The 71,396-nt window shown below is 35.3% G+C and overlaps 1 protein-coding gene across 1 annotated transcript; it reads left to right on the top strand.

Moving 5' to 3' along the window:
* The first annotated feature begins 43,706 nt into the window (after positions 1-43,706).
* Positions 43,707-66,831, top strand: LOC100928233 (all-trans-retinol dehydrogenase [NAD(+)] ADH7). The gene is made up of 9 exons (XM_031941767.1): positions 43,707-43,816; positions 48,013-48,114; positions 52,624-52,762; positions 55,171-55,258; positions 55,357-55,573; positions 59,746-60,006; positions 61,232-61,367; positions 64,625-64,763; positions 66,492-66,831. The coding sequence occupies exons 1-9, from the start codon at positions 43,799-43,801 to the stop codon at positions 66,514-66,516; spliced, it is 1,125 nt and encodes a 374-aa protein (XP_031797627.1). The 5' UTR covers positions 43,707-43,798; the 3' UTR covers positions 66,517-66,831.
* Positions 66,832-71,396: the final 4,565 nt, after the last annotated feature.

Below are 71,396 nucleotides of genomic sequence, written 5' to 3'. Positions count from 1 at the left end.
ACTGTATAAATCATTATTGGTTTTTGGAAAGTAAGCTAAGCTTCTTCATGGTGGCTAAGGAAATATTCCATTCTTTAGTACTCTCCTATAGCCAGGATCTAATGGTTAGAATTATCATAAATTTCAAAGGTCGACCTCTTCTGTTCTCTTTTTTTAGTCTCACAGAAAGCTTCAGTCTATGTGCTCTACATGGGTGTGTAGCAGAAAGATGACTAGATTCTTAATCTGTTAGCTGGGAAAAATGGATAATCTTAGATGTGGTGAGATATTTACAAGTGTAGGCAAGGACATATGAAAGGTTTTGTTGCTTATGAGATTTTTAAAAATTTGCCAAGTCATACTAGGATAATGAATTCAAGTACCAGGTACTTCTCTAATCACTGGAGACATTTTGAGATACTTTATTTAAATTTTTTTTTTTAAAGTATGGTATTTTTCCCAATTAGCAAGAATCAGTAGATTTTCTTTCCATCTCCGCTTCCTCCTACTATCCTCCAAAATTGTTAAGAATGAAGGATAAACAAAATTCTTCTTTCAAATATATATGATCACATTCTGCTGCTTCTTTGCCACTACTCTCAAGGAAGTCAGACTAACTCTCCAGTAAGCAACAGTGGTTAGTATATATTTGTTCTGTTAGAAAGGCCCTCAAACAAATTTCTGTATTGACTATGTAATTTTTTTAAAGCTATATTTACAACATACCAAAGTTTGGAACCTAAGTTATGTGTCTACTACATAGACTGCTTTTTGGTTTAATAATTTGCTTTTAATTGAACTTAAGAAACAAAATCTTTTGCAAAATCCACTCTACAGTCAATCATGGCTGATATTTATTTAGGGCTTTTAGGTTTGCAAATTGCTTTATGTGCATTGTCTTGGTATATGCTCAAAACAGCCCTGGAAGGTAGATTCTACAGGTATTATTATCCTCATTTTATGGATGAGGAGACTGATATTCAGAGAGGTTAGTGACCCATGGTCATACAAATAAATAAGGAACAGACATGGCCTTCTGACTCCAAGCTCAGCTTTCTGTCATTTAAATGACATCATATAATTTTATTTTATAACAATAAACATTATTTTCAGATAATGACGTGAAAAAAAGCGGGAAAGGAGACAAGATGTAAAGGAACCATATATCTCATTTTAAAGAGAGAATATGGTATTATTTTACTAAATTGAAATTAAAAGTTTGTTCTGTAAGTAGTTTAAAATTGATCTGTTTTATAAATAATGTCCTAGGAAATCGTTTAAAAAAATTTCCCATAAATTCTATAAAAATGAATTCTTCCATATCACTGATCTGAAGGAAAATACTTGCAGGTAAAACGTTATTTCAAGAAATATCATCCTTAGGGGGCAACTGGGTGGTTAAATGGATGGAGCACTGACCCTGGAGTCAAGAGAACATGAGTTCAAATTCAGACTCAGACACTTATTAATTGTGTGGCTTTGGGCAAATAACTTAACCCCAATTGCCTCAAAAGAAAAAAGAAAGTAGGTTTATGTAGATCTGTACCTAATCTCTCTTCGGTTTGGAATCTCACCAAGACAGAAGAGCAGTCTTCAAGTCTTGCTTGAGGGCATTGAAAGCTGAAGTGATTTGTTTATTGTCATTCAGTTAGTATAGGTTCTATCAGTGGCAGGACTGAAACCCCCAAATTCCTATCTACTATGTGTTTACTATGCTATATTGCTTCTCATGATTCCAGGGGTCCTCAAACTTTTTAAATCGGGGGCCAGTTCACTGTCCCTCAGACTGTTGGAGGACCGGACTATAGTAAAAACAAAAACTTTATTTTGTGGGCCTTTAAATAAAGAATCTTCATAGCCCTGGGTGAGGGGGATAATTGTCCTCAGCTGCCCTATCTGGCCCGCGGGCCATAGTTTGAGGACCCCTGATATTAACCTATCCAATTTCAAGTCCTTGTAGGTAATAATCCCATCTTACCTTTCTCTAGGCTTTTCATGTTCTACAAAAGATTTTGCCATTATGTTATTTGAAATTCATAATATTCAGTTCAGTAGAGTAGATATTCTTTTACCTATTTTAAAGGTAAAGAATATGAAGTTCAGATTAGTAAATCACTTGTCCAAGGTCACAGTGGTAGAGGAATATGAACTAGAGAGCCCAGATTTGTGAAGCATTTAGTACAATTTCTGGTTCATAGTAGGCATTCAATAAATATTTATTCCTCCCCCCCCCAAAAAAAACTCCTAGCATATTCCGCATCCCTATATGTGTATATATGTGTGTGTGTGTGTGTGTGTGTGTGTGTGTACATATATGTGTGAGGGATGTGGAAGGCCCTTACCCAAAATGACTACTCGGAGATCATTCAATAGAAGGCAGAAAAGTTCTTTGTTGAAAACCTCTGGAGGATGAGCCTTTCCATCGCAAGATAAGAAAGAGAAAGCTCGTGGTAGGAGGGCTAAAGAAGTAGTAAAGATATATAACTTTTATACAAGAAATTACATCACAAGTAGAGCATTAAGAAGAGGAAGGGGAGGCATCTAATTGGTTGTTGCTATTTGGAGAGATTGGAATGGAAGGTTTCTGTTTCCCCAAAATCTCCTGATTTCTAGGAAATAGAAAGTCAGGCCTTCAGACTTAATCAAGCAGACAGTGGTCCAGCTAATAGATTAAATATCAATAAATGTCAAATACCAATAAATGTCATCAGCTCAGGTTAAGTAAATATGTTTCTAACTGGCCAAGACTCAAGTAAATATGAGCTTGCACATATTATACGGGTCATAGGGGGAAAACAGAAATAATGAAAATAAAATACTGAAAAAAGAATTCATACATTCCTGTAAGTTCTTCACCTTATCTCTCTCTATTCCATACAATTGTACATATAATGTTTTTAAATTTTGCATTTTATTTTGAACTTAAACATCATAACAGGACATTTATACACACACTATATATATCTATATGTATCTATATATATATATTAGAATGAAACACAATGATACATGAAAGCATGAATTTCTATTTAATACCACTTGTTTTAGTTTTTAAAAATATATAATAAATTCCACACATGATTTTCAAAGCTGGTCTGTTGGTGCTTTCTTCTGAACTTCCTTCCCTTCATATATACACACACATATGTATATATATATATTTATGCCTATGTATAATTATCTACAAAGAAAAATATGACACAAGATGTTTGCTTTTTTATCTATAAATATGATACTTACATTTTTAAAATGGTGAATCTTGTTGTATTTAGTGAATTCCTGTGCAGAGATTGCCCATGAACGGATTTCTGCAGATTGTTCCACTGAGGTAATGACTACCTTCAAAGTGATAAAGATCATAGAGGATTATAGATAGATCTGGATCTTAAAGAAACCTCAGAGGCCATCTAACCTGGTCTTCTCCTTTTACAGATGAGGAAACTGAAGCCCAGGAAGATAAAGAATTTGGGCAAATTGGAATTTAGGGGAGAAGAGCCAGTCTTTGGGAATAAAGGAAAACCCTAGTAGTACAAACAAAACTAACCAGAGGGAACAAAGTATTGAATCAAAAGAGGAAGGAGATAAACAAGCAAAGAAAAAAATAATAAATTGCATTCTTACAAGGGAGTTTGTGTTAACATATGGTTTGTCAGATAGTAATTTTCCTAGGTTTTCTGAGTGGGGCTGGAGAAGTGAGAAATCCATCAGAGCGAACTGTAGCTCTTCCTGTGAGTGTCTGCAACACAAGGATTAGCAAATGACAATGAATTATTTGGAAAACACAATGTTGATCTTGACTCTACTTCCTATACCTTATTCCTGAGGGAGAAGCACAATAACATTTTTCTTAGCTCGGTGGACTGTTTAAGAGTTTACCTTTTTCTCCACTAGATGGCAACAAAATGCTATCTATATAGATGGGTACTATGTAACTGCTTGTCATAGCTGGGCAGAGTATAATTGATGCTTTGGGGGACCCAAAAAATGTGTGTATATATATATGTCCTAAGAAAGATAAAACCATAGAAGGCTGCAACTGGAGCATAATTCAGTTCAGAAGATCATTCGCTACTGAGCTTCTATTATGGAATTATTTAAATCAGCTACGGGCCCCAGTAACTCTGGGGATCCTTATTCTAACTCCTATTCTTGCTAATGAATAAGGTCACTGAGCAAAGCTACATCTTCTCAGAATTCTAGAGGTGTTATTGAGGGATTGGGGTAATTCTTTAATGAAAACTCAAGGCCCAATTCTAGTGTATCTTCCTCAATATTAATTACAAAGGATTAGTTCTCCATTTTTATTTAACCAAATAGCATCAGTTAGCAGTTATAAAGAGATATTTGATAAAAATATATAAGAAGGATAAAAGTAGAAATAATTCCCCCCAACACCTGGGCTATATTATTCCTATACTACTTTTGTTTCTGAGAATAGTTGACTCAATGTGAAGGTATTCGCCCCACCAAGTTCACTTCCAAATAAGAGATAGCCAATGTTTGATTCACTATTCCTTCTTCTTGGCTGATTTTAATTCATTTCTATAGAAGTCAAGGACTTTGCTGAGGACCTTGTCTTTCACTGGGTTTGGCTTCCTCAAAATCAGGCATGTACTCTGGTTCCCAGGTATCTGGTAGCTCATTCTGATGATTTATCAAAGACTATATGGTCATAGCCTTTTCTGATATTCTTTTACTAAAAAGTAGGAATGAACAAAAGCAAAAACAGATACCAGTATTCATGGGTTTTGGTAACTAGTCTGGGGAGATAAAGGCAGGAGCTCTTGGTCATACTCCAGAGTTTTACAACATTCTTCATGTCCATAGCCAAAGGCATCCAGGAAGACAAGAAGGAGCATTTTCAACTTAATCAGTTAAAAGACTATTTTTTATATGATAACAGAAAATAAATAAAACTAGTACATAATGAATTGGGGAATAGGACCATTGCATTACCTGCATTGTACCTTTGCAAAAGCCCAACCTTTTCCACAAGAGCTTAGATCAATAAACCTTATTGTGCATGTTTAAAATGACTAGATTCATTGGTCAGCTCTTTTAGTAGGAAAAAAAAAATAACAGATGTTGAAATAGACTTTTCAGACTCTTTTCCTAAGAAAGTTTTAACCAGCATAAGTCAAAAACCACAACAGATTCTAAAAGAGGATATATTTAGCCTACATACTTTTGCCATAAAGAGAACAGTAGCAGCCATGGGCAATATCAACTGAGAGGATAGACTTGTTGCTAGAAAAATGGTGAAAGACTATGAATCACATCCTCTCATAAGATAATAAGAAGGAATTAGGGGAAAATATAGTCTACAGAAAGTTTGACCTGAAATACAACTAAGTGAAATCATCTTGAGGGCATTTAAATATAAACCTGGAAGAATTAAAAAGCAACATCAAAGATGAAATTATTGATCCAGTTGGCTCATTATCCCTGTACAACCCTGAAGGGCAAACAAACAAGTTACTGAAACAATCTGTTTACAGAAAGAAATTCCTAAATAATTTGATGATGTTATTTTGTGCTGGTCATTAAGGCAACTGAAAGGACATAGGGAATTTCCAACAACATACTGGCTTTTTTAGACTCTTTATGACCCCATTCTGAGTCTGTTCTTTTCTTTTTTTTTTTTTTTTTTTTAATTAATTTATTTATTTATTTTAATTTAATAGCCTTTTATTTACAGGATATATACATGGGTAACTTTACAGCATTAACAATTGCCAAACCTCTTGTTCCAATTTTTCACCTCTTACCCCCCACCCCCTCCCCTAGATGGCAGGATGACCAGTAGATGTTAAATATATTAAAATATAACTTAGATACACAATAAGTATACATGACCAAAACGTTATTTTGCTGTACAAAAAGAATCAGACTCTGAAATATTGTACAATTAGCTTGTGAAGGAAATCAAAAATGCAGGTGTGCATAAATATAGGGATTGGGAATTCAATGTAATGGTTTTTAGTCATCTCCCAGAGTTCTTTCTCTGGGCATAGCTAAATTCTGAGTCTGTTCTTAAGAAAGCTTTCAGAGGAATCTCTGAAGATTGATTCTTTACCTTTTCTCTTGTGCCTCTTGTAGACTGTAGCAAATGAGGGAAGGGATTTCTCTTTCTGCTCCCCTCAGTAATTTCATTATACAGCAGAAACACCTGAACATAGGAAACATATTTGCATACAGCCTGCTAAGAAATTCAAGGATAATATTATTTCCTGAACTCTGAAATCCTGCAAAGAAGATGGGAGATTTTGAATTCCCCAGACAGTGTGATTCTGGATTCTGGCTTTCTAGCAGAAAAAGGAGATGTTTAGAATAACATGAATAATTTGCAAGGTTAATAGTTCAAGAGTACTAGGAACTGGGGGCAGCTAGGTGGTGCAGTGAATAGAGTATCAGGCCCTCAGTCAGACACTTACTAGTTGTGTGACCCTGTTCAAGTCATTTACTCCTGTTTACCTCAGTTTCCTTATCTATCAAATGAACTGGAGAATGAAATGTTCAATCCTCCAATATCTTTGTCAACAAAACCCAAAATGGGGACACAAAGAGTCAGACATATTTGAAAATGACTAAATGGGCACTGGATCTTTTTTTTTTTTTTAAGTTTTTATTTTCAAAATATTTGCATAGAAAATTTTCAACATTCACCTTTGCAAAACCTTGTGTTCCAAAATTTTTTCCTTCCCTTTCTCCATCCCCTCCCCTAGACAGCAAGTAAACATGCAATTTTCTATACACATTTCCACATTTATCATGCTGCACAAGAAAAATCAGATCAAAAAGGAAAAAAATGAGAAAGAAAACAAAAAGCAAGCAAACAACAACAAAAAGTAAAAATACTATGTTGAGATCTACACTCAATCCCCATAGTCCTCTCTCTGGGTGCAGATGGCTTTCTTCATCACAAGATCATTGGAACTGGATTGAATCAGCTCATTCTTGAAGAAAGCCACATGCATCAGAATTGATCATCATATAATCTTGTTGTTGTATACAATGGTCTCGTGGTTCTACTCACTTTACTCAATATCAATTAATGGAAGTCTCTCCAGGCCTCTCTGAAATCATCCTGCTGATTATTTCTTATAGAACAATAATATTCCTTAACATTCATATTCCATAGCTTATTCAGCCACTCTTCAACTGATGGGCATCCACTCAGTTTCTAGTTCCTTAATACTATAAAAAGGGCTGCTACAAACATTTCCCTTTTTAAATGATCTCTTTGGGATACAAGCTCAGTAGAGAGTAGTTTCCACTACTGGCTCAAAGGTTAGGCACAGTTTGATAGTCCTTTGGACATAGTTCTATATTGCTCCCCAAAATGGTTGGATTAGCTCAGAATTCCACCAACAATGTATTAGTGTCCCAGTTTTCCCATATCCTCTCCAACATTTATCATTATCTTTTCCTGTCATCTTAACCAATCTGAGAGCTGTGTAGTGGTACCTTAGAGTTGTCTTAATTTGCATTTCTCTGGTCAATAGTGATTTAGAGCATTTTTTTCATATGAATAGAAATGGTTTTAATTTCTTCATCTGAAAATTATCTGTTCATATCCTTTGATCATTTATGAATTGGAGAATGGCTTTCATTCTTATAAATTTGAGTCGGTTGTCTATATATTTTAGAAATGAGGCCTTTATCAAATTTCTTGGATGTAATTTTTTTCTCTCAGTTTACTGCTTCTCTTTTAATCTTGTCTACATTGGTTTTGCTCATAGAAAACTTTTTAAACTTCATATAATAAAAATTATCCATTTTGTATTCCATAATGTACTCTAGTTCTTCTTTGGTCACAAATTCCTTCTTTCTCCATAGCTCTGAGAGGTAATAATGTCCTTTAGTCTAAATTATGAACCCATTTCAACCTTATTTTGGCATAGGGTTTTAGGTATGGGTCAATGCTTAGTTTCTGCCAAACTAATTTCCAATTTTCCCAGCAATTTTTGTCAAATAGTGAGTTCTTATCCCAAAAGCTTAGATCTTTGGGTTTAAATACTAGATTATACTCATTGACTATTGTGATTTTTGAACCTAACCTATTCCCCCTGATTGAATATTCTGTTTCTTAGCTAGTACCAAATGCTTTTGATGACCACTGCTTTATGATATAGTTTTAGGTCAGACACAAGAAGGCTACCTTCATTTATATTTTTTTCATTAAATCCCTTGAAATTCCTGATCTTTTGTTCTTCCAGATGAACTTTGTTACTATTTTTTTCTAGCTGTGTAACTAATTTCTTAACAGTTTAGTTGGTATGGCACTGAATAAGTAGATTAATTTACGTAGAATTGTAATTTTTATTAAATTAGCTCAGCCTATCCATGAGCACTTGATATTCTTCCAGTTGATTAGATATGATTTTGTTATCTGCAAACAACATTATTATCTGCAGTAATTTTAAATGCAATTTCTCTTTATAGCTCTTGCTGCTGGACTTCATTGGTAACATATAGAAATGCTGAGGATTTATGCAACTAGGATTCTTTAAGTATACCACTTATGCAACTACAAAGAGAGTCCCTTTAATTTCTTTTTCTTCTTTTATTGCTAAAGCTAATATTTCTAATTCAATATTGAATAGTAATGGTGATAGTGGGCAGCCTTGTTTTGCCCCTGATCTTATTGGAAATGGTTCTAATTCATCCCCATTACATATGATAATTGATGATGGTTTCAAATACACGCTATTGATCATTTTAAGGAAAATTTCATTTATTCTTATATTCTCTAGTGCTTTTAATAGGAATGAGTATTGGATTTTGTCAAATGCTTTTTTCTGCATCTATTGAAATAATCATATGATTTCTAATAATTTGGTTATTGTTATAGTCAGTTATGCTAATAGTTTTCCTAATATTGTGCCAGCTATGCATTCCTGTTATAAATCCTACTTGGTCATGGTGATAACATGGTGATCCTGGTGATAATTTACTACAATCTCTTTGCTAATATTTTATTTAAGATTTTTTGCATCAATATTCATTAGGGAAATTGCTCTATAATTTTCTTTCTCTGTTTTGACCCTACCTAGTTCAAGTATCAACACCACATCTGTGTCATAAAAGGAATTTGGTAGGACTCCTTCTTTTCCTATTTTTCCAAATAGTTTGCATAGTATTGGAATTAATTGTTTTTTAAATGTTTGGTAGAATTCACTTGTAAATCTATTTGACTCTGGAGATTTTTTCTTAGGTTATTGATTAATAACTTGTTTATTTTTTTTTCCAAATGGTACTATTTAAGTAATTTGTGTTCTCCTCTGTTAATCTGGACAATCTATTTTTTGTAAGTATTCATCCATGTCACTTAGTTTATCAGATTTATTGGCATAGAGTTGTGCAAAATAGCTTCTAATTTTGCTCTAATTTCCTCTTCATTGGTGGAAAATTCATCCTTTTTATTTTTGATACTAGCAATTTGATTTTCTTCTTTCCTTTTTTCTAATAAAAGTACTAAAGATTTATCTATTTTGTTGTTTTTTTCATAAAACCAACTCTTTGTTTTGTTTTGTTATTTTCAGTCTTATTAATCTCTTTTATTTTCAGAATTTCAGATTTGATATTTAATTGAAGTTTTAAAATTTGTTCTTTTTCTAGTTTTTTTAATTGCATGCCCAATTCTTTTATCTTCTGTTTCTCTATTTTATTCAAGTAATCATGTAGAAATAAAAAAATTTCCCCTAAGAACCGTTTTGGCTGCATTCTATAAATATTGGTATGTTGTCTCATTATTGTCATTCTCTTGGATGAAATTATTGATTGTTTCTATGATTTATTATTTCACCCACACATTCTTTAGGATTAGATTATTTAGTTTCCATTTAATTTTTGTCCTGTTTTTCCCTGACCCTTTATTACATATAATTTTTATTGCATCATAATCTGAAAAGGATGCATTTATTATTTCTGCCTTTCTACATTTGATTTTGAGATTTTTATACCCTTAATACATGGTCAATTTTTGTCTAGGTTCCATGTATTGTTGAGCAAAAAGTATGTTCCTTTCTGTCCCCATTTGGTTTTCTCCAACAGTTTATCATACCTAACTTCTAAAATTCCATTTACTTCTTTAACTTCTTTCTTAATTACTTTGTGGTTTGATTTATGTAGTTCTGATAGAGTGAGATTGAGATCCCCTCTCCCCCCAGTATAGTTTTGCTGTCTATTTTTTCTTGGAATCTGGATACTATACCACCTTGTTGCATACATATTTACTATTGTTATTACTTCATAATCTATGGTACTCCTTGGCAAAATGTAGCTTCCTTCCTTATCTCTTTTAATTAGATCTATTTTTGCTTTTGCTTGATCTGAGATCAGGACTGTTATCCCTGCTTTTTTTTTTTTTTTTTTAAACTTCGGCTGAAGCATAATAGATTCTGCTCCGGCCTTTTACCTTTACTCTGTAAATATCACTCTGCTTTAAATGTGTTTCTTGTAAACAACATATTGTAGGATTCTGGCTTTTAATCCAATCTGCTATCCGCTTATGCTTTATGGGAGAGTTTATCCCATTCGCATTCATAGTTAAAATTACTAACTTTGTATTTCCCATCATCTTATTTTCCCCAAGTTATATATTTCTCTTTCACTTGCTCCCTTTCCCTCCTCACCCGTGTTTTGCTTCTGACCACTATCTCTATCAATCAGCCCTCCCCTTTTACAGCTCTTCCCCCCTTCCTTATGGCTTTCCCTTTCTACTTCTGTTCTCTCTTCTATTATCCTCCTCCTTTTCTTTTCCCTTTTCCCTCCTACTTTCTTATAGGATGAGACAAGTTTCTGTATCAAACAAAATATGTCTGATATTCTCTCTTGAGCCAAATTTAGTGACATTAAAGTTCCAAAAATATTCATCCCCTTTCCTTCTTTCCCTCAACTGTAATATGTCTTTTTTGCTTCTCCTTGAAATGTAATTTACCCCATTTTATCTCCCTTTTCCTCTTCTTCCAGTACAATCCCTTTTCCATCTCTAGTTTCTTTTTTATATTATCACAATAAAGTCAAATTATACCTACACCTCTCAATATACCCTTAGCAGATACAGTTCTTGAGAGTTAAACATATCATCTTCCCATATAGAGATGTAAACATTTTAATCTTAATTTTTTTAAACCTTTTTATGCTTCTCTTGAATCATGTATTTAAAGATCAAATTTTCTGTTCAGCTCCGATCTTTTCATCAAAAATAAGTGAAAATTCCCTATTTCATTGAATGTCCATTTTCCCCTAAAAGATAATGTATTTTCCTAGGGAATTGATTCTTGGCTGAAATCCAAGCTCCTTTGCCCTCTGGATATTTGGCCCTTTAAAGTGGAAGCTGCTAGATTCTGGGTAATTCTGATTGTGGCTCTTCAATATTTGAATTGTTTCTTTCTGGCTGCTTGCAGTATTTTCTCCTTGAGCTGGTAATTCTGGAGTTTTCATTTGGAGATCTGTTTCAGGAGGTGATCAGAAGATTCTTTCAATGACTATTTTACCCTTTTCTGGGATCGCAGAGCAGTTTTCCCTAATGATTTCGTGAAAGATGTTGTCTAACTTTCTTTTTTCATCATGATTTTCAGGTAGTCCAATAATTCCTAGATTGTCTCTCTTGGATCTGTTTTCCAGGTCAGTGTTGGATATTTTTCTTCTTTAAAATAATAAGTTCTCTCTGAGTGAGAGGGTTTCTCGGGGAGGTTTTCTGGAGGCAGCCTTACTTTGAGTTACAAGTAAATAATTACTCCAAAATCACAGCCAGCTGGTAAAAGTTCACATCTTTTATTGTGTCCTTCAATATAGCCCGCTTAGCTCAGGCCTATTTCTCTGCTTGGTTCCAAGAGCTCTTGCAGCTTTGTCCTTGACTTTTGCCTCTACTTTCTTCAGCCTCCAGCCAGCACCAAGTTGGAAGATGCAATGAATCTCTCTTGCCTCAAAGATGGGGCTTGTGGGCTTCCTCCCAGAGTGCTCTTCTCCGACCCTAGTCAATGTTCCGGAGAAATTCTCTTAAGCTCTAAGAGCTTCCTCCATATATATGATCTCCCAAAGGTTAACTCCTCCTTCTGAAGGCAAGGCTTAAGGGAGGTGTAAATTCGGATATCTCATACTAAACCTGAACTCTCCCAAACATGTGAACTCCATTGAGGACTTAAATACTTATGAGCTCTCTAAAGGTGTGAACTCAAGCATTGTTTCTATCAGTTGTACTTAGTACCTTGTTTCAAGTTCTGGCCCAAAATATCTTCTTCTAAGATCAAATCAATCATATTGAACCATGCTAAATTAGATAATTATTGTCTCTATCAACTCTAATGGCTTAACAATTTATAAAGATTCCAACAGGTCAGTTGTTTCTTTGATGAGTATTTTACATTGTCTTCTATTTTTCCCCATTTTGGGGAGGTTTGTTTCTTGATGTTTCACTTCCATTTGTTCAATTCTAATTTTTAGTAAATTATTTTCTTCAGTTAGCTTTTTTACCTCCTTTTGCATTTGGCCAATTGAACTTTTAAACGAGTTGTTTTGTTCAATGGATTTTTTTTTCCATTTTGCCAATTCCATTTCACCAACTCTGTTTTTCAAGGAATTGTTTTCTTTTTCCATTTCACCAAATCTATTTTTTAAGGAGTGATTTTCTTCTTTTTTTTTTTTCATTTTTTAAATTAAAGCTATTTATTTACAAAGCATATGCATGGGTAATTTTTCCGACATTTCCGACCTTGCAAACTCTTTTGTTGCAAATTTTCCCCTCCTTCCTCCCACCCCTCCCCTAGCTGGCAGGTAGTCCAATACATAGTAAAAATGTTGAAATACATGTTATATCCAATATATGTATACATATTTATACAGTTATCTTATTGCACAAGAAAAATCAGATCAAAAAAGAAGAAAAAAACTGAGAAAGAAAACAAAGTGCAAGCAAATAATAACAGAGAGAGTGAGAATGCTGTATTGTGTTCCATACTCTGTTCCCACAGTTGTCCCTCTGGGTGTAGATAGCTCTCTTCATCACTGAACAATTGGAACTGGTTTGAATCATCTCATTGTTGAAGAGAGCCACATCCATCAGAATTGATCATTGTATAGTCTTGTTGCCTTGTATAATGATCTCCTGGTTCTGCTCATTTCACTTAACATCAGTTCATGCAGGTCTCTCTAGCATCCTTGGAGCACAGATTAGTGTTTCTGGTACATAATAAATCTAGCCTTGTCATTTAATAGAGGAAAAAACTGAGACTCAGAAGGAATTAAGTTACTTGCCCAAGGCCACAAATATAATAAAGGTGATAGGTGAATTGATATTCACTTAAATCCAGCACCCTTTCCTCTCAAACTTTCAAATTCTGCTGGGGGATTTTAAGAGCCACATAGTATGAGAAAAGAGTCTGATCCTTCTCTTTAGAGGCTAACTTCTCCCAAACTAATCCCAGCTCCATGCTAGTTACCAGTGTTGGGGTTTAATGTGAGACTGTATTGTCAGCTTCTTGGTTTAGCTACTCTGGTTTCTTAATTTACTTCATTAATCTTGCTTTTGTTATCTCTGTTAAGAGAATAAAAAGATAAGCTTATCACGGACCTTTGGCATTTATAGGTAATAGCCCATATTTATATTATTTGTAGAACAGTATTTCATGATGAAAAATATTATGATGGCAAGGAAAGCTTTTGGTTTGATTGTTTTTTTTTCTTTGCTTCAGGATTTACTTTTCAAAAACCCACCCATGGATCCCAAAGTCTGATGTATCTATGCATGTGGGATAATTACTTTGAAGTTATTTTAAAGGGCTGAGTCTAATTGATCATTGGCCATTATAGGTTGTATCTCCTCGTTTCATAATTGATTCTTAGATTCATTGAATCTTAGATTGGTAAGGAATATCAGATGTAATTTAGTCCAACCACTCTCCAGATCATAACTTCTATCCAGGCTTTTTTGACAACCTCCAGTGATAGGCAGTTTACAATGCCATTTTCCCTACTTTTCTCCTTCCTCTGCAACCATCCTTTTATCATCATTTTTTTCTTCTTCTTATTTTTTGGGAGGGAGGCAATTAGGGTTAAATAATTTGTCAAAAGTCACATAACTAGTATGTATTTGAGATCACAGGTCCTTTTGACTCCATAGCTAATGCTCTATCTTCTGAGAAATCTAGATGTCCCTACTGTCATTTTTCAATATTTTGAAATTGATTGTTAAGAGAAAGACATTAGGGTGGTAGAAAGAACCAACCTCCTCTGCAGAAAGATTATAAATTGCTACAACAGAAGCAAATCCACATTCATAGAAATCTCCTTACCAGAAATTCTACACAACAAAGAAATTACAATTTAGGTCCAAAGAATTATTTTTCTAAATTCCAAGGTTCCAAAGATTCCTCCCTTCCTCCCTTTTCCTCCCTCCCTCCTCTCTCTCTCTCTAATTTTTACCTTCTAATTCCACATTTGCCTTTGGAGAACCCAGCAGAATTTGAAAGTTTGAGAGGAAAGGGTGCTGGATTTGAGTGAAAGTCAATTCACCTATCACCTTTATTATATTTGTGGCCTTGGGCAGGTAACTTAATTCCTTCTGGGTCTCAGTTTTTTCCTCTATTAAATGACAAGTTTAGATTTATTATGTATCAGAAACACTAATCTGTACTCCAAGGATCCTAGTTCCATAATATAATCTAATGACTCCAACTCTAATCTCTCCTCCAATATATTAACCCTTCATATAAAGATTCCAACATTACTTCCTTCCTATTCCCCCACCCCAATCCCCCACAACTTTCTTTTCCAAGACCCTCAGTCTTATTTTCTTTAATATGTGACAATCTATTGTGAATTGAAATGAGTAGAAAGAAAACTGGTCTTGGATTCAGAAGGTCTGAGTTTGAGTCCCAACTAGCATACTTATTAGCTATATAACTTTGGGCAAATCAAGGTCTATGTTTGTGTGGGACAGGTGCCAGACCCCCTTTCCCAAATTAACTAATCAGAGACATCTTCAGGTACAAAGAGAAAGCATTTATTTAAGGCTGGGGGGGGGGGGGGGGGGGGGGGGGGGGGGGGGCGGGGAGATAAGGCTATCATAAATGCCTCTCATCCAGTTTTCCTAGGACAGATACCAAAAAATGTTTTTTCAAATTCTTGCTTTTGTGTCCTCAAAGGAGTAGGTGCAATGGGTAAAACATGTGACCTTCGGAGAGTATGATCTCTCCCAGCAAAATACTCTAGATTCTTACAAGGGAAGATTTTTATCCAATTAGTACAGGTATTAACAAAACAAAAAGCAGGTAGAAGCCCCTGCAAGAGGTGCATAAGCAGGCCCCTTTTCAGAATTTACTTGCCTGGGAGCTATGTGAGGGAATGCAGGAGTCAGGAGTTGGGGAATTAAAGTTGCCATTGTCAGGAGCAAACAAGCAGCAACATGGGCAGTTGATCTGTAAGCCTGCTTCCCTTCACCTGGAATGAATTCCCTTTCATTTAAGAAACAACAGAAACCTCTCTAAGTCCATGGATAGCTGGCAGTAATCATTTTCTCTGTATATTTAATGGGGAATTGTTTGGGTGTCAAAAATTCTCTTTCCACATAGCCCCCCATGATCATACAAAACATGAAAAATGCATTTTAAGTCAGTATAGATCTTTAATAAATAAGTCAAAGGTCTAGGATTGGGGTTCCAGAGACCCCAAGGACCTAGCCCCGCTTTCCATCAACATACATTGTAAAAGACTCTAGGTAAATTAGTTTAACTTTTAGGGTCCTAATAAACCTTAGACTAATTAGGGTGTGATAAGATTGCCTGCTTTCTCTCAATGAACTTTTGTTCCCTTTTGGGAAAGTGGGAGTGGCCCCAAATAGTTGGGCAAAGTAGGCCTTTAGATAAAGAAGCTCTAGCCCCAGAAAGTAAAAGAGTTAAAAGATATAATAGCAGCAACCAGAAAGTCCTCCAGGACTGGGCTGCAAATTAAAATATCTATATACTCATATTGTGTTTTATATCTCCATTGACCACTTGTTCTGATTAGACATTTGCTGTAAGAGATAAAAATCAGGAACATTATTTACTTAAAGTAGTTTTACTTCAGGTAACTGTCCTAATTTTTTTTTTTAACCATTCCACCTTAATCCATACTCAGGAATAATCAGGTGGGTTCTCATTCAAAAGAACACCACTGGGAAATTGAGTCAGAAGGATCCTGCCTTCAGCAGAGACCAAGATCGTCCTTCTAATTCATTCCCAAATATTACCTTGCCCCTGTAACAGCTTCTTCCAAGTAGCTTGTGGCGTATTCCTTTCAGATGGTGGAGCACTGCTTTGATGATCCATACAGACTGTCATACCTGAATTTGAAACTCCAAATAAATATCAGCTGCAGTCCCAAGAGATTTTATCTCCTACAGCAATTCTCATTAATCAAAGCTTCAGAGGATTTCTCAAGGATTATAGTAAGATTCATCCTAGAAAGTTCACAGTTTATACAGCTTTCATATCTAAGTAGATGGTTCTAAGTTCAACATTACACAGATCATTTTGCTTTTAAAATACCCAATACATAGAAATTCTGAATTGTATATTGTCTATCCTGTTTCTATATAAAAGAAACTTTCAGATTTAACATTAATACTCTCTTTATTCTAAAAAAATTAAACTTTTGGAAATAATCCTATCAAATTATCAGATCAGATTCAAATTCTGCTCTAGATTTTTTTTTATCATTTTCCTTAAATAAGGAGACTATTATGCACTTAAGTAAACATTAATTTGCTGAAGACAGATGGTATATCTTAGTAGAAATAAATCGCTTTCAGAAAACTTACAGTTCCAACAAACCTCTTAGAGCAGCTATAGAGTTGAAAAATAAAAATAAAGCATTCAATTATTAACACCAAGTAAATGTAGGCTGTTCCTTTAGACAGTAGAAGCAATTAATGTTTGAATCATCAAGGAGCTGCAGTTTGTTTAAAAAAAAAGCCTCCATACTTAATGGGGAGGAGGGGGATTAGATTGTCACCTGACAAAGCCCCTTTCCATGTGGTTGCTCTTCCCCGACTCCACCATGCTTTCTGACCCACACTCCTCACAGCTAATCTTTTTAAGATGCCAATTTCTCCAAGATCCAGTCTGCCAGCTAAAGACAGGCCCCATCCTCATGAGGTATCTCCTTTCCCATGACAAATGGCAAATTCACTAGGGGCTTGTGCCTTTTTGTCTCCTTTTCCAGCAAGCCATTTTCCTCTCTCTTTCTTCCTCCTCTCACACCATCTCTTCCTCTGTCCCATCTCTATCTCCTCCCAATGCCTATGTGCTCAAACCTTCTCCAATATACTTGAAACATACTCCCAAACCAATAACCTTTTAACTAGATGCTCCATTTAAACTATTAATTGCTTTTGCAAATCAATCTTTCTTGTGCTTTGGCTTTAAATCACTTTTTTTTTTTAACTTTAAACTTCAAGATTCGCAATTAAATAACTTTGAACCAAATTTCATAAAACTTATACCCAACAGAGCTGACAGATATTTAAGGCATAACTCATAGTTTACAAATTACCCAATACTTCTAGAAAGCAACATACCATCTAAGTAGGGAGATATAAACACAACCTCCCCTAAGATAAGCTACTAGCATTTTGTTTTAATAACCTATATTTTAACTTAAAATCCAAATAAATTGCTTTAAATTCCCAATAATATAAAACTGCTTTTGCTATCATATTTCAAATAATGAATTTTTACTAAACAGCATAGTTTCTTTCTTTCCCTATGGCCCTACATGGCCCTGCTGCAGTCAGGGAACGAAAAAGAAAAAAAAGAAAAGAAACTACCATCTTCACTCTCTCTTCATTCGCTAAACAATCCTTCCCAATTTAATTGAATTGTTTTGGATTTTGAAATGACCAATTGCTAAATTCTCCAACCATTATTCCCAAAGGACTTTTCCTAAAACTACAGTTTTGGATAGAGTTAGAGCCTTCCAGAAAGTCAGACCTTTCTAACAAATTCTAGCTCACAGAACAAACATGACAAAGACATTCTGCACAAAGACAAACACAGACAAAAATTACAAGGAAGAGACCATTTCTTCCCGACATAAAACAGGAAGACCTAAGTGCACTATTTTTTTCCTCTTTGCTCCAAAGATTTAAGTTGGACTGCCCCCTCTCAGAGCGTCCAATCTCGCCCCTGGTCTCCAGCAAATGCACAACCGGCCCCTCCTCCCCCAGGGTAGCTTGACAGACCAGGGTCAGAAGGAGGTGCCTACCTTCCTATCCAACCATAGAAGGCCCCTATGCTGTACCATTAACAGAACTCCTCAATCTGGCCCTTACCCCTTAATCTGGATCACCCTAGGATTGATGATCCCAGGGCCCACAAGGATAGTTCAAGGGCACATTAACAGATAGTTCCTCTAGCATCACACATGTATAAGTTACCTGGCTCTCTCTTATCCGGGTTTCATCTTTGAAGACTTTTGTGCCTTCTGTTTGTATCTGAGTGTCTTTTCTCTCCTAGGCCCATTTTTCAGAGAGAGGGAGGCTAAGAGTCTGATCTCCAGGTCAGTTAGAGAACCCAACCTAGTGCTTACCTTGAATCAGGATCCCAGCCATCTGTCTGGGAAGTCACAGATCCTGGATGAGCCCCCACAAACTGTATGGGACAGGTTAGGTGCAAGACCCCCTCCCCAATTAATTAATCAGAGACATCATCAGGTACAAAAAGAAAAAATTTATTTAATCCCTGCAGGGAGAGGCCCAGACATCATCCCAACTCTACCATGTACTCCTGGAACCTGGCCAGCTTCTGGCTTGTCCAGGGTTTAAAAGCAAAAGACTCGAGCCTTCTCATTGGATAGACTAAAAGGAAGTAACCATCCTTGACCAATGGTCACCAATGCTAGCTGCCTCCCACAAGTCACATCCTGTAACTTCCTGCAATTTCCTATATCTCAGGATTCAAAGTTCATCTCTTCAAAGATCAAATGACTTCTCCAGGGTCCCAGTTCTTGGAATAGAGATCATGTGACTCAATACTGAGAAATATTCATCTAATCAGTCCCATTCAATAACTTAGTCAGTCATTCTCCAACTGATGAGGATGCACTCAGTTTCTAGTTCCTTGCCACTAGAAAAAGGACTTCTACAAAAATTTTTTCACATGTGGGTTTTTTCCCCTGTTTTATGATCTCTTTGAGATACAGGCACAGTAGAGGATCACTACTAAATCAAAGGGTATGCATAGTTTCATAGCCCTTTGGGCATATTCCACATTGTTCTCCAGAATGATCAGATCGATTCATAACTCCTCCAACAATGTATCAGTGTCCCAGTTTTCTCACATCCCCTCCAATATTCATCATTATTTTTTCCTGTCATCTTAGCCAATCTAAGAAACATATAGTGGTACCTCAGAGTTGTCTTAATTGGCATTTCTCTGATCAATAGTGATTTAGAAAATTTTTTCATATGATTAGAAAAGACTACTTCAGGCTATGAATGACAGGCAGGGGAAATGGGGAGAGATTATTGCTATGTAGTGACAAGAAGCCTTCTGGTTGATGAGACAGAATTCAATTTACATGTGAAAGGATCATTAGGTCCTCAAGACTCCTAGTGTCATTGGACTCTTCTAGAACAAAGGATGAATGAATTGTTGTTCATCAACAATTTTTCCTTGTAGTAAATGAGGAAAGAATTGCTTTGTGTTATGCCAAAGTTCCCTTTTAATGTTGTGACCCAGTTTCTCTAATGGGCCTATTTCATTATTCTGCCTTAGGTTATAACCTTTCTCTCTTAATGTTTGAGATAAAGGTTTTATAGACATTCCTAAATGTTTAACAAGAAAAAGGTTTATCCATTTTAGATGTCATTAGAATATCAGGTTCTCCTCTCCCTCCATTAGGTTATCCCCACCTAGGTACCTTCGTTATGCCATTGTTCTTGTTATTCTATAAAAGCTTGCTGCCTTGGTACTCCGAGCTAGACTCTTTGAGATGATAGTCTTGTCTAGCCCTGGTATCAACCATGCATCCATTGGTCCCAGTATTTCTCTCCATTTAATAAACTATTGAATTGGTCTCTAATCTCTGTCTTGCTCAGTTTCTTTGGCTTTACATAAGCTACTCAGTAAAGGAAGGAGGAGGGTATTTTCCTCCTCCTCCCACCCCAGCCTTGTTATGTCCACAAATGCTTGGTGTCTCTTTTTCTTTTGTGTTAAAATTTTGTTTGATCATAGGTAAATTGATATTTCAAGAGGGGGATGACCAGACATTACAGGATCCTCTGCCAATGAAATCACAGACCCTAGAAATATCTTCTTTCCTAGTAATATACTAAATAAGTAAAATATACTAATATGCTAAAAAAAAAAAAAAGTAAACATACTAAATAAATAAAATAGTAAATATTCTAAAATACTAAAACCTTCCCATGAAGCTTCAATCTGAAATAGAGGTAGTCTTGATGAGATTTAAGTTTTGGGGTTCCCTTTCAGGGAACCAAATGATGAGGTCTAGATTTAGAGAAGCAAAATGAGATTAGGGTTTCTGGTGGTCAGGGAGTTAAATGATAAGGTCTAGTGGCAGGTTTGGGGTTCAGGGGCAAATGGAGAGGTTTGACTCCCCTGCAACCCCTTGGGATTCAGCACAAGGGTAGGGAGTTTGGGGGAACCCCCTTCTGGCAGCACAGAGATTCTCTGTAAAGGAATTTACAAACCCAAAAAAGGCTAGATTGATTAAAAAAAAAAAAAAAAAAAGGTTTATTATAGGCATTGGGAAGTAAGATGAGAAATCCTGACAGAGAGCCATAAAGTCTTGTTAGGGAAATAGGTGAGGATAAAGAGAGACAGTGGAAGAGAATATTATTCCAACAGGCAGAGGTTTCCTTGGCTTAGCAAGCCTGGCATAGCTGGCATGGCAGGACCTCTGCAAAGAAATGAGTTTAGGATTGGCTCTTTTATAATAAGAGTTTTGGTTTACAAGCTGGGTTTCAGCTTGAGCTGAATTTGAATAGAATTGAATGAGTCTCTTTAATTCAATAAGGTTGGAATTCTTTTAGCTCAGGACTGAACCATCCCCACCTAGATAACAGAATGAAGTTGTTTATCTTGTTTCCTCTCGGGTGGGGTCTCTCACTGAGGCAGAGGTGAGGGATATTTTCTCCTTCAAGGAGTTTTAGAGTTTCAGGGTCCCTTCTTCAATCTTGGGTTCACAAATGTTAGTAATCTGCAAGTTCTGGCAAGTTTAAGCAAATAAGAAAGGCTTCAAGTTTGAGCCTGATGAGGGATTGTGTGTCTAGGAGGCCCAACCTCGTTAAGTCTGGATAGATTCATTATCAGGCTGGCTGAGGGACATGAATACAGGGAGTAGTTGCAGTGATGAAATTCTAGATTTCTGAAGCTTTTATGTAATCAAGATGATTTGTTCTTCAAAAACTTGGAAAAATTATCTAGTGACTACATTGCATTAAGGAGGTCATTTTAAAAATATGCTTTTAATGCTTTCTATGGCTATTGGTTTTGTTGAAGTGTGAGAGATGAGCAGTAAGAGATATCCTAACAGCAATGGAGTTCCCAGGCCAGTGTTGCAGGTTTTTGTGAAAGAATTCGCAGTCCAGATCTGCAGGCGGGGGAGGTTTTGGGAAAAAAAAAAAAAAAAAAAAAAAAAAAAAGGTTTATTAACTGAGAAACAATTTCCCAGAGGGCTAGTTCCAAAGAGGAATTTAGCAAAGGTTTGGGTATATAGCCTTTGATTATATTAGGTTTCTATGGTTTGGAGCTAAGGAGTGATTAAGGGCTAATTTTCAAATCAAATAAAGGGAGTGATTATCTCCCAGACCAAAGTGATTCACAGGTTAATATTAAGTGGGTGATTCCTATGGGAAACCAGGTAGCTTTCCCAAGGAAGATTCAGGTGGGTGGGGAATATTTTTAGGAATTTCCCCCAGGTCAGGTGGCCCACCCTCCTCAAAGATCAGGGAACACAGTTCTATTACATCAGTTTATCTATACTCTTTTACCTGCTGCATCAATTTGGGCATTTTTTTTTTAATATATGGTTATCCCTTTGTATTTGCTTCTCCCTTATTAGTATATAGTGAGAAATATTTCCCCTGGTTAAAAAAAAAAAAAAAAAACTTTCTTGGTTGGCGCATTGACTTTCTCATTCCTCATTTTATTAATTTAAAGTTTTGTTTTTTCTGATTAATTAGACTTTGTACATTTTGTTAATTTTAAAAAGCTATTTAATTTTTCTTTTCTTTTCTTTTCTTTTTTTTCTTTTTTTTTTTGTCTTCTGCTTTTAGGTTTATTCATAGGATTGTAGCGTGGGCCTGAAGGGAAGATCAGAGATGATCATTTCATCCAATTGCCTTATTTTGTAGTCAAGGAAAATGAGGACCAGGGAAATCAAATAATTTTGTCAAGATCAAACAGGCAATAAGTGTCAGTTGAATACAGAATCAATGTTTTTTCCAATGCACCGTTGATGTCTTCTATTTTTATTTTTTCCTTTAAGTATAAGCATATTTCATTATGTTGCTCTTCTTTACTATTTTTTCAGGTTAAATAGCACTTATTTTCTCCCTCTCCCCATGACCTCCAATCAAAAAAAAAAAAAAAAAGGTAAGAAAAACTAAACCTTTTAAAGGAATGTAGAATGGTGTATATTGCTCACATAAGAAATGAATATTCATGTGCATTTACTCATTGTGGTTTGTGAGAGGCATTGTTAGCTGTCCCTGCAATAATTCCCATCCCTCTCCAAAGGAGACCAATTCCTGCATGGAAAAGAAACAGAAGGATCATCAATTTGGGCATTCTTTTCTCCTACTGTCTGATAAGAGCACTGAACTAGAATTCTATCTACCTATCTGTTCTAGCTATCTATGATTTTAGGGTCAAAAACAAAAAGTATTTCCTTGGTCACTAACCCTTAACAAGGGAAGGTTGCCCTAGTCTGTTGACTTGGCCCACTCCCACAAACTACTGGTTACACAAAAAATCATTACAAATAATTATTAGAAGGTAAATCAACAAGATCATAAAAAGAAAGCAGAAGAGTTATAAAGATTAGAATATACTAGAAAATGCCCCCAAATAAATGAATTCTTGAAATGGGGGAAAGATGAGTTTCAGTTTAATAAAGATAGAGGCCTCAATTTCACCCAAGGGGAAAGTTTCTCAGAGTCTCTAGTGAGGCAAGCTGAAAATCAGGAGAATGTTGAAAAGCTGGCTTCCCCTATGTATCTGAAGTCTCAAAGACTTTTTCTGTCCCTCTCTCTGGAGTTGTTGTGTTGTGCCACAGTTCCCTTTAATTGTCCTGCCTCAGTTTCCATAATTGTTCTGCCTCAGTTTCCCTAAATTGTTTTGCCTCAGTTCCCTTAATTGTTCTGCCTCAGTTCCCCTGGGTGCAACACACTCTCCCTCCTGACTATTAGGACTGAGATAACTTAGGGCTGACTACTCTAAGGTTATAAACTGTAAATGTGTAATCTCAAGATAAGGGGGAATTCAGACATACTGGTTCCTAAGAACTCCTAAGTTATCAAGAATTTATGGTCTTACCCCCCCAGCTTATCAGGACCGGATTGATGGTCCCTTCTCTGAAATTCCCCCTCTCTGTATTCTGACTCTGCCCCTGGCCTACCCCCACCTATGGAAACATATATATTTCATTGGAATCACACATTTGCTGCTGGATTCTTTGAGATGAAAATCTGATTCAGCCCTGGGACTAAAATGGATCCTTTGGTCCCAGAAAATCTCTTCCTCTCAAAAATCCAAATAAAATATTAAAAAATCTCTAATCTCTGTCTTGCCTCAGTTTCTCCAGCATTACAGTAGGAAGAGCATTTATACTCATACATCATGTATATTCTTTCTCAGAGGAAGAATATTTCTTCCCTCAAGTTCTCTCGCTAGTTTTGCCCCTTATGTATCATGTTGTGATAAGCATTCTCTGCATTTATAAATATATAGCACACAAAAAAATTGTTTATTTCCTACACAGTACAAAAAACTGATCTAAGTTTAGTTGGAAACCTGGGCCACACAAACATTCATAGTCAAGCAAAAGAAAGTCCCTCACTATGTCCAAAAATGTATGTTATTTTTTTCTTTGGAGTCCATCATTTCTATGTCAGGAAATGGGTATTAAGTTTCCTCACTAGTTCTCTAAAATAACAATTGGTCATTACACTGACATAATTCTTAAGTATTTCAAAATTATTGGTCTTTACAATATTATTGATTTTCTAGTTATGTTCACTTCATTGTATATTGGTTTATCCAAATCCTCCAAGATTTTTCAGAAACTTATTTTTAGTTTTTTTTTAACAAGACTAATAGTATTTCATTACCTTCAATATGGCATAATTTATCTATCTTTTCCTCCTTTGATGAGTGCTCCCTTCATTTCCAGTTCTCCTATCTAGGCTCTCTGAAATCCTCTTCTTCCTTTTCCTCAAATTCTCACATCATTATCCTAAGAAACTTCTACTTCAGGACCTCATTCCTTTCGTTGGTGGTTCCCTCTCTCCCTCTCTTGGATCACCATCATAAGGATCCTAATCATGCTTCACTTTATTCTGGACCTTCTTGGGAAACCCCACCTCTTGTTTACCTACTTCATTGCCCGTTTCTGGATAACCTTCATCTTTGCCCCTCCTGACTTCATTGCCTCTCCCACTTTTTAGGTGACCTGTATGTAATGTCTTCATTAGAATATAAGCTCCTTGAAAGTAAGTGCTGTCTTGATTGTAGCTTCAAAATCAACACAGTGCTTAGTACAAAGTAAGTGTTTAATAAATGTTTTATTTGTCTATGTATCACCTATCTATGTGTCAGTCATCCACCAACCTATTTGTCTGTCTATCTGTCTATCTATCTATCCATCTATCTAACATCTTTACCACTACAAAAAAAAAAAGCTGCTATTCAGATTTTTGGAAATATTTTTCTAATTTTCCAATTTTCAAATGAAGAAATTAAAGTAATCTATAATCATATGAAAAAATGATCTAAGTCACTACTAATTACAGAAATGCAAATTAAGGCAACTTTGAGGAACCCCTTCCCACTTATCAGATTAACTAAGATTACAGGAAAAGATAATGATAAATGTTGAAGGGGACACGAACGCCTTGATTAATGAACTGATCCAACAATTCTGGAAAGCAGTTTGGATTCCAAAGGGCTATCAACCTGTGCTACTATTGGATCTGTATCTCAAAAAGATCACAAAAGAGGGAAAAGAACCCATATTTGCAAAAATGTTTGTAGCAGTTCTTTTTCTAGTGGTAAGGAATTGGAAACTGAGTGGATACTTATCAATTGAAGAATGGGTGAATAAGTTATGACATATGAATATAATGGAATATTATTGTTCTATAAGGAATGATGAACAGGCTGATTTCAGAAAAGCCTGGAAAACTTATATGAATTGATTCTGAGTGAAGTGAGAAGAACCAAGAGAACACTGAACACAGTAACAGCAAGATTATGTGATGATCAACTATGATAGACTTCATTCTTCTCAACAATGTGGTGAATCAAGACAATTCCAAAAGACTTGGGATAAGAAATGCTATCCACATCCAGAGAGAGAGAGAATTATGGAGACTGAATGTGCACCAAAGCATAATATTTCCACCTTTTTTGTTTATTTCTTTGATTGCTTTTTCTTTCTCATGTTTTTTTTTTCCCTTTTGGTCTGTTTTTTCTTGCACAACATGACAAATAAGGAAATATGTTTAATAGTATTGTATATGTATAACCTATATCAGATTGCTTGCTGTCTTGGGAGGGAGGAGATAAGGGAGGAAGGGAGAAAAAATTTAGAACACAAAATCTTACAAAAATAAAAACTGACAACTACTTTTACAGGTATTTGGAAAAATAAAATACTCTTGAGGGGAGAAAAAGAAATAGCAAGTTGTACATAATAGATTTGGAGTTTCATGTGCAATCATCTTTTTGAAATTCTTCTATGTTATAAAAATTGTTTTATTTCACAAATTAAAAATAAAAATAAACATCTTTTAAGTAAATAAATAAGAAGCATTTTAAGAAGGTTATTGATCATCTGGAGATTACCTAGGAAAGGGCAGCCAGGATTAGGGAAAGGCCTAGAGTTCATGCAATGTCAGGACTGACCAGAAGAAATAGGAATATTTAGCTTAGATAAGATAAGAGATCATGGCAGTAGCAGCTAAGTACTTGGGGAGCTGTCATATGGAAATAATATTTGCTACATTCTGTTTATCTCAAGTGATAATTAATATCATTAGGTGTTGAAGAATGGCAGAGTTAGTAAAGAAAAATTTTTCCTTTTTAAAATGGAAAAGTTATTCAAAACTGGAATAGGGCTGTACCAGATCTCAAATTGTATTATAAAGTGATAATCATCAAAACAATCTATTACTAAGAAACAGACTGGTAGATCAGTGGAATGCATTAGGACTAGATTAGTATTTAATGTTTGCTAAATCCAAGGACGGACAAGAACTCACTATTTGACAAAAACTGCTTGGAAAATAGCATACCTGAAACTAGTTATAGACTAAGATCTTGCAGAATATATCAAGATAAAGTCAAAATAGGTGCATGACTTAGATATAAAGGATGATACCACAAACAAATTAGGGAAACATTGAATAGTTTACCTGTCTGATCTATGGAGAAGAGAAAAAATTATAACCAAGTGATGATCAGCTTTGAAAGATTTGGTTCTTCTCAGCAGTTCAATGATTCAAGACAATCCCAATAAACTTTAGATAGAAAATTCCATCTGCATCCAGAAAGAGAACTCTGGATTGAATGTAAATTAACATATGCTATGTTCATCTCTTTTTTCTGTTTCTTTTTTCCTTTCATGTATTTTTTTCCTGTGATTCTGGTTTTTCTCTCCCAACATTATTCATAAAGAAATATGTATTTTTAAAAGTCAATATGCATGTATAACCAAAAAAAATTAATAATATTTTTAAATTAAAAAAAATTATGTTCAAATGAGATAGAGAGCATTATAAGATGTAATATGAATAATTTTGATTATATTAAATCAAAAAGGTTTTACAGAAATCCAACCAATACAACCAAAATTAGAAGCAAAGCAGAAAGTTAGGAAACAATTTTTATAGCAAATATCTCTGATAAAGGCCTCTTTTCTCAAATATATAGAGAACTAAGTCAAATTTATAATAATCCAAGTCATTCCTGAATTAATAAATGGTCAAAAATATGAATGGGTAGTTTTCTGATGAAGAAATCAAAGTTGTCTATATTCATACAGAAAAAAGTGCTCTTAATCACAATATGAATGGGTAGTTTTCTGATGAAGAAATCAAAGTTGTCTATATTCATACAGAAAAAAGTGCTCTTAATCACAATTGATTAGAGAGATGCAAATTAAAACAACTTTGAAGAGTTGCCTTACCTCTAGCATATTGCTTAATATGACAGGAAATTTAGATAATAAATGTTAAAGAAGAGGTGGGAAAATTGAGACATTAATGCATTGTTGATAAAGTTGTGAACTGATCCAGCTATTATGGGGAACAATTTGTTACTATGCCCAAAGGGCTAAAGAGCTGTATAGACTCTTTGATTCAACAATACCACTACTAGGTCTATATCCCAAAGAAATTCCAAAAAAGGTGGGGGAAAGGATATAGTTGCACAAAAATATTTATAGCAGTTCTTTCTGTGGTAGCAAAGAAATGGAAATTGAGGAGATGTCCATCATTGGGAAATGGCTGAGCAAATTGTGACATATGATTTTGATGAAATACTATTGTGCTGTAAGAAATGATAAGCAGGATGATTTCAGAAAAACCTGGAAAGATTTACATGAACTGATACAAAGTGAAGTGAGCAGAACCAGACGAACATTGTACACAGTAAGAGAAAATTGCATGATGATCAATTGTGAATGTTAATTATTCACAACAATGCAATGACACAATACAATTCTGAAGGACTCATAATGAAACTATTTGGAAATGATATACAAGAAATGAGAATATTCCTATACTACTCTGACTTCTCTGTGATAAAAAGAACAAGATAAGATTTTTACTGTCTTTTTCTGACTATTATTTTCATTCCACACCCATTCCCCTCAACTTCACCTTCACAACATTCCACTTTACCTCTGTCTACCTCTCCCATTATGAACTCTGGGATATCTGCTTCATAATTCACAAACTTCTCATATTACCCAAGGACAATTCTTCTTATGTTAAATGATCTTTTTACAATTTTCCCAAACCCTTCTTCTATGCTGTGACACTTATTGAGATTTATTTCTCTCCTGACATTCCTAGCTACTCTTTCCAGCACTGCATGTCTGCTGACTCACAAATCTCTCTAGGGAAAACAAAATAAATTTTTCTCTCCATTGCAATTTCCAAACTTTCTCTATATTGTGATCATTCAACAACTTGACTTTGAGATTCATGAAATCCAACTTTATCACCAAATCCATATTCTGATAGTCATTATGTCTCCTCACTTGATCAACATGCCATTATCAAGTTCTCCTTGACCACTGAGTCTACCGTGAAGAATACAGAATTAAAAACCTGTTATTCATTGTAGATGTCAAGGTTAATAAATATCATTAAATCAGTCAAACAATTATTAACCACATACCATGTGCAAAGTAATAAGTGCTAGGGAGTAAAAAAAAATCCCCTGCTCTAAAGGAGTTCACAATCTAAGAACATGAAAACAATTATGTTCAAATAGGATATATAAAGAATAAATTGGAGGTAATCTCAGAGGCTGTTATGACAATTAAAGTCAACTAGGGTAGGCTTCCTGGAGAAAGTGGGATTTTAGTTGAAGGAAATGAGGGAAGCCTAAAGGTAAGAGTTTAGAAGGGAGAGAATTCCAGGTATGGAGGAAAGCCAATGAAAAAAATCAACAATTGAGAGAGGGAGTACTTTACTTCAGAAGCAACAAAGTACAATGTTACCAGATAGCAAAATATGGAAGGTGTAAAATGTAAGAAGACTGGAAAGGTAGAAAGGGAGGAGACTTTGAAAAGCTCTGAACACCAAAAAGAGGACTTGATCTTTGATGCTAGAGATGAAAGGAAACTACTGGAGTTTACTGTAGAGAAGATTAGCAGTTACATGATCAGATTTATGCTGTAGGAAGATCACTTTGGCAGTTGTGTGGAGGATGGAGGGAGTGAGAAAGATTTGTTGTAGGCAGCCTAACCAGCAGGTTACTGCAATAATCCAAGCATGGGGGTCTGTATCTGAGTGATGGAAGTGTCAGAGAGAAGAAGGTTTATGAGAGTTGTTATGAAGGTAAATTCAACATTTGGATGAAATATGGAGGGGGGAGTATGGAGATTGCAGAGCTGAGGATGTCATCTGGATTGTGTCTGTAGAACTGGGAGGATTGACAGAAAGGGAAAAATTTGGAGGAGGGTGGAGATAAAGAGTTCAGTTTCGGTCATGTTAAGTTTAACATATCTATGGGACATCCAGTTAGAGACTGCCAACAAGAAGTTGGAGCTTGGGTTTTTGTTGTTTTGTTTGTGTTTTTGTGTGTGAGAGACAATTGAGGTTGACTTGCCCAGGGTCACACAGCTAGTAAGTGTGAAGTGACTGAGGCTGGATTTGAATTCAGTTCTTCCTGACTCTTTACTACATCTCTAGCTGCCTCCAGGAAGTTAAGAATTGTGAAACTAAAGGCAAGGAGAGAATTTATGGGTAGAGAAGTAGCTCTTAATCTCTGTCCTAAAGATGTCATTATTTTTGACTCCATTTGCTCCATTTGCTCCATTTTGCTGAGTTTTCAAGAATCTCCCATATAGGCAGCAGTCTAATAACATGCAAGATTTCATTATCTTTGAAACAGAGTTATCCTAGCAAATGAGAGCAATACTGATTAAATTGGAGTAAATTACATGACTTCACATGTCACAATAGGTGCTAAATAAATATTCCATGACTGACTGATTGAGTATTTTGGGGCAGTACTTGAGGATGAGAAATAGGAGCACAGGATGGACCTGGATACTGAAACATCTGGAGCCAAGATACTGAGCCAATCTAGCATGATATGGGAAAAGAGTGAGACTGACTTAAAAAGTAGACAGGAAAAAAAACCATTTTGGAAAGAACAATGTATATCAATCTCCATGTCAGATCATGCAAAAAAAAATTGTTGAAGGCAGTGCTACTGGAAAATGGCCAAAGCAAGTGATATATTATGAAACAGTTATATAACCTGGAGAGATGGATGAACTCACTAGCAGAATTTTAAAGCACTTCACCTAATTCCATTAATTATAAATCTGTTCCACTGAAGGAAGGCTAGAGTGTTATATTCTAGCTATCAGAGCTTATTTTTTGTACTCATGATTTAATCTACTCACAATAAAGGAATCAACAAATATTTTTTGTTCTATTATGTCAGTCCCAGATAAGTGTTGAGAAGGAACAGGCTGTTTTAATTCCCATTTTACAAATGAAGGAACTGAGGCAGACAGAGGTTAAGTATTTGTCCAGCATAATACAACTGAGGTCTGAGGTCACATTTGAACTCAGATATTCCTGATTCAAAGAGAACTTTGAAGAGGTGATAACTCCAGCACCACCTATTTGCCTCTAGAGAAGCAGCAATAAAACAAAACGGAGACATAGTCCCTAACCCTAAGGAGCTTCCATGTTGTTTGTCATGTTTTGTTTTGTTTTTTTGCCAATGTCTCTGTACTGTGTCTTTTTACTGATTCTTTTCTAGCCATGAAATGCTCTACTTTCTAATCTTTAGCTCTTCATTTTCCTGGCTTCTTTCAAGTCTTCTCAAAATTCACCATCTGCATAAATTCCTTTTTTAATTTACCTTTCAAATTATCTTTATTTGTTCTGTATTTAACTCATAAGTACCTATTTACATATTTCCTCTTCCCCTTGAAAGGTACACAATTTGAGAATGGGGATTGTAGTTGGTTTTTTATTTCTTTTTCCTTTTCTTTGTATCCCCAGCACTTGGCACAGTGCCTGGCACATAAGTACCCACTTAATATATAATGCTTGTTGACTGACAGATTCAACATTTCTTCACTAGCTGCAGTTCACTCAGGATCTTTTAGTCCCTTATCTGAGCACCAATTCAGTTCATGCTTTTAAATATGATTTTCAGATTGGGTGTATATATATGCAGCCTTGTTAAATGAATTCTTTAATCTTGATCCTCAGGACCTGCTAAAAGGCTCATTAACAACAGTTTCCATTAAATGGTAAATTGTAGTGGATAGAGAGTTGGTTGACCTTGAAAAAGGAGGACCTACCTCTCCCTCATACTGCTCATATAACTTAATCTCTCATTGACCCAGTCAATTGAGATTATAAATTGCTATATTGGCACTAATCTATATTGGTAGAGGGAGTGTCTCCCTGAGAGTTTCCCTCAGCAATATTTCATTCACAAGTCTGGTTTAAAAAAAATCACATCACATAATTTTTTACATTTAAGAATTAAAATTGCTGAGATTTACATTGAATAGTCCTTCCATCCTCTCAATTAGTCCAGGATACTGGTTTCTCATATAAAGACAAGTCTGGGTTAGTCCAAGGCTAGATTATGAAATCAACAATCTCAATCTGACCTGAATTTACCTCATTCCTCTGCCATTAGTGATTGTTTTTTGTTTTTCAGCTTTCAGGAAATTTCCCAACCATAGCCATTCTTTCTTTCTGAAATTTAGTAAGCAAAAACAAAGATTTGCCCATTGTGTACTATTTAAATGCTTCACAAGAAGGCTTTCCATCTCTCATGGTGAATCTGCAATTTCTTCTTTTGTTGCTGCTACTGGTCCCTTTTAACTGCAGTTTCTTTTCTCTCTCTGATATATTCCTTTTGTCCTTTTCTCCATTGATACCGCTGCCACTTCAGAACATTTCATTGATTTACATCTGGACTATTGCAATAGCTTGCTGGTGAGTTTGCCTGTCCCAGTCTTTCCCCATTCCAAACCAATCTCCACTCAGCTACTAAAATGATTTTCCTAAGGCATAGATCTAACCATGTTACTCCCCCTCCTCCTACTCAATAAATTCTAATGGTTTCCTCTTGCTTCCATGATCAAATACAAAATGCTATATTTGCATTCAAAGCCCTGTCCTCCCGTTCCAGTCTTTTTTACATCCTATTCCTCATTATGTCCATTTTCATTTCCACCTGACTTCCCAGCTGTTCCACAAACAAGACATTCATTCTCTTGGCTCCATGAATTTTGTCTGGTTGTCCTCCATTCCTAGAATACCACTCTCTCTTTTCAATTTTTACCTTCTGAGTTCCCTGGTTTCTGTTAACAGAACGTTACTGTATTGGTCTCTAAACTGAATAACTGGAACCTTACAAAGCAGGCCTAGACAAGTTTTTAGAGAAAAATTAGCAATTGAACTAATAACTTTCAGAGTAAGAAATTCAGTTTGCAAACTGGAAGCTCTCCTGGGCAAGAGATCTTATCTGTTGCAGTAAAGGTATTATAGTACAATCATTTTCATGGGAAACCAAGTTCACGAGTTCAGGATTCTCCAATCCCTGTGGGAACAGTTCCCAAGACCAGAGTCCTTTTCTTGGTATATGGGGTAAGATATTGGTCTATGCCCAGTTTTTGCCAGTTTTTCCAACAATCTTTATCAAGTAATTAATCCATATCTTAATATTTTAAGTCTTCCCACTTGTCAAATATGACATTATATTTATATGCTGCTATAAATTATATTTCTATTCTGTTTCATTGATCTACACTTCTAATTCTTAGGCAATACCAGATAGTCTTGATTATTAGTCCTTATAATATAGTTTATGATCTGGTACTGCTAAAAGTCTATATGGCCTAAAATGTTTATAGCAGTGCTTTCTGTGGTGGCAAAGAACTAGAAATTGCAGGTATGTCCATCAATTGAATGGCTTGAACAAATTGTGGTAGAAGATTGTGGTAGAAGACTGTGATGGAATACTATTATGCTAGAAGGAATGATGAGCTCAAAGATCTCAGAAAATCTTGGAAAGCCTCTTACGAAAAAATGAAGAGTGAAATGAGTAGTACCAACAGAATATTGTATTTGGTAACAGCAATATTGTTTTAAGAACAACTTTGAGCAAATAAGCCATTTTGACTATTATGAATACCCAAATTAACTATAAAGGACATTTGAAGAAAAACACTATCTGCGTCCAGAGAAAGTAAGAATAGAGTATATATAGAATAATTTTATATATCTATACCTATTTATGTTTAGTGGTGGTCATCTCTAGGGCAGGAGGAAGGGGAGGAAAAAAGAAATTTATATGATAACTTTGTATATTTAAAAGAAATAGCAAGTTGTATATAGTAGATTTATAGTTTCATTTGCAATCATCTTTTTTATTATACTATATTATGGAAATGCTTGTTTTATTTCATAAATTAAAAATAAAATAAATTTAACAAATATTTGTAAGTAAATGCTCACAAACTGGGGATACATACTCAAAATTAAAAAAAAAATAATAGGGATTTTTGTTCAAAAAAGTTTGGAGACTACTTTCTTAAAGGAACAAAACTCAATGATTCTATGTCTTATCCCTTCAGAGCCCAGCTTCTAATAGGGCTTCTTTGATAAATTATTTGTAGCAAAATTATTAGTGATAATAGCTCTCTATACTATCCTTCCTAAATAACATTTGCATGTTGCAATAACTTTTAATGTCTTCCCCTAAAGGAATGAATAATGAAAGGAATTTTAGATTTGTGAGGAAGATATTTTAAATTAAGAACAAATAACTACACAGATACAGAATGGAAGAGAAAAGATTAGGCAATAGTTTGGGGGATTTTAATGACTTCAAGTTTAATATGAATAAACAATGTAACATGAAAACACAAAAATGAATGTGATCTTGTATTGAATTACTTGGTACAATGTCTTGTGTATAGTAATTGCTTAGTAAATTAGACCAGGAAGTGATAGTTCTATTGTACAGTTGTCTCTCCCACATTATAGGGTTAAATCCAAGTAAAATTTTTTGGCTCTCCCTTTGTAACAGAGAAGAAATCTGATTTTTTTCTTTTTTTTTAGAGTGTTAATATTATACAATATCATGCCAATATTTTATACATTTCTGAGTTTTTAAGCTTTTTCTGTGTCATATGTTGTAATGTCTGTGGTTTCCACAAAACTTCTCCAAAATTCCCATTTCATTTTTTATGCCAACCAACAATATATTAAAACTGAGATAAGGAAAGTTATGATGTAGAAGGGATAACTACTCTATGTCTGAAAGTTTATACCTGAACATACTATTCAGTTCTGGGTACCACATTTTAGGAGAGCCATGAAAAAGCTGGAGCAGAGGGATGATGATAGTGATGGCATTTAAAAGAAATGAGAATATTTGACCTGGTGAAAAGAATATGGAGAAAGCTTATTTTACATAAACACACATGCACAATAGCTATTTTCACCACTCATGTGAAAAAGGGATAAGGTCATTCTGCTTGAAACCTAAAGAAAAGAATTAGGAAGTCATATGAAGATGTTTTTGATCCATACAAAGAATTTCTAGATGATAAGTAGAATGGTAAAGAAGGAAAGTTCCTCATTAGGGCAAATGTTAAAAAAGCAGCTGAAATATTAAACATCATAGATGAATTTAGACATTGGACTTGGACTCTATGACCTCTAAACTTGCTTCCAATTCAAGAATTCATGACTTCATTGTTCTAGGGTAGACTTTCCCATTGTCAATCAATTGGCAAGTATTTATTATTCAACTACTATATACTTGGCACAGTATTACATGCTGGTAATCAGGAGGAAAAAAACTGAAAATACTCCCTATCCTCCAGGAAAGCACTTCAGCTCTGTCAAATTCATTATGTGATACTGGGCAGAAAACAAAATCCTGGGTGAACCTCAGTTTCCTCTCTTGCAAGATAAGGAGGTTGGTCTGCAGGATTTTTAAGGATTTATAGAATTTGGAGCTGGAAGGGACTTTAGTTTATAAACTGAATCTCAAGGTGGTTAAGTGACTTGCCCAGGATTACAGATGTCTGAGGCAAGGTTTGAATCTAGATTTTTCTGACTCCAAGTTGGACACTTTATCCAGGGGATGTTAGAGCCAACTCCAAAGAGCCAAATGTTAAATTTTTAATGGGATCGTTTGCTTCTCAGAAATCAGCAACCTCTATATATCAAGGCTTGATTTTGATTATTAGCTATACTAATAAATGAATAGTTAAATTTGCAAGTGAATCTTGTGTATATTTTGCTATGCTTAAATTTTTTTTCCAGAATCAATTGTTTAAATCAGCACATTACAGAAGTACCATACTTCTCCTAATCATAAATTGTATAATTCTCTGATGTTACTTGTGCCACAAGAAAGCCTTTAATGGATAAATGCAAAGTATGCATGAAATTACATTCCACAATCGGGTCCTCCCTCCTTCAAATCTTAGATAAATTCTTGTTTTAGGGGCCATCACCAGTTGTCCTGCCCTGTCTTGCCATTGAATTCCAGTGACTCTGAGGAGAGAGTGAGACAAGTGAGTATACAGTTCTGCCTCAATGAAATCCGATTCACTTGCAAGTCAAGACATTACTGATCTGATGTCACTGGTCCTCTTCAAGAAAGAAATATGAATAGCAGCAACTCCTCATTTTGGTTAGAGGAGTATCTGTCTTTTATGCTATTCTGAGAGAACCTGGAAATAGTTGCCATCACATGTTGATCATTTGCAATTTCATAAGCTAGTACAGGGGATGTTTAACTGAAGGAGGGAAGACTAATGGGCATGGATCCAAGAATTTGTTGAAAAGGGAATAGTTTTGGGTTTGTTTGGGTTTTTTTTTTATTGTAATAAAGGAATAAACAAGGAAGAAATAAGAATAAACAGGAATAAACAAAGAAGTAAATTTGGGTTTAAAGTCAGGAGAAACTTCCTAAAAATTAGAACTAATGTTCTGAATTAGTAATTATTGTTATAGGAGGTGACAGACTCCCCATTCTTAGGTGTCTTAAATAGGACACCTCACCTTTAATCCAACAGTGTCATTTCTGGATCTATATTTCAAAGAGATCATAAAAGTAGGGGAAAGGATCCACACATACAAAAATGTTTGTAGCAGCTCTTTTTGTAGTGTCAAGGAACTGGAAATTGAGTGGATGCCTATCAATTGGGGAATGGCTGAATAAATCATGGTATATGGATGTAATGGATTATTATTGTTCTATAAGGAATGATGAGCAGATTGATTTCAAAAAGATTAGAAAGATTTACATGGACTGAGGCTGAGTGAAATGAGCAGAGCCAGGAGAACACTGTACACAGTAACAGCAAGTATGTGATAATCCACTATGATAGACTTAGCTCTACTCAGCAATATAATCCAAAACAATTCCAATAGGTTTAGGATGGAAAATGCTATCCACATTCAGAGAAAGAACTATGGAGACTGAATGTAAGGGCTTGGCAAATTTTCAAGCACTATCTAAATGGCAATTAAGTTTATTATTAGATTTACAATCTTAGTACAATTCACCTCCCAAGAATATTATAAGGAATGAGATGAGGACTCATCTCAAAGTATTAGAGAGATGTGAATTATTGGAGGAAATTTGGTCTTATCAGCAATGCTTAGAGGCCAATTCCTTCCATGAGCTCTGTGAACAACAACCTCTGGCTTTGTACCCAATTGGTGGTATGAATCATGGGAAGGCTTATAAGCAGCTGTTGGGAAAACTTCAGTTTGTTTTGGAAATCTGCTTTGGGTTTTCTACATGGGCTGGGTTTGCGTGTCAAAGAAAGACTTTTGAAGCATGCTGAAGTTTAAACATAACCTTATGATTTGGATCTCAGCATTGGCAGTACCTCCTTAAAACTGGATTAACAGAAAGTTGATTCTGTTGGAGCAAAACTTCACTTCTTCCCTTTTGAATTTTGCCTTCCTAGTGAAGAGAGCCTTGTTTTAGGGACATGGGGTTAGAAATAAGGGAAGGTTTCAGAGACCTTCTATTTTTTATTTTTAATAACAGCTTTTTATTTTTCAAAATGCAAGCAAAGATGGTTTTCAGTTACCTATCCATGAAAAACCTGTGTTCCAAATTTTTTCCCTCCTTTCCTATCTCCCTCCTCCCCTACACAGCAAGTAATCCAATATGGATTAATCATGTGCAATTCTTCTAAATATATTTCCACATTTATCATGCTGCACAAGAAAAATCAGATCAAAAGGGGAAAAATGAGAAAAAAACCAATAACATATAACAACAACAATAAAGGTGAAAATACTATGTGATCCATATTTAGACTCCATAAATCTTCTCTGTGGATGTGAATGGCTCTTTCCAATGCAAGCCTATTGGAATTGCCTTGAATCACCTCATTGTTGAAAAGAACTGTGAGAAAAAAATCACATATCATCTTGATCATCACATAATCTTTTTGTGGCTGTGTACAATTTTCTCTTGGATCTATTCACTTCACTTAGCATCAGTTCATGTAAATCTTTTCAGGCTTTTCTGAAATCAGTTTCAGAGAGCTTTTAGATCCTCATTTTATTGAAGAAAAAAACAGGAACAAGGTACAATTTTTGCACAATAATTGCATATGTGAGATTTCAACCCAGGTTCTTTGACTCCATGATACCATGACATCAATAGCAAGTCACTTTTTGGAAATTTGGAGAATACAGGTAACCAGAGTGAGAAGGGTGTTGGGGTGGACTGAGGGTAGTTTTCTCTAATGGCTGTCAATTTCCCATTCTGTGTCTTCTATTCATTATTCCTACTCCAGTATGTATCAGATTCCCTCCTGGGAAAGTAGGGAAGGGAGAAAGCCTTTGGAGTCAGAGCCAAGATGTCAGCCCCATCCTCTCTGTGTGCCATTGTGGCTGCCACAGTGATTCAGGATGACTCCACAATTCTACCATTTCAACAACATTGTTCAGAATGACTTAGCAAAATTACGCCAAACTAACACCACTTTCATTGGAACCACAAAGGAGATTCCTTTCTCATCATTTTACCTTTAAGGATAATGTTTATTGTGTGGAGATGGAGGACAGAAGGCAGCATATGACATGGGGATAGAGGAGAAATAGGGGGAAATGGTAGTTTAATTTAAACGATATAAATAGACAGCACTTTTGGGTATGCCAGATGAAGACACTCTGCTAGAGATGAAGAGATCTGACATGCTCCTACTCCATGACTAGCAACAGTTTCTTTCCACTGGCTTAGTAGCCAGAACAGATTGAGTCTTTAAAACTGTTAACTGAGACAGTTAGTCTTTTCCCCTCATGTCCAAAAAGCAGAAGCTTCAAGTTCACTCAGAGCATGGGTATCATGAACTGAGCAAGTGAGTTGGAATGGAATATCTTCTCTTCAGCTCTTTTTTACTTTATATGGCCCCAAGAAATGGACTTTAGTTTGAGATTTTGTTTTGACCCACTTCATTTGTCCTTTTCAGTGCAAAGCACAGATGGAAGAATCCCCATTGGTTCTGGGAGTGAGAGATATGGAAACTCTAGATCCAGGTCAAATGTGTAACCAGCAAGTCCAGAGGAAAAGGGAGAGTGCCTAGAACTTAAGCCCAGACTAGGAGATGATAGGATTATGCTATGTAGGAAATGAACTAAACCTTGAACCTGAGGTTCTCTCTCTCCTCTACCACAGAGTATGAGGTGGTAAAGGGGAAGATGCATATGAAGCGAGAGCAATGATTTGGAAGCCAAAAAAAGAGAGACACTCTGGAAAGGCAGGTTTGTCGGTGTCCGAAGTTGGAAAGAGTTCAGAAAGAAAAGCAACTGGATTTAAAAAAAATAGTTATTCTGCCTAAAGAGGCAACAGCAATTAAAAAACCTCACTTAAGGTCTGAAAGTAAAGGCTTAAATGATGAGTTGTCAGATTTGTGATAAAGGGAGATTTTTCTTTGGATATAGCTTTTCTTCCAACTCTGATTTTCTGTGATTCCCTGAAATAGAAGAAAGATGCAGGTAAGTAGCTTGAAGGGATGACAAGGTCAAACAAGGTTTGATACTTGATGTTTGTTTGTTTGTTCATCTGTGTTTAAGATGATTGAGATCAAGGAGGGGGTTGTGGACAGCAGAAAAAGAGCCAGTAAATAAAAGTGACAATGAGAGAGTCAATGACCAAAAGACAAGCTCTCATAGGAGTTAGGAAAGGATGAAACAAAAACCTAGGAATTACCTTTTGCAAGGAGAAGGGCCACCTCATTCCCAAAGATTGGAAATAAGATGCAGAGAAGTATGAGAATGGAATAGAATCATATAAAGTGATTTTGAGCTGTGATATAGGGATGAAGAAGGCATCCATCATGGAAATCCTCTGTTTTTCTAAGTAAATTAAAAAAAGCAAGCTCTTCATGTGAGGGGGAGACAAAAAGGGGTAACAATAGACATAGGGTCTGTGTAATGAAAAATTCTGGAACAGCTGCAGTGTGATTGAGATAGGGAAGAATAAAAGGATTGTTACATGGTAAAAAAAGGCCTTGGTGAGTTTGGATGATGTGAATTTTTAGCAGACCTAATTGGGGAAGTTTCCTTGATTTCCTCTAATGTCATTTTGTAGCATGGGAATAGGAACAAAGAGCATTTGTGGTACAATTACCCGAGGCCTGAGATTTGGCAGTTTGAATGGTGATTGGGCAATATAGCAAATGACTGGAAGGCCGAATAAAATATATAATTGAATCAGTCTTCTCTTAAGGCCACAACAGAAAAAGGAAGCCAAAACAAGGATAGCTGGAAAGACAGATTGATCCTTTCAGATCTTTCAACTTAGCCTTTATCTTATTTTCTTAACACAAGAGTTCTTAATTTTTTGTGTGTCATAGAAATATCTATCAATCTAGGAAAGCCTATGAATCTCTTACTTTCAAAAGCATAAAATAAATGTACATAAATACAAAGGAAATCAATTGTCTTGAAATGGTTACCAAAATAAATATATTTTTAAAATATGATCCCTGGGAAGCAGCCTATGCCAGGTAAGTCAAACCATACTCCCCACCTTAGACACTCTCTTTTCAGTCCCTCATGGAGATAGCCAAGAACCCTGAACTCAAAGGGCCTTAATATTTCCATACCTTTCACCATCATACTTGGAAGGAACTCCTACAGAGATGCACCTGGAAACTGCCCCTGATGATGTTACAACCACAATGACTAAAAGCCCAGAAAAGAAAGCTCTTGTCACCTAAGGCCTTGGCATTGTCAGATAGTACAATATTAGAAACTGATACAAGCATGAAAGGAGACATTACTATCTGCTTCACTTCTGCACTTTAAGGACAATGGGATTTTTCCTTATGAATTGCAACTGATACCTCCCATTTAGTTGTCTCCCACTTTAAAAAGTGATTTTTCTGAGACCAAGAAATGTCTGAGCTTTCTCTTTGTAGCCCTAATGTTTAGCATAGCTCATTCTACATGCTAAATGCTTAATTTTTGTTTACTTATTAATTCATTCTCTTGATTATGAACTCTTCTTTAGAAGAAGATAAATTATTATAATTTAAAATTATTCAGCAGAAAGATTAAATATTGTTTCTGTAGAATTCATTCACCCCTCTCCATTTTTGTATTGGATCTTAAGTGTTCAAAGTGCTAGTTAGCTTTGCCAGTTTGTCAACAGAAAATATCTCAATTAAATCCTTATTTGTTTAACACCACCAATGTTGGCACTAACCTTTGCTCATGAACAAACAGCTTTCAATTGCTAAGATTGTCATTTCCATTTTCATAAAGTGGCTTCCACCTCTTTGTATTTTTCTCTGTGTCTCTGTTTCTCTCTCTGTTTTTTCTCTTTCTCTGTCTCTCTGTCACTGTCTCTGTTTCTTTCTTTCTGTCTCTCTGCATCTATCTCTGTCTCTTTGTGTCTCTGTCACTGTCTTTATCTCTCTGTCTCTTTCTCTATCTTTTTTTCTCCCTCTGTCTCTTTCTGTGTCTCTATCTCTCTCATTTTCTGTGTCTCTGTGTGTGTGTGTGTCTCTTTGTCCGTCTCTCTCTCTTTGTCTCTATCTGCAAGAAATTTTGGGCTGGAGCTGCCTTCATTTTAAAAACATTGTTGGTCACACATAAAACCATTAGTCTGTTTTGACTAAATGCATGTAAGTTGGCTTATACATTAGTATGATCACAATATTACACATAAACATGTGGGACATTGAATATGGAATGGAATAGTACAAGGTTCCTAGAACTTAAATCTGACCTTTTCAATACTCTAAATTAACTCCAAGGAAGTGGGGAATAAGAGTTAAGAAGACTCAAGAATTGGGAAGCCAAGATCATTGAGAGGACACCCCCAAATACTTTGGGGTCCCCTAACATAAGGCAAGAGCTGGGGTGGAAAAGGAGGAACAGGAAATAGGTCCCAAACTCTTTGAGGAAAGAGAGAGTAGGAGCCACCCAGATATGATCCATCACATGGTTCCTGGACCTAACTTAGGTTTCTAGCAAACTAGAAGAATTTGTATTAAATAAATTGCTATTGTATTGGCAGGTGCAGCTTTGAAAACTTCAATGTAACCTATCCTGAAGATCTGTCAACGGAGTCAGAGCACACACAAAGAGTATATCAGTGGATCCCAGCAATAATGTGGAGGTAGCCTGAGCTGCTATTGTTCAGACATTTTCAGGCTCTTTGCAATCCAATTTGGGATTTCCTTGGCAAAAATACTGGAGGGTTTTTCATTTCTTTTTCCAGATCATTTTACTGATGAGGAAATTCAGGCATGCAGGGTTAAGTGACTTGTATAAGATCACAAAGCTAGTGCCTGAGGCCAGATTTGCACTCAGGAAAATGAGTCTTTTGGCCTTCAGGCATGGTACTTCATCCACTATACCAGCTAGTTGCCTGAGCTAGATCAAACTGCTCTAAATTCCAGATGAGCCTCCATAATAGCCCGTCTTCCCCCAATCTTAAAGACATTGGTTGCAGGTGGCACAATAAATAGATACCACCTAGAGTCAGACAGACCTGAGTTCAAATCTAGCCTTAGATTCACTTACTAGCTGTATATGATCTGGCCAAGTCACTTAACCCTGTTTGCCTCAGTTTCCTCACATGTAAAATAGTAAAATATCTACCCTCCCAGGGTTGTGAAGATCAAATGAGATAATCACCTTAAATACTTAGTATGGTGCCTGGCACATAGTAACCACCATATAAATATTAATCAGTTATTATTGTTTTAATTACTAATTAGATTCAAATGTGGAGACTTAAAATTTAATTTTTTGACTGACTTGCCCCACATAGTTTTTTTTTAAAAAATTGAGAGGATCATGTCTCATTGAGGATTGTCATGTTAAAAGTCACAGGCCCAGAAGAATACTGAAATGTTCAAATATTTAATCAGGGCAGAAATTTTTTATAATACAATATTAGCAACAGCAAGTTCTTGAGTAAGTATAGTTTCATCTTCATTTCTCCTTATCCAGAGAATAGCTTGGGAAACATACTTATCCAGAACTAGAATTTGGGAGCTGGCCTAAGGAATTCTGAAGGCATAGTCTAAAGAAATCTATATTGTTCACAAATTATCACACAGCAGATTCATCTTAAAGTTGATGACTCTCATCTTTTTCTCAGTTTGATAATCCTCTGTTGAGCAGGATTATCCTTTCATGACCTCCTTTTCCTATTTGGGAAAAGATGTAATAGTTATAAAACTGTTGGGGTTCAATGGGACCCCCAAAATGGGGTTCCAAACTGGGGTTAAAAGGTATATCAAAAGAATTTGCAGGCTGGGACCCATCTCCAAGTCAAGGAGCAAAGTTTATTATAACTGTAATGCCAGTCAAAGTGGACTAAGTTCTAAAAGAAGTCAGCAAAAAATCAGGATCAGGAAGATAAACTTTTGGGGAAAATTTAGAGAAAACAGATGCCACGTGTAATTGATATGCTAATTATATGGAAAAGTGAAGTTGAGGAGTGGTCTGGTACTGACTCTGTGTACAGATATAGTACTCATGATTCTCTGGGCAGAGCTTATGGGGGAACCTTCCAGAGGTGTGTTTTTAGGTCTGAAATGTCACTAGATCAAGTGGCATTCACCTAATTCTGTTCTGTGTTTGTGTCAATTTTAAATACCTCTTTACTATTGGTCATTAGTCTCAGAAACCCTATTATTACAAACAAACTGTTATTTAACAGCCAGGAATATTTGTGAGTTCAGCATCCTCTTATATAGAATAAATTGGGGCAGGATAGCCTAAGGAAAGAAATACATCATTTCCAATTGCATCACTCTCAAAACCAGGTGGTCTTAGGGTTATTACCCTATCCTTTCTAAGGACTGCACCACATTAATACATTCATATATGGTCATATGATCAAAAATCGTATTGTCTGTATGTTATAGTCAGTGGGGGCTTGAGGTGAATGACTAGAACAGAACAAGAGGAAACTACTCTTAATATCTTATACTTTAAAAAAAACTGTTTAAGAAAATGCTTGGGTTTTAAGTTGTCAGGATGTGATCTGAATAGCTTTGGCTTCATGTAGCTATAAAAGTAAAAAAGGTATTTCCATTATTCTTCACCATTAATTCTAAAATCTTAGTTCCTTTAGATGCATCAAATATTGGTTGTTCTTTTTTTTCTTTCCTTGAAAAATTTCATAATTTCAAGGGGTGGGACCAGATCATGAGAGGAAGAGCTTAAGGGCTGTGAGTCATATTTTTGAAGGTGTTGCTTTGAAATAGAATATTTTTCTGAAGGCATGCTAGTTCTCACACAAGGAAGTCGAGACATTGATCAGAGGACTACTAAAGGCAAGAGCTAAGAGAGAGAGGCAGGATGAGCACTGCAGGAAAAGTAAGCAAAATATTTCTGTATCTTCATCACAAACTGTTGAGAAGAGTAACTTTGCAACCTTCTAGCATCTGAATTATTTATTTAAGGAAGTGAATTTTTAGAATAGGTTTGCCTAGGAAGGCAAACATTTAGTGTCTTCTGTCTGTCTGTCTCTGTAGTGTAATGTATATATATATAAATAAACAATAAATAAATAATATATATTACATATATGTATATATGTATTAGAACTTCCAATTGCTACAGGATGAAAATGGAGCCTAAAAATGGAATGATAATAGGGAAAGGAGTCCTTTCTCTAAGACTGAAGAAATGTATTTTAAGTTGTTTTCACTAGAATGTTAACACTTTCAGCTCCGACTTGTATTCTAATACAGTTAAGTGATGTTATGCAAAAAGTAGAAATCAAAACTATAACAGCACCAAAAGACTGGGCATGCCCATGAGGTTACTTAAAGGATATGATTTTTTATCAATTATCTATATGAGGATAAGAAGTAAGGATGGTTCTCATTTGAGACTTGTTTATGTAAGCAAAAAAATAACTGAGCATGTGGAAAGGAAAGAGATTCTTAATCTTCTTTGTGTGTATGGTGGATTCTTTAGGTGTCTGAAGCCCATGGACTTCTAAGAATGGTGTTTTTAAATAGACAACATAAAAATACATAGGATAAAAATTTTTATTGAAATGTAAAAAACTTCCCAAAACACGATCATAAACCCCCAAGTTGAGAACCATTGGCATAGTTTTAGAGTTTGCAAAGCTTTCTCAGACATTAAATATAGTTCTAAAAACCCTATGTTCTATTGATCTCATTTCAAAAGTTGGTAAACTGCAGTTCAGGGAATTTAAGTGATTTGTCTAAGGACAATTCAATGCTTTTCTAAACCAAAGTAGTATTTGTTTTCCTGCCATCCTATGTTGTTTCTTGCAAGTTCATATAAATGAAAAAGGTTATATGAAAAATTATAAGAAAAGATGCTTAAATATCAGAGATCGGATCCAGTTCAAAAAAATTTTCAGTATTTGCTTCTTTTGGTAGAGGTCTAGAAGAACTAGAATACAAGAATATCTTAAAGGACCAGAAAATTTTTATAGAACCAAGGCTATAACTGAAGTACAATCAGTTTAGTTAGTCAATTATTCTCTAATTTTGACATAGATCTATTATTTGAAAAAGTATTTTTTGTATTTTTTCTTCATGAATTCTTTTTATGCCATAGATAATGTTTGCAAATCAGATATGTTCATAAAATATAATCCTAACCTTAGGGTTTGAAATGTTGAGAATGAGTTTGATGGATGGATGTACTGGGAACACTTAAATCTGGTTAATTTTGAGACTAGATAATTAATGTAAAGATTAGATGAATCTGGTAACTGCACTCTTAAGTCCTAAGCTAATTTTCATGAGTTAACTTAAGCTCTTCTGAATTCCATCTTTTTTGAATGAATTACTAACCTAAATAAAGTCTATAATTTTATGAGCAGATCTCCTGATGGCCCTTAAATCTCACCTAATCTTAAACTTTGTCTACCCAAGGTTACATACAAGTCAATAAGACATTTTTCCAGAGCACAGGCTTCTCACCTTTCAGGAAAGGAACTATGGGGTTAGCTCCCTCGGGACCAGCATGGAAAGCAAGCCATAGTGGCTGCTCTGACACTTTCTTCCATGAGGAATGTTTATGCAGATCCTCCATATGCGTGTCTTTTCTACATTTTCCCATCTGTTGCTAAGGTGGATCTAGCATGGATGTCTCATCCCTTCTGCCTTCTCCTTCCACTCTTTTATTTCTTTGGGAAATCTCTCTACAGATGCTTTGGATTCCAAAAGGTTGTTTTTCGCTTGTTTTTGTTCATTTCTTTCCCTTTGCAGCTCTCTTTTATGTGAAAACTAGTTCTGAAGGCACTAAAACTATACCTAAGCATTCTTTAGTACACCTGCCATTTCCCCCTAATTCTCTTCTCCCAGGAAAGTATCATCTCATAGTCCACTTAGCACAACTTGTGTTTTTAGGCACCACATAATTTTTATGGACACAAATATCACTATGGCAGAAAAAGACCAGGGACAAATAGGAGAAGTTCTTATCGAGGTGGATGAGGAGACAGAAGGACTAGAAAAACGGCTGAAGATGATGAGCAGGGATTCAGGCATCTACCAGCAGCACATACCCCAGCACCTCAAGGATTAGGAAGAATGAACACTAAGTGACTGACTGTTGACTCTGACATCAGCCAGCTTGCTTGCTTCAAATAGTGTGATCCCATCACTTTCCTGAGAGCCTCTGCCAGGGTCTTTTCCATACCCCAAGAGGTAACCCTAAATTCGCGCTGGCTTTGGTAAAATTCCAAAGTAGGCAAAGCTTCTTCCTGCCTCAGTTTCAGACTCCTTCTTTCTCCTAAATCACCTCTCAGTAAGACTTCAGTCACCAATTCGCTCACACCGCTGCCCTTGTGTCTTCCACACAGTAACCTACCTGGCACACCCTTTACTACAAAAGGTGCCAGGATGCAAAAATAGCTGTTAACATTCTGCAAGCAAAAGCCCAGTTCCTCCAAGGATGCTGACCTTTGCTGGAAGTTAGGAGGCAAGAAAGCTGATTGAGGGAATTCACTTTATTGTGCCGTCTTGGGGCTTCTCTGACTTTTGCCTAGGAAGCTCATAGGGGAAAGATCCCATCAGTCTTGGGGTTCCACCCACCATCATCCTCTGTCCCTTTTATGTAGAATGGAGCTATGAACTTTTAACCTTCCATTTAAACAGGGGGAAAAGTTCAGAACTGTCCTTATTTCTCACATGGCAGCATTATGCTTGAACTTTTCTGACTTTTTTCACCACACACCAGTGATGGGTATTTTCTGTTATTTCTGTGTAAGCTCTTTGACTTTTTTTTTTTTTTTGCCTATTTATATCTCTAGCACTTACCATATCACCTAGCATATAGTAGGCACTTAATAAATGTTTAACTCTAATATGTTAGTGATTGAATGTAAGTATTTGCATTTTAAAAAGAAGATTCCCCTTAACCCAACTGAATCCCTAACTGGTGAAATACCATGTCAGCTAATAGGACACAAAGAAGGGAGGAAGTGATAGTTCTATTTGAGTAGATGTGGGATGAATCCTTTGGATGTAGAAGCTGCTGACTGGTAGACCAGCCCTCCCTGGGAGAAAGGTCCCAGGTTCAGCAATTCTTACTGAAAGTTATATGTTCATTTTTCCTTTGTATCAAATGCTTTTCATGCCAATGTCTCAAGCTTTCAAATGGACATGTATTTCTAGAATTATAGTAGTTTTGTAATTTGCAATGTATGGGAAAAATCCTGGTCTTGAGGAAGGTTAGCTGAGTAGTCCACTCTGATAGAATGCTTCTTCTTAAAAAAAAAATATTCATTTTATTTTAAATTTATGGAATAGAATAAGCACTTCCATAACATAGTATAATAGTAATAAAAATTATTGTGCATAAAACTACAAATCTATACAACTTGCTATTACTTTTTTTTTTTGCTGAGACAATGGAGGTTAAGTGACTGGCCCAGGGTCACACAGCCAGGAAGTGTTAAGTGTCTGAGACCAGATTTGAGCTCAGGTCTTCCTGACTTCAGGGCTGGGGCTCTATCCACTGTACCACCTAGCTGTCCCCGCTTTTATTTTTAAATATATAATAAAGTTATCATGTGAATTATTTTCTTCCTTTTTTTTCTCTCCAACCCATCCTAGAGATGGTTATGTTAGATACAAATATGTGCATATACTTATATTTATATGTATAAACATTATATAATATGTAAAATCATTCTATCCATACTTCTATTTATCACTTCTTTCTCTGGAAGTAGATAGTGTCTTCCTTCATATGTCGCTTGTAGTTCATTTGGGCATATATAATAGTCAAAATGACTTAATTGCTCAAAGTGCTTAAAACAATATTGTTATTACTATGTACAATGTTGTCTTGGTTCTGTTCTTTCCACTTTTCATTGTTTTGTACAAGTCTATCCATGTGTTTCCAAGATCATTGAGCTCATTATTTCTTATACCACAATATGTTTCCATCACAATCATAAACGATACTTTGTTCAATCATTCCCTTTTTGCAATGGAGTTTTCCATGCTTAGGTTAATAACAGGCCAAGATTTTTTAGTACATGAAAATGTCACGCAAATATGTTCTTATTTTTTTAGGCAATTAAATGCAAAGCTGCTGTATTATGGGGTGTGAAACAACCTTTTTCTATTGAGGAAGTGGAAGTTGCCCCACCGAAAGCTGGTGAAGTTCGAATTAAGGTACTGACAATCCTAATTTTGGCTTTTTTTTTTTCCCTAAGAAAAGGTCTGAGATTTCTTTCTTATAGGGAACTGTCAAAGAATTATCAATGAACTTATAGGGAACTGTTCTCCCTCCAACCCCCAATCTTCCAATGCAGATTAGCACTTCTGCAATTTAGAGACTTAGAGTTACATAAGAACAAACTCAGATAGCCAATATGGGATTCCTGATATAAAGAAAAAAGCATCATTGGAGGTAAGCTACTTTTCTTTCTCCTCTTCTTTCCTCTTCTCTCTCTTCTGGTCTGTTCTGTTCTGTCTCTGTCTTTCTTTTTCCCCATTCCCTCAATACAATCTTATCATTAATATCAAATGAGCTATAAAACAGGTAGATGTATGCTTTCCTAGGGTGTCAGTCATGGCCATAATGCAGATCCAGAATACTGTTCAAATTAAAGATTCAAGGGAATCCCTAAAGATAATAAGATCTTCTAAATGTTCCTTTCCATTGAGGTCATTATGAAGGATTCTCTGAGACGGGGAAAATCATAAAACCTCCGAGAAAAGGTATGTAACCATTCCAAAGAGTTTGGCCTAAGAATTTACACAGAATAACCAAATGGATAAGGAATGCATCATGTCCTAATCCTGTGTGAAACTTATTCTTTGTTTAGTTATATGGAAAACCTAATCTTGAAGAGTTCATCCAGCAATACATATATATATATATATACACATACTTAAATACACATATACATAACACATGCATATGTAGACACACATATGTATGTCTATATCTTGGATGTACACAGAAAATGCATGAGTTGATTCCAGAATTAAATGAGTGAGCAAGCAGGTGGGATTGTTTTTAAGAAATTGCAATGCTGTTTACCAAACTCAAACTTCTACTAGGAAAAGAAAAAGTCAAACTTTTTTTAAAGGTTGTTGGAAATTACCAGTTAGGAAAACTTGAGTTTCCATCACTTCTCAAGATAAATGGGTCTGAGCAAGTCACTTAAACTTTTCTTTCCCCTCCCCCTGCCCTCCCCTCCCCTCCCCCGTCCTGCCCTGCCCTTCCCTCCCCTCCCTTCCCCTGTCCTGCTCTTCTCTTCCCTGCTCTCCTCTTCTTCCCTTCCCTCTCCTCTCCTTTCCTTCCCTTCCTTTCCCTTCCCTTCTCTTCTCTTCTCTACCCTGCCCCACCCTGTCCTGCCCTGCCCTGCCCTGCCTTTGATTGGTGAAACATAGATTTCATTTGCATATTTGTGCTGGACCAAGGAATCTTTCTCTTAATAAACATTTATTGAAAAAGCACCCTAATAATATTGAAAAGTCATGGTTTTATTGTTGTTGTTTATTTTTTGCAAAAGGTCCTCAGACTCAGCTAGCCATGAAATATTTCTTATTGAACATTAGAAACATAACTGCACTGTCTTCTATACTTGAATTTCTTGCTCCTTTATCCTATCATTCCTCATCCTTTTCTAAATAATGAACTCTGGGCTAAGGGCAACACTGGTTTGCTCTCTTTCCATTCTCATGCTGTGAAATCCTGGCACAAGAAATCACACAACTGTGCTGACAGAATCCACTCCAAATTGCTGTTCTCTAATCCTAACCATTCCTCTGTCTTCTGCATACTAATCCTTTTCTTCTGCCTTGATTGACTTTGGGTTTTCCCTAAAATATCTCTTTCAAACCATTTCTTTTCTTCCAGAGCTACCTACAGTATAACATCCTTCTTTCTCTCAGCAGAGCATAATTATACTTTATTGAAAATATTGAGTCTATCTTTGGTATATTCCCTCTTGTTCTTGATTCTATTCCTCAAACACTCTCCACGCCATTCCCCAAACCAGCCTCCTTTGCTGTGGTCCAGAAAAAGGTTGCCTTTCTCCTTGCCAAGGCTAACCCCTCTATTTATGCTCTTGGTTCATCCTGTCTCCTCTGAGAACTTGCTGCTCCATTCCTCAGTTCTTTCTAGTATTTTAGTTTTCTGCAGTACCTTGGCTAATGCTTACAAACATGCCCAGACTTTCAATCCTCTAAAAACTGAAAGTTGACTTATATTCCTCAAACTCTTTTTTTCACATTTCTCTTCCCTCTCACAGCCAAACTCTTAGTAAAACTATTGATACTTGCTGCTTCCATTGCCTCCAGCACAGTACCAACAAAACAGTTCATTTTCAAAAAGCACTAGTTTTTTCCATTATGGTTCTTCTATTTTCAAATAGATTTCATTAATCCTTTTTCTTTCTACAATACCTTCATTTCTTCTGTATCCCTTTCCTTTCCTTCCAAGAGAACTTTTTTATTACAGGGAATTTTTCAAAAGGAAAATAAGAAAAATATTTAACAAAACAGATCAATCTTTGAAAAAAAATTCAATCTTACATGCAAAATTCAACATTCAGAAAGGTCCCAATTCTGCAAAGGAGTTGGGGTAGGAAGGAGCTGTCTTTCCATAAGTCACCAAGTGTGTTCCTATGATTTTATAATATTAACTTTTTATTGTTCAAGGGTGACTATTCTCTTTGTCAATAAAACTTAAGTATAATTTCTGGTTCCTATCATATATGATTTCTCGATAGCATTTGGCACTACTGATTACCTCCAATGACTTTACCCTAGTTCTCTTTTTACCTCTCTGACTGCTCCTGCTCAGTCTCCTATTCATTACTCATTTCTCACTCTGTATCTGAGTGCTCTACTCCATATCACGACTCTATTCTTTTCCCTCCTTTCTCTAAAGTCTCACTGTAACCTCATCACCTCCCATATTTTCAATTATTATCTAAACAGAAAACTATATGCAAGTCATGTGAAAATTCATTTACTGTGCCCACTGTTTTTTTGCTTCTGAGTTCCATTCCTGCAAGACCAACACCCAAGGAAATCTCTCCTTTTGTGTATCATATTAACCTCTCAAATTCAATATGTCCAAATCTGAATTTACATCCCACTGCTCTAGTACCATCCTTCATCCTTATATTTCTATTTCTATCAAGGGCACCTTCTCCCTTCTAGTCATTCATAGTGCAAACTCAAAGAAATACAGTTCCAATTCCCCATTTTCTCCAATTCCCTATGAATAAGTCTTGATTCTTCCTCAGTAACATTCTGACAAATTTGCATGCACCACTTAATTGTTCTTCATCTCCCACTAGGACGTTTGCTAGAGTCCCATTATTGGTATTGTCTCTCCCTTGCCTAGTTCATCCTCCAAGGAACTGCTGAATTTACATTTTTAAAAACTCAGTCTGAACAGGTAACTGTCTTGAAGAAGTTTTAGCCTTTATGATAAAATACAACATTCTTCTTCTTGATATTTAATTTCTTCACAATCTGACTCCAAATAGTCAATCCAGAATGATTTCAAATTATTGCCTTTAACATGTGCTGTGTTCCAGTCAAATTGACCTATTTTCTGTATTCTTTACATAATGTTACATATTCCCTCTACATGAGTTAGTACCGGAACTACATTTCTTCCTCATCTTCCCCACTTAGTACTCTTCAAAATTCAGCTCAAAAGCTACTTTTTTTGATCACCTCTTCCTGGTTGTTATTGGCCTTACCTCAAATCAACTTATCTTCATTTGATATTATACATTTCCTCAATTTTTATTTCCTCATTTCTTCTCAGTGGAGTATGAACTCCTTGAGGACAGGGAGTGTTTGGTTTTACTTTTATACCTCTAGCACTTAACATTTGTCTTGTATGTCTTAATAAAATCTTGTTGAATTGGAATTTATAAAATAATTAAATACATCCTTACAATGTAATATACTTTCATTTTAGAGTAAAAATAAATTGAAATACAATCATATGAATTTATACTATCTTCTCATAAAAAAAAATTTAGGAATCCTGTGTGCCTTGAATAATGACCAATTTCCTGAGACCTTTCTTATGTCCTTTTCTGACCACTTTCCATGATTCATCCTCCCATGATTTAAGCTAAAGCCCTTTGCATTGTCTCTAGAGTTTAGAACCACTATAAATTTCAATTTAACTTTGATGTTATATTAAAACAGCATTTTATATCAAAGAATCTTTTGCAGCTTGCCAGCCTTGGGACAAATAGATCTTAAGCCTACCACTGGGATAATCAGTATTAGTAAGAGCTCTCAGAAAAAGCTCACTTTCCTCTGATCTATCCCTTGCGATCATATCAAGGGAAAATGTTATGTGACATAAAACTAAAAATTTGCAAATCATGTAGATCTTTAGTCGGATGTTCATATCTTGGCTGTTTCCTCCATTTGAGCACTGCATGTCACTTCATAAAACATGTCACTGTCATGCTGAGTCATATTCCCTCATGATCAAAGTGTCCTCAAGAACTTTATAGTTGGCAAAGTACCCAATGCAATGGAAAGCCCCAATATCTTCATAATAAGAGGATTGTCTTTAAGTATAAACTGTATTTCATTTAAGAATGATCTAAATAATCCCTTCCTGTTATGCCCAAGATGCCCTATTTCCCCCCCCCCCCCAAGTTCAGTTATCTTTCTCTTTCCTTGTAGATCTTGGCCACAGGGATCTGCCGTACAGATGACCATCCAGTCAGTGGAGCAATGACCACGAAGTTTCCCGTAATTGTGGGACATGAAGCAGCTGGGATTGTAGAAAGTATTGGGGAAGGTGTCACTACAGTGAAACCAGGTGAGGCAGGGATTTTTAACCCTTGGGTCTATTATTTTTCAAGAACAATTTTTAATAATTGTATTTCTTTTCTTTTAAATTTATGGAACAAAATAAAACAAAAGTTCCAAAACATCATATAATGAAAAAAGTTTGCACAAGAAATTGTATTTCAATGTTGGTTTCTTTGTAATTCTCTATATATTTTCTTTTATACATTTAAAAACCTTATCCTGAGAAGGGATCATGGTCTTGATCAGATTTCTCAGATATCTTAAGATAGAAAAAAGATTACGAACCTTCTGAGGTTGAAGATTATTGAGTTAGTCAATTACTCAAAGGTCAGAGCAAGAAAAGTAGGTATAATATATTCTTGCTTTGCCCATAAACCTGGCCCTTCTCTCCCACAAACAGACACAATGTTGTCTATAGTAAGAGTAGATTTGGACTTAGAGTATAATAGTGATAAGACATATGTATAGCATACACCTTTGACAAAGGCAAGTCTGAATTGACAACACAGGGTCTGGAAGGCCTTTCTTCTTACAGGGCTCCTGCAGTTCCTCTTGGGGCCTACGTCTTTGTTGGGCAGACTATTCAGCTGGGTTTTCAGGGACTGGTCTCCAGCTTGCTCTTATTTTCTTTTCTGTTGATGGGGTCATACTCTTTGAAACTGCTTCCTCCCCACCCCACACCCCATACCCTATACTCCACTTACAGAACCATCTCTGTTTATTCCTATTTGTCTATAATGTGTGTCTCCCCAGAGACATAGACTGATAATTCTCTTTCCTCCCTCTCCCTGAATCAGCTTCTACTCCATGAGCAGCTTCTGCCTAAGGTGAAGGGAAAAAAAGAAGGAAGGAAAGAAGGATTGAAGGAAGGAGGAAGAAAGAAAGGAAGGAAGGAAGGGAGGGAAGGAAGGAGAAAAGAAGGAAGGAAGGAAGGAGGGAGGGAGAGAGAAGGAAAAAGGGAGGAAGGAAATAAGCATTTATTAAGTACTTGCTATGTATCAGAAATTGTGATTAGTGCTTTATAAATATTATCTTATTTGATCCTTGAGGGATACAAAGTATTATTATCCATTTTACAGTTGAGGAAATTGGGCCAATTAAAATTAAGTTATCCATTTCAATCACTAGCAGCCTCTGTATAGCTAATATTTTTTGTTTGTCCTATCACTGTACTCCATTCTAGGCTCAATAAGACAGGTGTTCACATTTCATAAAGGGATCAGGATGTAGACTCATCTTTATAGGTGAGATAACAAATATATCATTAACGCTTTGTGTTTACATTCCAAATCATGGGACTCCCTTTCCTCACATAGATATTTCCATATTTTTCTACATCCCTCATATTCCTCATTTCTTGCAGCATTATTAAATTCCATTATATTTACATTCCACTATTCGTTTAAATACTCCAACCAAAGGACATTCATTTTATGGCCAGTTTTCTGCTTCTGCAAAAAGGGCTGTTATGCCTCTGAGAAATAATGGATAGAGATAGAAAGATGAATGGTTAGCTTCTGTGTCAGGATGTCCTGAATTCACATTCTGTTTCTGGTATATATTTGTTGTGTAACTCTATGCAGGCAACTCAATATCTCAAATTCTCTAAAAATATAAGTTGTGAAATAGTTTTCTTTAATTGTGTAACATTCCTCAGAGCAATTCTACCAACTCACATTAATTTGTAGCTTCAGGTGCCTGGGGTATGAATTCTCTTTTATTAAATCTCTCCCCTCAGCCTAAATACAATTCATTAATTGGCTGAATAAGCTACACATTAGTTATTAAAGCATTGATTAGAAATTATTGCCATTTTAATAAATTCAATATATATCTACACATATATCCCACCCCTCAAACAGAGACCATTTTAGGCTATTTGAACTTATTTCATTTGTTAATTTGTTTTGTTCTACTAAATAATCAGAGCATCAACTTGCCGTCTAAGGACCTGAGTGTTAAATTTTATCAGTTCTGCTGCTTACCTAAGTTTTATTTTATTCCAAACTTAAAGAAATAAAATTAGCATTTCGATAACATGGAAGAATTGTCTACCCCAGAGGATGGTTTCTTGTAGACAGAGCCTACTTCTTTTTATTTATATATATATATATATTTATATATTATTTATATATTAATATATAATTAATATAATTATATTATATTATAAATATAATAATATAATTAATATATATAATTAATTATATATATTACATATATATTTATATATATATATATTATATATATATTTATATTTTGTACTTCTTTATATTACTCCAAACACATCCACAATCCCCAAGCACCTATCATGGGTACCAAGCATATGATAAATGCCCCCCAAAATCTTTACTAATTTGACCATTTTCAAAGGTAATTCCTAATCAAAGTTTTACATATTAATCTTTTCTCTTATAGGAGATAAAGTCATCCCACTCTTTCTGCCACAGTGTGGAAAATGCTCCTCCTGCATAAATCCTAATGGCAATTTGTGTGTGAAGGCTGAGTGAGTGTCATTTCTATTGAGATTTCATTTTAATTGTTCCATTACTAATTAATATTTAAGCTGCATTCATCTATTGGTGTCTTTTATATATTGGATAGTGTTACAGGAAAGGGAGTTTTGTCAGATGGTACAACCAGATTTACCTGCAAAGGGAAACCCGTCTATCACTTCATGAACACCAGTACCTTCTCTGAATACACAGTGGTGGAGGAAAGTTCAGTGGCTAAAATTGATGCTGCTGCTCCTCCTGAGAAGGTGTGTTTGATTGGCTGTGGATTTTCTACTGGTTATGGGGCTGCAGTGAAAACTGCCCAGGTAAGGATGTGCAAGACTTAATTCTTATGAAAAATGTTTTTCTTGGCATAATAAGTATATGTGTAGATGCTAAAAGTTCAAAACACAAGGTATATTCAGCTATTTTGTAAAATACCAGATAGCTGAAGAATGAAAAAATCCAGGTAATTATCCAGATGCCTTTGTTTCCATAAATATAAACAAAAACTGAAATTCTTATTCTTCATTTATTGAAGATTTTGGCATTAGAAAGTCTCTAATATACGCTAATGATTTGGATGAATTTCCCTGTGTCATAAAAGAAATGTGTTTATGGATACATGAATAAATCAATGAGTTGAGTGAAGAAATAAGTGAAAAAAATTTATTAAGTAGTCATTATGAGCTAAATATGGGGGAAACAGATGAGATATAATCCCTACCCCACAGGAGTTCATATTCTAATGAGGAAGTCAATACCTATAATAGGTTTCTATTAAAGTAAAAAATATAGTTTAGAAAATTATGATCTCAAAATATTATATTTTGCATAAGTTGGGCACAATAAGAATAATTGCTTTAAACTAAAAATTTCTTCCATCCAGTCTATTCTAAAGCCTCTCCTTATTTAGAAGGTTGCTATGGGTTCTTAAGAACTATATCAGCAGAGCTCAAGGTCTGATAGGTTTTACCACATTTCTAGTACTGTCCTATCAATACACTGACTATCCAAAGACTTACCTACCTAGATACAGAAAATCTCATCACCAGTAGCTTGACCATTTAATTTTGAATTAGTTTGCCACAGCAGCCCTTGAAAACATTTAAAAAAAATACAAAATGGTAGTTATCCTAATATGGTAGTTATTTCTTTCTTGTAGTGACAGTGTGAGAGTGCTAAACATTGGGACATAAGGTGTTAAGCAATACAGTTGTTAGGCACTCTAAATCTCAATTTGAGTATTAATACATGATGATGATAATACAATGATGAATAAGAAAGAAAGGTAATAAGCATTTATGAAGTACCTTCTATGTGCTGGACAATTATGCTAAACATTTTACAATATTTAATCTTTACAGCAATTCTGAGAGGTAGGTGTTAGAGGCAGATTAAATGTCTTGCCAAGGCTCACACAACTAGTAAGCTTCTGAGACTCAATCCCTAGATCCAGCATTCTATATATTCTACCACTTATCTGATTTGGCTAGAATAAATGGATATACTAATGAATTTACAGAATCTGAACTTTTTCCAATATCAATGTAACCAGAATAAAGAAGCAACATGTCTTTAAGTGGAAGGATGAATTTCATTCAGTCATTCAGAGTATTGCCTTTGATCATGTTTTGCACATGACTACAAATGTTGCAAAGTGTGGAGGGTTCTTTTCTTAATATTTGTCAACTTGTATCTTTTTTTTTCTTCTTCCCAAGGATATTGGGCTCAACCTTGTTATGGCTGGAATCTCTTTGTAGGATGTTCTATTCCTCTGGGGCTCTTCACAGTAAATGCCTAGTTTTGTAGAAAGAAGGCAAATCTAGAGTGTTGACAATGTGATAGCTTAATATAATCTTCATTCTGGTTATGGCTGACCCATAGATCTAGCCCTGGGTTTTCAAAGTCCATGTCCCACAGACCACAAACCCTAGAAATTTCAGATCTTAACTAAATCTATGATAATGCCTATTCAGAATTGGAATGAAATAAGACACTTGTAGAAAATCTAACAGTTAACAAAAAGAGGTTAATTTAGTCCCAGCAGGGAAAAACTATTCATCAAGCACAGCATTGTTTCAGTTGTCTTTCTTATGTTCTTCTTGTCTATCATAACTACAATGGAAGATCTGGTGACTTTTTATGCCTTCTTTTTTGTGTGTCTTTTGGAGGATACCAATAATCAATATCAATTGTCCCAGGCTTAATCTCTGAATTAATTAACTCTTAAGGACACTTTCAAGCTAATCTACTCGTGATGAGATAGTATTTTAAGAGATTATTCCTACCACAAAGATTCTACCAATGAAACTACATTCTTTTAAAATATTCTGTAATTGATATTTTCTGTTAATTCAGATGAGACTTCTTCCCTCTTCCTCAATAACTTCAAAGTAATAAAGCTATATGCTATCTATGAAACATATCAATGAAGTAGAATATTAAGGTGAATGATAGTAGACAGTTATATAATCCTATATAACTATATTATAACAGGATATTATATTATAACTTATATATATATAACTATATTATAACAGGATTATATAACAGTTATATAATAAGTTATATACAATTATATAATATATAATATATGTATATATATATCTTATATATATAATCTTATATATATAATCTATTTGGGAAGGAGGTCCAAAAGAATTGTATTTTGTGAATATCTCAGTTAGCTTATTTCCTATAGCTAGTGATCCAGTTTGGCTGAGACAGTGCCACCAAAAAATGATTTCTCAGGTATAATTTTGTTTCAAAATTTCCTACATTATATTCTAAAAGGCGAAAGATTTATACGATCTGAAGAGAAACCAGAGTATGCCCTACATTATATTCTAAACAATATAACAAGATGAAGATTTTTTCATATCCCATTATTAGATTTTCCTAAAGCTGTTCCAAATTTTGGTTTTACATGTACACTAATTATTATACACTAATTATTTATTTCTGAACCATCTTTTTTGGACAATCCAATGTTTATGGCTAGCTACTTCTTAATCCTAGAAAACAGCTTGAGTTCATCTCAGAATAAATCAAAAATAAACTATTTGTTATCAGAATGACTACAACGTTTTTGCTTTCCATTTTCCTCTTTATTGTATTCCATGTAGTTGATGCTTAATTAATATTTATTTTATTTTAATGTATTGGATATTGTTCAGTCATGTCCCATATTAGTGTAAAAAGATGGCTCTGAGCAGGACCAGGAGATCATTATATACTTCAACAACAATACTATATGATGACCAGTTCTGATGGACTAGGCCATCCTCAGCAACGAGATCAACCAAATCATTTCCAAAGGAGCAGTAATGAACTGAACCAGCTATGCCCAGAAAAAGAACTCTGGGAGATGACTAAAAACCATTACATTGAATTCCCAATCCCTATATTTATGCACATCTGCATTTTTGATTTCCTTCACAAGCTAATTGTACAATATTTCAGAGTCTGATTCTTTTTGTACAGCAAAATAACGGTTTGGTCATGTATACTTATTGTGTATCTAATTTATATTTTAATATATTTAACATCTACTGGTCATCCTGCCATCTAGGGGAGGGGGTGGGGGGGGTAAGAGGTGGTTTGGCAATTGTTAATGCTGTAAAAGTTACCCATGCATATATCCTGTAAATAAAAGGCTATTAAATAAAAACCAAAAAAAAAAAAAAAAGATGGCTCTGAGACAATTTATGATTGGTAAAATGAGAAATATTGATTATAGACAGCTGAAAGAATGTACTAGTCTCCACTGAATATAAACAGGCCTAGTTAAAGTTCTTCAGGATATTGGATAGTTTTTTTCCAAAAACTTTATGAAAAGTTTTTCATAAACTTTATTAGACTTTAGGAAAAGATATGGCAAGAATATGACAGAATGATCAATATAGTAGTGCTGTTATTTACACCATAGGAATATCATTATCATTGAAGTCATGGATCTGTAGAAATATTGTGACAAGCAGAAGCCAATCAATCAACAAGCAGCTATTAAAGGCCTACAATACACCAGGCAGTGAGCTAGAGCCTGAAAATATAAAGAGCAATTAATAAGTGAAACCATATCCATTCTAAAGGAGTTTAACTTCTATAATGGGAAATAATATATTCAGAGTAAATATAAAAAGGGGCAGAGATAAGAGGATATTGGAATAGGGGAATCAAGGGATATCTGATGGAAATTTAAGGTTACTAGTGGTAACAATATGAGTTCTTCCTCCATAAGTAACCATATGTGTTTTCCTTTCATGAAAATTTTTGAGGCAACAGATAGAATGTAGATTGCTCCATCTTTGATATCTGAATTGTCTATGTTTTTAATCCTTTGAAAATGTCATTATTAGAAGCATTTTATTAGTGGCTACAATAAGCTAATTGTGCTGTAGATTTCATATTTTCCAATATTCCAGACTTACTATAATCTCACCTTTATTGCTACAATCATTAATTACTAAACTCCTGTATTTTTTCATCACCATAGGTCACTCCTGGTTCTACGTGTGCTGTCTTTGGGCTGGGAGGAGTTGGTCTCTCAGTTATTATGGGCTGTAAAGCAGCTGGTGCTTCTAGGATCATTGGAATTGACCTTAACAAAGACAAATTTGATAAAGCCAAATCTGTAGGAGCCACTGAATGCATCAATCCTAAGGACTACACAAAGCCCATCAATGAAGTACTGAGTGAAATGACTAACAATTCTGTCGGGTATACCTTTGAAGTTGTTGGGCGCCTTGAAACCATGGTAAGTCGTCATCAAGAATGGAGGATTTGGAGAAGCTCAGCTTTCAACCTCAGATCAAAGTTGAGGAATGATAGACTTTACCTTTCAATAATTTGATTTATTTAAAAGGGTCCTTAGGACACAGATCTTATCCAGATAAAAACTGAGTTTGTCAGTTTCCGTTGCTCAACGAGAATTAAGGAAGCAAGTGCAAGTATAGGGCTAGTTTTCAGAATTCCAAATTCAAAAGTGAGTCAGTGCTTATTCTTAAGGAACTTATATTCTGCTAGAAAGAGATAATACATCAAGGAAGGAGGGGAAAAGAAGGAAGGAGGGAGGGAGGAAAGGAAGAGAAGGAGGGAGGAAAGGAAGGAGGGAAGAAAGGCAAAAGGGAAGGAAATATTGAGAAAGTGAAATTAAAAAGAATCCCACCCTGATATTGTAGAAAAAATGCTGAACTCTGACCCACTGTACCTGAATTTAAATCCTGACTCCGCTACAGGCTACCTTGGGACCCTAGAAGAACTTCTTACCTCTCTGAACCTCGGTGTCTTCATCTATAAAATGAGGAGCCTACTTTCAAATAATCCTAAAATTCTTTCTAGTTCTAAATCTGTGATCCCATGACTTCTTTCTGTTTCCTGTCTTCTGGAGGAAAATTTTTATAGTGGGAAGACCAAGGGCTGCAAGGTCTTTATGATATTTAAAATGGTTTTCATTTTGCAAGAAATTACAATTATGTAAGCATGTGGCTTAATTTGTTAAAGACATGAATTTTAATTTTTTTAACAGATGATTCCTCAAGCCTGGAATGGGCTCTTTCTTTGCCTCTACTTCATAGAAGTGCAAAGTCTTCTTAAATCTCAGCTTAACCACATTTTTTCATGTAGCTTTTCCTGATTTCCCAGCTATTAGCACATTTTCCCCATCCCAACATACAAATTATCTCTAATTATTGACTTTCTAGATTTTTTTAGATTTATAAGTGAACATGTCACCTTCGTCCCCCCCCCCCCCCACCATATACTTGAAAGTAGGATGCTGAAAGGCAGGAACCACTTCATGTTCAGCATACTCATTATTTAGCCCAGTACCTGGCAAATAGTAAGTTCTGAAAAGAAATTTGATGGTTCATTAATTTGGGGGACTTTGCTAATTGATAGTAATGGATCAAAACAAAGATCCCTTTTCCACTCTGATAGAAACTATAAGAAACACATTTTTTTCTCTTTCATTTACACATTAGATTGATGCCCTGGCTTCCTGCCATATGAGCTATGGGACTAGTGTGGTGGTAGGAGCTCCTCCATCATCTAAAATGCTCACCTACGATCCCATGCTGCTATTCACTGGCCGCACCTGGAAAGGATGTGTTTTTGGAGGTATGTGATTAAGAAATGAAAGGTATTCATTCAGATATGTATGAGGAATTGTACTGAGCATTGGCTATACGAACACAAGAAGGAAAGGGAAAGAAAAAAAAGGAAAGAAGGAAAAAGGAGAGGAGAGAGGAAAGGAGAAGAGAAAAGAGGAAAGGGAAAAGAAAAGATATTCTCTTCTCTCAAGTAACTTCTATTCTAATGAGGAATGATAATTCACAGAGTGACGTGCAGAGCCAGGAAAGAAATATATATAGGGAACTCAAATCAGAATGGAAGTCACAATATCTGTGATATTTTTTAGAATGAGAAGAATATTGGTACATAAATAGAAAAGACTTGACATTCCTATACTTTCCTTTGCCAAATGAAAGTCTATGATCTCATAATATTTTAAGAAACATGTCACTGACAAAATGAAAAAAGGAAATTCTTTAAGTGACATTTAGAGAACAAAATGAGAAGTATAACAAGGATATCAAAAAGAAGAAAATAATTAGTCTTATACTGATTGCTATCTCAGTATTGTCTCTTCTAACTCAAGTTTTCAAAAGGTTTAGTTCATTTTGAATTAGTCCACAGAAATATTTTCCCTAGAAGACATTTCTCTGGCTATAAGTAATTTGTATGTTAATTTTTTATTGATTTCTTTTACCTCCATCTCATTCCTAAGTATATTTTCCAAATGGAACATAGTTAGAAAGCTATCCTCCATAGCAAAGAAGAAAAAAGAGAGTTGGGAAGTTCACCAAAATAATGTATTAACCAAGTCTGACATTATAGGAAATATTCTGCACCCATCTTGTTCAGTCCTATCTGACATGGTTCATAGGGTTTTCTTGGCAAAGATACTGGAATGGTTTGCCACTTCCTTTTCCAGGTGATTAAGATAAACAGAAATTAAATGATTTGCCCAGAGTTATATAGCTACTATCTGTCTGAGGTCATATTTGACCTAACACCTTCCTGACTCCAGACACAGGACTCCATCCATTGAGCCATCTAGCTGCCTTAATGACCATACTCCGCTATAAGTAGGACTTCTTTGAAATAAATGATAAAATGGGAGAAAAGGGAAAGTAATATACATGAAAATTTATTTAACAATACTCCCTAACTATCTTTGTTATTGAGGCTCTGACATTCTCTGAGTTCAGTATATGGTTAAGTGAAGTATTTATGGCATCCCTGTCCTTGAGAAATTTACAAATTCAGCATGTTTCATTTTCTCTGGACTCAATGTCCTGGTCATACTTTTGCTTATTTTTACTAATCAGTGAAAATTTAAGACCTTGCATGTGAGTCCAAGGAATAAAACCAAAGTGAATAGCCTTCTCCCTTAAGAGATCTGTATAATTTTGTTCTCAACCAGTATCACCAGTAACTGCTTCCTATCAGTGTTTCCAGTTGCTATCTTTCCTGCTGGAACACTCCCAAGCTTCCAGCAGGTAATGGCCATTTCATCATTGGTGCATTGTCCCTGTTTCCTAGTATTGAGTTTTCATTCTATTAGCCCACTGCAGGTCTGTTGTCTTCCAGGAAATGGCATTGGTCTCCTTTCTTAAGGGAACAATTCTCTAAAATTGGATTGCACAAAAAGTCTAAAAATTTGATTTAAAACTCAAAAAAACTCTTACCCCTCCATTATTCATGTTTTAATTTTTACATATTTAATTTACATTAATTTAATTACATTTAATTTTTACATACAATGTCAGACTTCACAGAAAGAGGCTTTGGTGATTGTAATAGATATAAAAACTCTCTATTATTCTGTTTCATGAGTGGGTCTCTGCCTTCAACCCCCAACTAGGCTGTTAGTTACAGTCAGATATTACTGTTTGGCTCCGCTCTCCTTAAGCATCCATCATCATCTTGTTTGTACTTCTTGCTTGGTTTCAATGTTTAGGGTAATTTACTATTTTTGGATTTGCCATATATTTCTCCACCTTTTAGGTTAGCTAGTGCTATAGTGAATTAAAACACTGGGTCTGGAGATGAAGATCTGAATTCATTTTTTTTTATTTTATTTTTTTATTTAATAGCCTTTTATTTACAGGATATATACATGGGTAACTTTACAGCATTAACAATTGCCAAACCTCTTGTTCCAATTTTTCACCTCTTATCCCCCCACCCCCTCCCCTAGATGGCAGGATTACCAGTAGATGTTAAATATATTAAAATATAAATTAGATACACAATAAGTATACATGACCAAAACGTTATTTTGCTGTACAAAAAGAATCACACTCTGAAATATTGTACAATTAGCTTGTGAAGGAAATCAAAAATGCAGGTGTGCATAAATATAGGGATTGGGAATTCAATGTAATGGTTTTTAGTCATCTCCCAGAGTTCTTTTTCTGGGCATAGCTAGTTCAGTTCATTACTGCTCCATTAGAAATGATTTGGTTGATCTCGTTGCTGAGGATGGCCTGATCCATCAGAACTGGTCATCATATAGTATTGTTGTTGAAGTATATAATGATCTCCTGGTCCTGCTCATTTCACTCAGCATCAGTTCGTGTAAGTCTCTCCAGGCCTTTCTGAAATCATCCTGTTGGTCATTTCTAACAGAACAGTAATATTCCATAATATTCATATACCACAATTTATTCAGCCATTCTCCAACTGATGGACATCCATTCAGTTTCCAGTTTTTAGCCACTACAAAAAGGGCTGCCACAAACATTCGTGCACATACAGGTCCCTTTCCCTTCTTTATAATCTCTTTGGGATATAATCCCAGTAGTAACACTGCTGGATCAAAGGGTATGCACAGTTTGATAAATTTTTGAGCATAGTTCCAAACTACTCTCCAAAATGGTTGGATTCGTTCACAACTCCACCAAATGCATCAATGTCCCAGTTTTCCCGCATCCCCTCCAACAATCATCATTATTTTTTCCTGTCATCTTAGCCAATCTGACAGGTGTGTAGTGGTATCTTAGAGTTGTCTTAATTGAAGATCTGAATTCAAATGTTACTCACTCTACCACCTTCATTAAACCACATACACACATTCTCATCCTGTGCAGTTCTTAGCCATTTATTCTATAAGTCCTGCCTAGCCAAGCCAGTCCACCTAGCGCTCTGCAGGATCATGGAAATGTGAAGTCTTTGTGCAGAGACTCATTGCTTTCCTTGATGCCCCCAATCCATTCTTGGGACATAGTAAGCACTAAATATCTATTTGTTTGCCGACTGATTTTTGAAAACTATATAAATAGTAAAATACTGATATTTAATTTTTTAAGGATGGAAAAGCAAAGATGACATCCCAAAATTAGTGTCTGATTTCATATCAAAGAAATTTGACTTGGACCAGCTAATAACCCATGTTTTACCTTTTAATAAAGTCAAGGAAGGATTTGAGCTACTCTACAAAGGAGAAAGGTATGTGTTTTAAAGTTGATAATGATAAAAAATACAATTTGTACAATATATCATTTATAAATTGATCATTTTATACATATGATATGCTACTATTTGAGCCTCAAAAATTTAAAAAAAGTTCTTCTAAGATTAATATTGACTTATCCTAGGAGAATATATATTCTCCTTGGCATTTTGTGTATGTTTTTTCCATTCACTGGATCTATTAAGTACTATTTCTTTCACAAAATTGAAGGCCTTTTGATGATATTACCTGGGTTTAGTGTAGTAGAAAGGATGCTAGATATAAAGCCATGTGACATGATTTCAAATGTGTCAACATGAATGGTGAGTCACTTCATGTTTCTTTCTATATATAGTGATAGGGTTGGCCTCGATGAGGGTTAAAGTTTCTGAATTATGATCTTATAGAATAACTTGTGATGTTTGTAGTAAATGAGAATTCTTGAGGTATCTTGATTAGGAAGATGAAAGTGAACAAGGATGCAAATGACTTGTATATTAATGACTTGAATTTTATTTAAATTTTTAAAAATTAGCTCAAATACGCCTTTTCTCCTCTTTATATTCTCACCCACAATTGAAAAAGAAAAGTAAAATGAATTTTTATCACAAAAATGTAGGGTCAATCAAAAACAATTTCTCCATTGGTCCATCCAATCCATAAATTTTGTCCCAATCATTTGTACTCTGAGTTTACCATTTCTCTGTCAGAAAATTTTTCTAGGATTCATTATGAATCCTTCAGAATTATATTGATCCCAATGTTTAAGTTTTTCAGGTTGTTTTTGCAATTTTGCTGTTATTATATCAATTGTTTTCTTGGTTCTACTCATATAAATGCTATATATCAGTTCTTAAAAGTACTCCAAAGTTTCTCTGAAAAAACATATCCCTGATTGTTTCTTATAACATGATGCTATTCTATGATATTCATATTCCATACCTTGCTCAGCCATTCCCCATTTCATTTCATTCTCAATTCTTCATCACTACAAACTGCTTTAAATACTTTTGAACATAAAGGACATTTTCCTCTGCTTGTATGTAGACTTAGCAGTAGTAACACTGGCTCAAATTATGCACAATTTAGAAACTTTTCCTAATCTTTTAATTTTACAGAAAAGGAATAAAGTTCCAGAGCAGTAGCTGAGCGTGGTCTTTCTACTCTAGGTAAAGACCAGAAATTCTGTGGACAGAGGTTCCCATTTTGAATGTCAACATTCTATCTGCATTTAATGGCATCTCATTTAGGAGACTATAATCTCTTATTTGAATGAGAGAAGAGGAAATCAGTTTTTATCAGAAAAACCCATTGCTCTATGTTAGTTCCTCTTCTTTGTAAAACCATTGCCTCAACAGCTGTGCGTTGTGTTTTCCTGGAGAGTAATGGTACATAGGTAGCAGATTTAGATATTGGACAGACTCTAGAGCTCATCTAGTTCATACCCTTCATGTTCCATGTGTGAAAAATGAGCCCTGGTTTTGGATTTAAAATGCATCATTTGTTGCAGATCTGGAGACCAGGTAACATAGCTTCATTGACCTCCATAAGCTTCCTACTGAACTTTCCTAATTGGTCTTCTAGGTCCATCCTTTATTTAAATATACTATATTTATTATCTATATGCATACTAGTGCATACTAGGAAAGGGATATCATGGTTTAATTAGGACTTAAAGGATATAGGAACAAGATATTAACAATATCTGACATTTTCTATTTCAGCATTCGATCAGTCCTTTTGATGTGAGTTCCTAAGAGGCAGAAAGTATATGTGGATCTATCAGCACATGGCTTTTTCTCTTCACTTTCACATAACTATGATGGAACACATTTGCTATCTCATATGAGTTGAACACAAAACAGAAATTAAGTACCTTGGAATAAATAAATTTTTATTTTCAAAATAAGTAATTAACATTGTCATTGACATCATTCAGTTTATCTGGGATAGTAGCAGGGTATTCATGTTATTATTTTTAAATTTGTAGAAAGTAGGTCATTCTAGATTGGAACATCAGTAAAAGGTATAAGTTCACACTTCTGACTGAAATAGGAATTTTAAGTGGAATCCCAGGATTCTTGAGTAAAAAAAAAGCAATAAGAACTTAAAAGACTGCTCCTTCAAGGATTTCCAACATTAGTTCCAGGCAAGTCATTGGATGGAGTTGGACAATGTTAAATGAAGCTCTGGAAGACTTTTCAAGTCATATTTACTCCATTAAAAATCCTAGACCTGACTTCTCCTTTCTTTTTTTCCTTTATGCATTAAAGTAGATGGATATTTTTTTGATATGTGTTTTAAAATAAATTTAATCTGTTAAGTAACTTTATCTTATTATTTTTGCTTCCATTAGAAATAGATGTGTGAATATATATTTATATGCATATGTAATATACACAAATATATTTATGTCTTAATTTAAGGAAAGCATATTATACATTTCAATTCAGTTCAATGTGTCTTTATTAAATCCATTTTCTGTGCCTAGCACTATTCTGGTTACTGGGGAGCTGACTTCATATGCATTGCATATTTTTCTAATTCTGTCCAAAAAGCATTATGAAATGATGCAATGGAAATGAAAAAGGAGAATGTGGAATTGGAGAAAAGAAAGTATTTCTACAAGGACTGTCACAAAAAAAAATGCCTTTTCACCATTTGGAATTGCATATCAGAAGTGACATTTCACACTGACAATTTGCAAATTAACATATGAATATATAGTTTTCTGAGTGGGAAATTATGCATGGTATTTTCACAAGTACTTGCCCATATAGAAATTAGTCCACTCTAACACTTTTGGGTCCAGGATTTATGTGTCATAAATGACTTTGAGATCGTTCTTGCTTTAACATTTTGAGAAATCAGACATTTTTTATTCATATACACACTTCCTTCACTGATGGAGAGCAAACTCACCTTACATTGTATTGAATTCCATGGACTAACAATCCTCTGATGATGAACTCCTTTATGCTTAACAAGAATGGTCTCAGTTGATAGCCCTAGAGTTAGCCCCCTAGGTCAGACTCTCCAGCTTGTGGAGGTAAGAAGCAATTATAGAATACTGAGACATTTTCATTGTTGTTTTTCCTTCTTTCTCCAAGAGGATACTGTAGGGAAGCACCCACATGGGGCTTTAGTATATATAGTTATTTCTTCTACATTGTAGGCATTAGAGGCTCAATGTCCCTACAATCTGAAAAATTCATGTAAATATTTTAATCCTCTGTTCATACCATAGCAGAATTCTGATTTATTATTTTTTTTGTAGTGCTTACTGTACCTTATTTGCAAATTTTGGATTAAGTATTTGGTCATATTAGATATAAATCAATGTTACTAAAAATACTTCTGTGTTGTCTCATGGATTTTGCATATTACCTGCAACTTCTGCAAAACTCCCCCAAAATTCCCATTTAATTTTTTATGTTGACCCCTAATATAGTGAAATTGTGCTGGAGAAAGTCATGATGTGGAAAGAATAAGTGTAATATTTTTTTTTCTGTCATCTCTGAGAGAGAGGACAGGATTTTCTCTAGATTTAAGATTTTATAAGAACAAGGGACTCACAATATGGAAATTCCCTATAGTAAGCCATATTTTGCTGTTTATAAATTCAGAGATTTGCCTGATTCATTGGTGTTAAGTATTCTTAATAAAAAAACCCATTTTGCAAAATGTTTTATTGGTAATTGTGGGTTTGAGAGTGGAATGGTGATTTTTTTGTTTTGTTTTCTCATATTTTGTTGTGGGCCTAAAATTTCACCAATGTGGGGAGTTTCCTACTATGGAAATTTCCTCTTTTGATACAGATAATAATCTGCAACTCATACTATCTTCTTGGTAAATTTTCATGTTCTCCTCCTCTCTTTCTGACAGCTCCTTTGAGCCTAATATACTAGATCACTATCCATCTCTTTACGTTTAAAGGTGGGTATCCTTTAGGCTCTGTCCTGGATCCTCTTTTTTTTTCCTCTCTATATTTTCTCAATGTTGATCTTGTCATTTTCTATAGGTTTAATTTTATTCTTTACATGAATTCCTTTTTTTTCTTTTGGAATCAAATGGGATTAAGTAACTCATTCAAGGTCCCACAGCTAGTAAATATCTGAGAATGGATTTGAATTCAGGTCCTTCTGATTCCAGGGCACCATCACCACACCACCTAACTCCCCTGGCTTCCTAATTTGTATGTACAGTCCTAGTTTTACCCTGAGCTCCTCTAGTTGCATCACCAACTAATTCAACATTTCCAACTGGGTGACTTATAGATACATCAAACTCAACATGTCCAAATCAGAATCCATTATCTTTCCCCAAACCCATCCCCTCTTCCAAACTTAGCTATTACTGCCAAGGATGTCGTCATCTTTCTGTACTCCTCAAAGTTGTCACCTTTCTAAATGCTTCATTTTCTCTCTCTCAATATAGTCAGTCATTTGCTATATCTTCTCCATTCTTTCTCCATAACATCTCTTGCCTATATGTCCTTTTTTTCCATTCAATTTAGCCAATGATAAACTGGTCTTTGTAACTTTTATCCTGGACCAGTAGCTCATTAACTGTTCGTCTTCCCTTATGTCTAATCCTGCTCTTGAACCTATTCTCTGCTTAGCTGCTAAAGGGACTTTACTAAAACACAAATCTGATCATGACACTCTCCTTCTCAAATAATATTCCTATTATCTCTAGGATCAAATGTAAACTCTATTTATGACTTAGAAATTTTTTTACAACTTGACTCTATTCTACCTTTCTAGCTTTACACATTGTAATTAGGTGGTTTAATGGCTAGAGCTTTGGGCCTGAAGTCAGGAAGAACCAAATTCAAATCCAACCTCAGACACTATGTGATCCTGAATAAGTCACTTAACTCTGTTTACCTCAGTTTCTTCATCTGTAAAATGAGGTGGAGAAGAATATAGTAAACTACTCTTGTGTCTTTGCCCAGAAAACTTCAAATAGGTTCGTGAAGAGTCAGCCATGACTAAACAACAATAAACAAAAGACTTACACATTCCTCCTTTTCCCATGCTCTATGGGCCACTTACACTGATCTTTTTATTATTGCTCATCCACAAAACTCCATTTCCCATCGGTGTGCCTTTACCCTGGCTGTCCCCCAGACTTTAATGCACTCCCTCCTTATCTCTCAGAATAAAGGATTGGGAGGAAATTTTCAAAAATTTCAAAAAAAATTTACTTTGCTATAGATAAATTACCATCAAAATGCTAGTTTTACTTTGCAGAGGAGAGAAGAAGCAAAAATTGTATAACATGGATCTGAGAAATACTGGTAGTGTAAGATAAGATGACCCAAAGAGAATGGGACAATTTGGTTTCAATTGTTCTCTTAGGATTGGCACTAAAATTGTTTTTCTTCCTCAGAGAAAAGCAACTTCAATTTTGATTAGATGATTTTTCCCTTTTCTTAGATTTTTTTTTTTTTTTTTTTTTTTTTTTTTTTTTTTTTTTTTTTTTGGTGCTCTAGGAAAGGGGAATCAATTGTTGAAGTACCTGAGAAGCATCAGAATCTTTAAGAACAAGGAAGAAAAACTATACAGCTGGGAGGGGCTTTAAGGACCAACCAATCCCTCTTATTTTAATATATAACGAGAATTACATGCCTTGCCCCACTGAAGTTGCAGTTTACCCAAAGCCAAATGGAAGGAGCAATCTAAAGGAAGGATGGACCTAGATCCTCAGGCTAGGTCTCCTTTCTTTGTGGCCTTCCTTCTCCAGCAGTTAAGCTTAGATATGGTTATTTTAAAAAGCACCTTCTGAAAAGTATATCACCAGCATTTATTTTCCTTTCAGGGCCTGTGATATGACCCTCTTGCTTTAATAACTTGTCTACAGTTTGGAGGCTGGAACCCTATTTCCTGGAGTAGCAACATCTAGCAACCATTTTTATCAAAAATAAAAATACAGTTTTCCAAGTTACCTTTATAAGATTCTGAAAAAAATGCCAGTAATTATTAACACTATCTTATGTTCTATTAAAATATAATTAAGATGGAATACAAATTGAATTTGTGATTGTGCTGGTATAGAGAACAACTGGGTAAGGAAATTGTTCTACCATTTTGAGTCACCACCTTCTCTATAACTTGTTCATCAGTCAACAAGTTTATTATTTCCCAAGCAACATCATGAGAAAGGAAGGCAAAAAGATTGTTCTGGCCTTTGGAGAGCTCATGCTTTACTGTGGAAGACAATAAGTAAATAACTGGGTAGATGCACAATTTACACCATATAAATGGAAGGCAATCTCTGAGAGGTTATTAGCAATGGAGGTAGGGAGACCTGGAAAGACCTCATACAGAAGGTAAAATTTGAGCTGGGTCTTAAAGTAGGCCAGAGAAGCCAACAGATGGTGAGATAAGAGAAGAGCTTATAGTCTCCCTGCTATTAGAGCACTGAGAGGTTATATACCTGGCCAGGGTGATACAAAATAGACAAGGATATGTCAGAGTTGAGACTTCAATCGGAATCTTGCAGGCTTTAAAGCTGACTGTCCATTCTGCTATCTTTCTACACTATTAGGAAAGAAAAGATGTCAAGATACTATAGGCTTTACTCCCTCAGGAATTATTGCCTTTGGAAGGAATCAGATACCTCCC

Source organism: Sarcophilus harrisii, chromosome 6 (assembly GCF_902635505.1).
Source record: "Sarcophilus harrisii chromosome 6, mSarHar1.11, whole genome shotgun sequence".
In the NCBI taxonomy this organism is placed as follows: Eukaryota; Metazoa; Chordata; class Mammalia; order Dasyuromorphia; family Dasyuridae; genus Sarcophilus; species Sarcophilus harrisii.
This window is presented reverse-complemented; position numbering and strand designations above follow the sequence as displayed.

Coding starts and splice junctions, on each gene's coding strand:
- LOC100928233 (XM_031941767.1), top strand. Junction 60,007..61,231: donor TTGGGCGCCTTGAAACCATG/GTAAGTCGTCAT, acceptor TTTACACATTAG/ATTGATGCCCTGGCTTCCTG. Junction 64,764..66,491: donor CTACTCTACAAAGGAGAAAG/GTATGTGTTTTA, acceptor TTTCTATTTCAG/CATTCGATCAGTCCTTTTGA.